Here is a 71,108-nt window from a genome sequence, read left to right on the forward strand (position 1 = left end):
GCCATTAATTATTGAGGCAACTATGTAGTAATGCGGAGAACTGATTTATATTTTTGATTTTCCCCTCCACTTCTCCCTTATGGGGGTTTTCCCGATTTTCCGTTCGTATAATCACCCTAGTATATATCGGAGACTATGAGACCTAGAAACGCAAAATTTTATTCCAAGATGCGTTATGTGAACATGTAGAAAATGTGTATTTTGGAATTTCCCTTTCTCCCCCCTCTCCACTACAATTAGTGGTTTTCCATAACTCCCGTAATTCTCAGAATTCTGGACTCAAATTAACTTAAATACTTCCAATTAGTGATCATGGGTCCGTATGCTAAGTTTCATCATGAAAGTCTTATAGATATAGGGAAGCAACACATACATGTTAAAGCAATTAGGTTAGTGCATAGGATATAAGGTGATTCGATTAGTGGTTTGGACCCTGATACAACTTGAAAATATTCAACACCAACATAAAGAATTGGTTAAGATATATTAAACTAATTGGGTGGATAGGTTCAGGCGCCAACTTAGAAAAATGTACATATTACGTAATTATTGTAGATCAGTGGTTCGGATCCTGATAAAACTTTAAAAAGTTTTAGTAAGTTAGAATTGAGTTGCGTAAGATATTTCATTAGAGGTTTTCGGTAAGTGTTGTTACACCGCCAATTGGAAGTGAAATAGCTTGAATACTTGATAATAAGGGAAATATATTTGAGAAAGGTCGTTTTGAGCTGTGATAAATATTTCATTAGAGGTTTTGGGTCACTAGTTGGAAATGAAATATGGTTGGTTACCCTGATGAGGAGAATATCCTTTTAATATCTACCACAAACCACATGGTTTGTGCGCCCATGCTAAGTGAGGTGAGTTTTTCACCAAAGAAGTTGAGATCCTACATACATATATCTATGTATACTACTAAAGATCCAGGACGCTCAACAAGTGGTAGTTAAGAAAGGGGGAAATAGAGGTCGACCATAGCCGCAGGACGATAAGCAGTAGGCGATAAGAAATAGTATGGATAAGTCCAAGTATACTGTTGTCCACAGTATAAAAGCATCAGGAACGTATTGAATCTGTTCAGAAGCAATGCTTGCTTTTTGCTTTACGTGGTCTTAGCTGGGATCGTAGTCTTCGCTTGCCATCGTATTCAAGCAGACTGTTGCTTATAAACCTTCCTTCACTAACAATTCTCGGAGTAGTTTTTTTCCACAATCAACTGGGAGTGTTAAAGTCACGAATATGTTAAGTCCTAAAAATATCGATTGTTAGTTAATCGTCCATCGCTAGCTTCGCTTTAGCGCTCATCCCTTAAAGTTGCGAGGTCCGCATTAATTAAAATAAAGACGATCCAATATCTTTAATAGGGAGTGCCAGTCTTCCACAGACGAGTTATGGAGATTGATGCAGATATTAAAGCGAAGGAACAATCGAAGCAACCTAAAGATCAGGTTGTTCCTCAAAATAATAATCAAGAGGACATGATATCGGAATTAATGCCAGATGAAGACGACGCGATGTTACTACTCGTAATGGAAAAAGAAGCTTCCCTACTACTTTAAGTTGCAAAACATCTATAGACTAGAAATTTACAAACATATACATTGAATATAAACTTATAATAAAATACTATTTTAATCTATTTTTGTTCAGTTCACGAATTGAATTTAGTTCACGCTACATTCCTTATGATTTAACTATTGAAATTGTGTCTGAAATTTAAAATTGGTAAATAAATAAGAAGACATAATAATTATTAAAACACTTCGACAAAAATCCTTATAAAAAACTTTTCAAAAATAAGTATGAACTTCTATAAAATGGTAAAAAAACAAATCAAGGCACTATTAAATCAGTTCAAGGACATGATTTTCAATGAACATTATAACCGACTAGAAAATCTGAAACCGGTGCTTGATGAAATGAATCGAACTCGATTCATAAGCTCACGTTTTGGAGCTCATTTGGAAACATGTTTCTGGTCAAATGCTAAGGTAGACGCTGGATCAGACATTGATTTTGTCATGCTGCTCCATTTTTAACGAAGGAGGCGGTGAATCCAATTGATCGTTTTTATAAGCTCACAGCTCGTTGAATAAAAAAAGAGAAAAATAAAGGTATATTTTTAAACTAAAATAGCATTTATTAATTGCTCGACTGTAGCGTTCTATCTTGTTTTTATTTAAATAATATTGGCTTTTGAGGGCATGCATGGCGCGGTATACATATGTATATTGAACACCACCCAATTGCCGACGAGCCGGAGCCGGATCATAGCGTGCGCTCTCGCCCATGCCTAGCATCGGTCCAGTGCGTGTGGCTTAACCGCTACAATTTTAAGATCTGTGTGTTTGTTCGCTGTGCATAATTCTTGGTGCATCGCTGTGGTGCCTTTTGCTCTCGCTCACGTCGCTCTTATACATATAAGAGAGTACTAATAACGCCGCCAAGTGAGTGTGCTTGCTGGTCCATTTACCGTATTTTTATTTCCGCGCGCTCTTGCAATGCTATGGATGGAGTTATATACAAATGTAAGCCACAGGGAACTGCAGAAAGAGAGAGAGTAGATGTAGACGATAGAAAATAAGTGTAGAACCTAAGTAACAACTGTGTATAAAATAAGCAACATTTTGAAGAATAAAACAGTTCAAATTTTGAATTCAGCGGATGATGTGGCTTTTCTGTTTGAATCCCATTCGCCCAAAATGTTATATAAAAGCATATATACATAAGACTGCTCTACCGCCGACTTCTCTGCCAAAGCAGCATTAAGCCAAGTTAAGATTTATGAACATTTGTAGAGAACATTCAATAAATAATATCAAACGAAAGAAGATGTGTTTTTTGTGTACTTTGATCCGTGACAAAAGATCCTAAGGATCAAGGACACGAACAAAAAACGTGCACGCCGACTCTTCGATGCTCTTTTATATTAAACCCTTAAACCAATATGAATAGAATAAAATATCATTGCATTAGTGTTTTGCTAAATATACAGCATGTATGTAAATGAATAAATTAACAAGTAAAAAAGCTAAAGTCGGCTTTGAAATACTCTGCACATATGTTTAAAACAATTATAGAAATTAAAAAGAAGTAATTTTTTTGATCGATTTTACCTCTTTTGGTATTCGAACTCATGTAAAGGGTGTATAATTGCACATATACAAAGCAATTGCGTCTATGTGAGTGTATGTATGTTAATGGTCGTATATTCGTGTCTGTGTAAGCATGTTCGCAGTCAACCAAAGCAACAGCATCAACAAAAGGGGGGTGGGAGGTTAATTCCAAAATACACATTTTCTGCGTATTCACATCGGAATAAAATTTGGTGTCCGTAGGTCTTATAGTCTCCGAGATATAGGCGATTATACTAATGGAAAATCGTGAAACCCCCATAGGGGGGAAGTGGGGGGGAAAATCAAAAAAATAAAACAAACTTGCACAGCGTACACTCATAACGCATCTTTGGTGTCTCTAGCTCTTATAGTCTCTGAGATGCAGGTGCTCATACGGACAGACAGACAGACAGGGCTAGATCGACTCGTCTCGTCATGCTGATCAAGAATATATGTATATACTTTGTGGGGTCTGCCACGCCACCTTCTGCCTGTTACATTTTCAGCTCCCGCAAACCTAATACACTCTTGTACATTTTATGTACAGAGTATAAAGATTAAGCACTATTTTAAATGTCTTAAACTGCAATAGGTCAAGATTTTATTTGTTTACAAATGAGAGAGCTTAAGATTATATGTGTTTACTCTGATCCTGGTTTTGATTCTGAGCATGCACAACAACCGCCAAGCTTAACAGAAATGAATAAGGAGTTGGAAGTAGATGGGATAATTACATTTTTTAATGAAAATGCTCCGAAAGGATTTTTAAACCAATCCACAATGTGTAGTAATACTAACTCCAAAATATTAAGCGCAGAACGAACAACCACCGCATTTGGAGAGTGCATAGCATTAGAATTAGAACATTTCAAGTTTTTCTTATCGAAAAGGTATAATGGGTTTACGGTCAAACAATTAAAGAAGTTTAAAAGCAAAGATTATTATTTGTTGAAAGAGAGCAAAGGCCCAAAAAAATAAATACTACAAATGTTATAATTGCCAAATAACAACTAAATAACAATTCAAAAAAGAATGCGAGAAAGTACTTGTACAAAGACGACAGATCCCACTCGGTTCAGCCGACAAAGCAACAGCTCCGAACTGGCACGTGTTCGATGTACATATGCTCTTATACAAACGTTTTAAGCAATTCGAAGTTAAGAAGAGTCAGGCAAACGGAAAGACAGATCAAAGAGAGCGAGAGAGCCAGACAGACCTGTATGCTTTAACACATGTATGAGTGGAAAAATAACTGCAAACTCTGAAGAACAACAATTGTAACTAGCTGTTCATTTACAGTTATTTGTACATATGTATGTATGTATGTATGCATGCAGATCTTGCTCTCAATTTGCAGGCAGAACTTTGTTACGGAGACGAACTTTTGTAATGCTGCAGCCACTTAGCAGCCGTATTGTCATAGTCGAGTCAATAATGCCATGTCCGTCTGTATGAACGCAAGGAACTCAGCAACTACCAGAGCTGTTGTTATTGCTGTAGCTCTCCTCTGTACTGCACACATAACCCATATGTACATACATAAGTTAGACGAGACTACTACAGCCACAAACAGATGGTGTCAATAATTTCTATTTTTTTTTTACATTTCTAACTTAAAATTAATTTAAAATGATATCCAGTAAGTGCTTAAAGGTATAGCCATAAATATTATCTCTGTCCGCAGCTGTTATTTTTGCTGCGTTGGCAATCCTTCCAGTCTTAATAATGCTCATAATCTTCACTGGCCGCAGTTTAAAAGCTGCTGGTTATGTGATAACCAACGTGTAACCATGCAAAGCCAAGTGCTAGAAAGGGACGACGACAGCAATGCATACATTGCCTCTGCCAAAATGGCTGCCGACAAACTCTCGAAATTGGAAGTGAGTGTCAGAACAATGGCCAATCAAAAATAAGCGATGGAAATACAGATATAATACATAGTTGAGTCCAGGGTAGAAATAAGAAGGAAATGGTACAACTGCAAAGTCAAGAGAGCCTAGCAACTGCATTACCACTTAATTAATTAACATTTTCAATAATAAAATCATTTCATTTTTTTATTCAATCGTTTAAGGTCTTATTTACCAGCTGTAGCATAGCGACGCGTCGCTGAGAGAGATTGAGAGATGAGATTGAGGCTTTTCCAGAAAGTCTTACACTTATCAGCAAATGGGGATGTGATGGATCTTCTGGTCAAAGTGCTTACAAGCAGACAATAGCCACGGACGATGAGACCATTACAGATGCAAACATGTTCATGGCTTCGGTTGTCCCCCTGCGATTGAAGAGTGATACTTCGGAATATTGGAAAAACCCGCGACCTTCATCTGTGACATATTGCCGCCCAATTATATTCAAATACGCCAAGGAATCCTCTTATGTAATTAAATCAACTGTAAGTGATACAAGCACTCAAATTGCAAATATAAGGCCAATGCTGCTTGAGATCAAGGAGGGAAAAGCGATTATTGTGAAATATGAATTTTTCCTTACTATGATGGATGGTAAGGTCCTCAATGAAATTACAGACACAAAATCGACATTGACATGCGCTATTTGTAAAAGACACCAGAAGGACTTCAACAATTTGGATGATTCACTAGTTGATGAGAAAACTGTTGAATATGGCATATCTCCATTGCATGCAAGAATTAGATGCATGGAGTTCATTTTCCACGGAAAGGAGAATATTTTGAGGACAGCACACAAGCAAAGGAAAAACAAAACATCCAGGAAAAAATGATTCAGGATGAATTTTTCAAGGAACTTGGACTGAGAGTCGACTGCCCCAAATATGGATATGGCAACACAAATGATGGAAACTCATCTCGGATATTCTTCGATTCTGACGAAATAACAGCAAGAATCACTGGAGTGGACAATGAAATAATCATAATAAATAAAATAATAATAATTTTGAATGTCTTAAACTGCAAGGAAAAAATCAGCGGATCTAAGTATGGTGAATACGCATCGAAGACTGAAGACAAAGGATTACAATATGCACACACGTAGGCTTAAGAAAATTACCTTAAACAAAATTGTCTTTTTTAGGCCTTTGGTCGTAGCTGGGCTGTGAAAAAATATATAGATCGCATCTAGCTACATGATAGAAGTTGACTACTCAGCCTTGGAAGAGGAAGCACAGAAATATTATGATGATAATATGCCTAACAATCAACTGGGAGTGTTAAAGTCACGATTACGTTAAGTCCTAAAAATATCGATTGTTAGTTAATCGTCCATCGCTAGCTTCGCTTTAGCGCTCATCCCTTAAAGTTGCGAAGTGCGCATTAATTAAAATAAAGACGATCCAATATCTTTAATAGGGAGTGCCAGTCTTCCATAGACGAGTTATGGAGATTGATGAAGATTTTAAAGCGATGAAACAATCGAAGCAACCTAATTGTAAAGGTCAGGTTGTTGCTCAGAATAATAAGCAAGAGGACTTGATTGCGGAATTAATGCCAGATGAAGACGACGCGATGTTACTACTCGTAATGGGAAAAGAAGCTTCCCTACTACTTTAAGTTGCAAAACATCTATAGACTAGAAATTTACAAACATATACATTGAATAAAAACCTATAATAAAATACTATTTTAATCTATTTTTGTTCAGTTTTTTCACGCTACATTCCTTATGATTCAACTATTGAAATTGTGTCGGAAATTTAAAATTGGTAAATAAATAAGAAGACAAAAAATTATTAAGACCAACAAGAAATTATTTGCCGTTCATATTGGCAAGATGCACAACTGATTACGCTTAGCACAATCGTTTTCGGATCATGTGCAGACATTATAATGATCTTTCACATTTACTTTCGACAGGACTCTCTCTCTCTCTCTGTTCTATCAAAGGAAACCAACCTTTAAATGCGTTAAGAAAAACTGTGAAGATTGAAATCAGGAAGCGTATTTATCATTGAGTTTAATTTTATTTATTACGTTAATAATGATTACAAAACTCAATCGAACCCGAAGGGTTCGCTTCTTCGAAGAAGTGCTCGAATCGCATCAAAAGTAGTATAGATATGGGACCGCTGCCCTTTTTCACCTAAACTCCCCACATTTAGCAAAGGCGCCCACCATGTGGTGTGGTAGATATTAAAAGGATATTCACCACTCATTTCCAACTGGTGGCCCAATTAGACCAATCAAACCTGTTATGCAACTCAATACGACCTTGTTCAAATATATTCCCATCAATATCAAAGTATCTTACCATATTTCACTTCCAACTGGAGATCCAATTCGAGTCTAATTAGATATCTTACGCAACGCAACTCCAACTTTACTGTAAGCAGTGCGCTACAACACTCAACGTTTTTTCAAGTTTTAAAAATAAATAGGAAAAATATTTTTCAAAGTGGTTTGCGGGTATAAACAATTCCAGTGCAATTTAATTTTGTTCAAACCAAAAAAACAAAAAACAGAAAAAGCGTTAATGTGATTCAGTGAAAAAAAAAAAATAATAATAAATAAATAAAACAAACGTTGTGTTAAAAAAACTAAAAACCAATGCAACAATGGCCTTAAAAGTTAGTTGTGATCAATGCAATGCCACCATTGAAGGCGTTGAAGCCTTTGAGGAACACTACACCGAGTGTTCAGGACCAAGGGACGCATTCGCCACAATGATGGAGGCGGCAGCTAAAATTAGTAAAAGGGCCTTTTCTGAGCAAGAAGAGGAAACCGCAAGCTTACGCCCTTCGAAGAAAATGAAAGAATCTGAGCCCGAAGTAGATTGCTTGATATGCAAAACAAAAGTTCCTGCTAAATTTTATAAAACTCATTTGAGAAGCTCAGCTCATAAAGAAACTGCTACAACACTCAACGTTTTTTCAAGTTTTAAAAATAAATAGTTTTCAAAGTGGTTTGCGGGTATAAACAATTCCAGTGCAATTTTATTTTGTTCAAGCAAAAACAAAAAAAAATCTGCAGAAGCGTTAACGTGATTCAGTGAAAAAAAATAAAAAAATAAATAAATAAAACAAACGTTGTGTTAAAAAAACTAAAAACCAATGCAACAATGGCCTTAAAAGTTAGTTGTGATCAATGCAATGCCACCATTGAAGGCGTTGAAGCCTTTGAGGAACACTACACCGAGTGTTCAGGACCAAGGGACGCATTCACCACAATGATGGAGGCGGCAGCTAAAATTAGTAAAAGGGCCTTTTCTGAGCAAGAAGAGGAAACCGCAAGCTTACGCCCTTCGAAGAAAATGAAAGAATCTGAGCCCGAAGTAGATTGCTTGATATGCAAAACAAAAGTTCCTGCTAAATTTTATAAAACTCATTTGAGAAGCTCAGCTCATAAAGAAACTGCTACAACACTCAACGTTTTTTCAAGTTTTAAAAATAAATAGTTTTCAAAGTGGTTTGCGGGTATAAACAATTCCAGTGCAATTTTATTTTGTTCAAGCAAAAACAAAAAAAAATCTGCAGAAGCGTTAACGTGATTCAGTGAAAAAAAATAAAAAAATAAATAAATAAAACAAACGTTGTGTTAAAAAAACTAAAAACCAATGCAACAATGGCCTTAAAAGTTAGTTGTGATCAATGCAATGCCACCATTGAAGGCGTTGAAGCCTTTGAGGAACACCACACCGAGTGTTCAGGACCAAGGGACGCATTCACCACAATGATGGAGGCGGCAGCTAAAATTAGTAAAAGGGCCTTTTCTGAGCAAGAAGAGGAAACCGCAAGCTTACGCCCTTCGAAGAAAATGAAAGAATCTGAGCCCGAAGTAGATTGCTTGATATGCAAAACAAAAGTTCCTGCTAAATTTTATAAAACTCATTTGAGAAGCTCAGCTCATAAAGAAACTGCTACAACACTCAACGTTTTTTCAAGTTTTAAAAATAAATAGTTTTCAAAGTGGTTTGCGGGTATAAACAATTCCAGTGCAATTTTATTTTGTTCAAGCAAAAACAAAAAAAAATCTGCAGAAGCGTTAACGTGATTCAGTGAAAAAAAAAAAAAATAAATAAATAAATAAAACAAACGTTGTGTTAAAAAAACTAAAAACCAATGCAACAATGGCCTTAAAAGTTAGTTGTGATCAATGCAATGCCACCATTGAAGGCGTTGAAGCCTTTGAGGAACACTACACCGAGTGTTCAGGACCAAGGGACGCATTCACCACAATGATGGAGGCGGCAGCTAAAATTAGTAAAAGGGCCTTTTCTGAGCAAGAAGAGGAAACCGCAAGCTTACGCCCTTCGAAGAAAATGAAAGAATCTGAGCCCGAAGTAGATTGCTTGATATGCAAAACAAAAGTTTCTGCTAAATTTTATAAAATTCATTTAACTTTTAACAACTAGAAGACAACAAGAACGTCCTTGTAATTTCACCAACAAGTAATTTTCTCTGCAAAATGTATCGCATTAAGGGTGAACGTGAAAATATAATAGACGCAAAAGAATTTTATAACCACACGAAGCAAGATATTAAAGCTCTGCTCGAACTAAGCATCAATGAGCATAATGCTATTAAGTACAGCTTAAAACTGATCGGTGAATACGTTAAAAATTCAGACGAAGGAACTGACTGTTGCATCGTTAAAGCACTTTGCCACTACATTAAATAGCATCTATACTATCGATGAAATTGATGCTGAATTAGATAAAACAATTGAAAATCTTGCTTTATTATCAAGTGAGTTTCAAGAAAAATTTACATATTTCGAAATGGTAGTTACGAAATTGGAGCACATTCGGGTTTCATCGTACTGCCCTTTGCCATCCAATATCAGAGCCCAAGGAGCAATAACAAATGTTAAGAATAATGATGCATATTGCTTTAAATGGACAGTTTTAGCTGCAATAAGGTTTCGCAAACATCCTGAAGAGCCTCTGCATTCGTTAACAGCTACAAAAACATATCATCAAACAAAATAACATATGAACGGGAGACATTGGATTTTACTGGAATGACTTTTCCTGTTGATAGAACAGATATAGCTCGTTTTGAAACAATGAATCGCAAATTCAGTATTAATATCTTTGTTCTGGAAAAACGCTCTGATGGAAGTTCGAAGATCGGATTGGACCATCTTATCATACGAAACAGAAAAAAGAATTTCATATACTTGTAAGCATGCTGGCATTTTATAATGAAAAAAAGCATCAGTACCATTATGCACTGATAAGGGACACAAAAGGACTCCTAAAGGCACAGTTTACAGCGAGTCATGTATCAGGTGGTACTTTTTGCGAGTCATGCCTTCATTCTTATACCCAAGGCCATAAAACTCATAATGAAAAAGAGTGTGGTAAAGTAAGAGCTAGCTATCCTGCTCCAGGATCGTCAATTAAGTTTGAGGACTGGCGTAAAAAACTATCTCCACCTGTCACCATCTATGCGGATATTGAGGCTGTTTTGGAGAGATATAGCACATCTTTAAACTCGCCCAACGTATCGTCCACTACAAAGGCCCAGAAGCATACTGCCTGTGCGGTTTCGTTCAATGTACTCCATAAATATAGACCTGAACTAAATGAAACATGGCAATATGAAGGTAATTTATATCACCATTTATCCTATAAACAAGTTTTGAAAAATATGAAACCTTTTAAACCTTACAAGCTACAACAGACAGACTTTATGACCTATACTGGGCAAAACCTGCTAAGCCATTGGAGGAACTCGACATCGCAGATGCAATCCTACAGGAATACGAAAAATGCTGCGCCTGTGAAAAGGACATTCCTGATGGTGATCGACAAAAGGCTTATAATTATTTTAATGGCGAGTATATGGGGCCTATACATAGCAAATGTAAAAATGAGTACAAGTTTAAGTTTCCAGCTTTCCCTGTAGTTTTTCATAATTTATCTAGGTATGACGTACATCTATTTATATGTCAGTTAGGTAAAAACTTGACTGCAATTCCATGCAATAAGGAGTTGTATATAACAGTAACTAAAAAAGTTGTAAAAGATAATAGATATTTGTATAATATAAACTTCATCGATTCTAATAGATTTTTGAACTCTAGCTTAGAAAATTTAGCAAGTTATATGGATAAGGATAATTTTCACTTATTAAAAAGTCAGTTCCAGGGTCAAAAGTTTGACTTAATGTGTAGAAAAGGTATCTTCCCGTATGACTATTTGGATACATTTGAAAAATTGGATGATACTAGTTTACCAAGTAGAGAACATTTTTATAACTCCTTAGCCGATGAGGAATGTTCAATAAAAGATTACAGCTTTGCTCATAAAGTTTGGAGCACATTTAAATGTAAATCATAAAAAGAATATCTTCTTCTGTAATTGCGAAGCGATGTTCTAATACTTTCAGATATTTTTGAAAATTTTAGAAATATTTGTAAACAAATATACAATTTAGATCCCATTAATTATGTAACAGCACCCTCACTTTCTTGGGATGCTATGTTAAAAATTACTAAAGTAAATTTAGAGCAAATCAGTGATCCTAATATATACAATTTCTTAAAAGTTGCTATCCGAGGTGGCTTAACACAATGTAACCAAAGGCTAGTAACTGCTAATAATGAATATTTAAAAAATTTTAATCCAGCACAGGATAAGGTTTTTTTAGCATATATTGATGCTAACAATTTATATGGTTGGGCTATGTCCCATGAACTTCCTATTTCTGACTTTCGCTTCTTAAGTACCTATGAAATAGGATTATTAAATATTTCAAATCTTTCCGATAAAGAAGCCAACGGTTATATACTTGAAGTGGACTTAGAATATCCCAAAAAAGTTCATGATAAACATAATAGCTTACCATTCTGTCCAGAAAATAAGATACCCCCTAGTGGGAAACATAAAAAATTATTAGCAGACTTAACTAATAAAAAAAATTATATTATTCATATTAAGCAACTTCAGTTGTGTCTCCAGAATGGTCTTGAATTAACAAAAATTCATAAAGAATTTTTTTAAATTAATGAACAATGCCGTTTATGGTAAAACCATGGAAAATGTCGAGAAACGTCGAGATGTTAGACTAGTGAGTAGATATGAATCAGCTCAAAACTCTGTGGGTTACAGACAACTTGTAGCTATGCCGAATTGCCATAGCATTGAAATATTTAATAATGATTTAGCAGCAGTAGAACTTTCATATATACATACTCTTTATACTGAAATTGTAAATAAAGTAAGTCTTAATTATAAAGATGATAAGAGGTATATTACTGAAGATAGTTAATTCTATCTACTTTAGCGTGGGGTCATTATAAAATTGACTTGAATCCAAAATAACGAAAATTCTCAATTGTATTTTATATTTAAAATATAGCATTTTATATATTTATAAGCACCAATGAACTGTATATGTATTGTAAATGTAAATAAACTTGTATTTAAACAAATAAATAAATTATTGAAAAGTAATTGTCTTTGTTAATCAATATTTTATTAATGCTCTTATTACAATATATTTTTCTTAGTGTTCACTAGTGAACATAGTTTTATGAATAGTACTGTTGCCACACTCAAAAATATGAGCTGATAGTGAGACTCAATCCCAAGGAAATTAGACCAAGCCTGCGCGCACATGTGGCAGTCATAAACAATCTAAAAATATACAGTCCACTTAAAATACGAAGGAACAAACATACAACGTTTTGTAAAAGATAATAGATATTTGTATAATCGAAACTTCATAGATTCTAATCGATTTTTGAACTCTAGCTTAGAAAATTGAGCAAGTATAACTTTTACTTATTAAAAAATCAGTTCCAGGGTCAAAAGTTTGACTTAATGTGTTGTAATATTAGAGTAAGTACAATGTTTAGAGACTAAGAAAGAGCCAAATATTAAATTATTAGTACATAAGAAAAAACTAGTACAGAAGTTAAAAATTGTATAAATAGTGAGTAATTTCGATAATAAAATCAGAATGAATTTGGAAATTTAAGCATTGGTTTGTTTATAAAACAGCAATACATATTTTGAAAGGTAGGTACGAAAATAGGCGACAAATATTCTCCTACCACATGGACAAACTATTAGATCAGCCCACAATGAATAGTGAGTCGGAGAAAAGTGTCCAGGCCCTGCTAGATACTACCAGGCAATGTATTCATGCCATAAACGGCATGGATACAGGAATAAAAGAAGCAGATATAATATGGACTAGGATAGTTTTAAGAAAATTCGATAGGGCAGGACTACAACAGTATGAACAGTACACTAGGAGAACAGGAGAAACCCAAACCTTAGAAGAGGTTTTGGAGTTTCTCGAACAACACCTCCAGGCAATACAAACAATGCAAACAAAGACATTCAAACAAAAGGCTTTTAAAGCACCGTTCAGGAGTTATCCAAAAGAAACAAGTAGGAACTACCCACAAACAACATGTCCATATTGCAAACTTATAGGACATCCATTAGAGAGTTGTAGGGAGTTCATCAATCTTTCGGTAGCAGAGAGATGGACCGCAGCAAAGGGAATCGGACGATGCTTCTCTTGCTTAAAGCAAGATTTTAGATCCTTATGTCAGGATCGTCAGAAGAAGTGTGAGAAACATCATGTACTATTGCACAAAGAAGAGGGTAGAGCGGGAACGCTGATTGCAAAGGCATCAACAACAACGATCCTTGCAACAGCGCAGATAGAAGTCAAATCATATACAGGAGAATGGACAATTTTAAGGGCTGTAGTAGACCAAGGATCACAAATACTGCAGCTTCCGAAAATAAAGAAGAAAACCCAGATTTTTGGTATAGGCGATAGTTTCGCTGGAGTCTCAAACTCACTAATAAATATAAAAATTAGGCCAAGATTTCCTAGCCCAGTGGTGATTGAGTCGGATATTAAATCCACAACCACAATCTAGCTTCGAGTATAACAAAAGCCAATGGCAGAATGATCCGCTATTTAATAAGAAAGTAGGATCGACATTTTGATGGGCAGCTATATGTTGCCAGAAATAATAATGCAAAGAGTAAGACAAGATGGGTCTATCCTAGCACAAAAAACGAAGCTAGGCTGGATTTTATCAGGACCAGTTAAGACCCCAGAGGCAGATAGAGTAGATGCAATTACCGTAAACCTGGAAATGTTTTGGGAGCTCGAATAAGTTTCAGAAACGGCTACTGAAGATAATGAAGAATGCATGAAACTGTTTGAGGACACTACAATTAGAGATAGTGATGGGAAATTTGTGGTCAGAGTACCCTTTGAAGAGGAAAAAGAGCTAGTTGAATCACGGAAAAAAGCCTTAGCTCGTTTAATGAACTTAGAAAAGCGATTTACAAACGATAACGAATTAAAAGAACAGTGCATGCGCGTGCATGGATGAATATTTAGAAAAGCAACACATGGAAGAAGCAAAGGACACTGGCAAAGGGAAATATTATATGCCCCATCAGGCAGTAATTAGGGAAGAAAGCATAACCACCAAGTTGCGAGTAGTGTTCGATGCTTCGGCGAAAACCACCAATGGGAAAAGTCTAAATGACATCCAGGAATTAGGGTCGAGTTTGGAACACCCTCCTTTAAACCATCTGAACAAATTGAGCTAGATTCATTAGAAGCATAAGTCAATAAGCATTATGGCCCGCCAAATTCAAAATTGTATAAATAGTGAGTAATTTCGATATTAAAATCAGAATGAATTTGGAAATTTAAGCATTGGTTTGTTTCCTTTTTGTTCTCCCAGAGACGTTCCGCAAGTTGAAAATAGTTTGCGGTATCTGGCAGTGAATAGGTTGCGCGCTATCCTATTTACAGATATTGACAGATATTTGTCAGAAATAAATCACCGAAGTGGACAATGACATTATCAGAAGATTGGGAACCATTTTGAATGTCTTAAACTGCAAGGAAATGATCAGCGGATCTGCTGAATATGCATCGAAGACTGCAGAGCTGTTACTATATTTCAAAAATATCCTGACAAGAAGCTAAATCCCATAAAAATTGAAATATAAAATTAATTTAAGCGCCGACTATTAATACATCAATAAGGCAATAGGTCTGATCTTGTTGAGGCCAGGGAAACGACTGACTTTGTGCATTTCTTTTCTACATAAGCTAGCGTGCAATATTCATCTGAGCATACATATGTAATAATGTTCTCAGCTTAACAGCGTATAAGAGCGGCTTACTTTTTAGTGCTGCTATATATTATACTTATATCGCTCTCTGAGAAAGGCTCAAGTGTACGGTAAACGTGTGCATGATATTTACGGCTATGACTGCAACTACACTGTTTACTCGTGCATTATTTCTTTTCCATCGCGCCCACGCAATTTTGTTGTTGCCTTCGCTCTCACGCATTTGTATTAGAGCTTTGGCTTAGCGTCGCTCAGATCTATGCCGTTTCGTTAGCCTTTTGTTGTTTGTGCTTTTCGCTCGCGCACATACATATATTTACTTTTATTTCCTAGTTAACCCTATAATAATTATATAAGTATGTATGCATATATGTACATACATATATGTATGTATAAGAGCGAGGAGCTCTTTCCAACGCATTAGCTGCCCAAACCATTATGCCGAGGGACAGACGGACATATGTATACTTGTCCGCATAATTCTGCGTACACACAAAATAGACAAATTTTAACTTTAAATGTGAATATCTTTTAGAATATGACCCTTTATGAAGTACATGTTTTTGATTTGTATAGGTTTAACATTTTTATTAATAACTATTATTTTTTTAATATTTTTATAACAATTATTACATTCTTTTACTCAAATTTGGCAAATACCAAGTTTCCACGTTTCATTGCGATAGGTGATTTTATTATTTATGAAGAAAGTTATAGCCAAAAAAATATACTCTCTGCCGAAGCTCTGCCCGCAGCTGTTGTCGCTGCTTCTACTTATAGACGCATAGACACGATGATGTAAATATATAATTTATGTGTAATACATACATACATATATTTTTATTTAATTAAATTAAATAATTTAATTAATTTAATTTAATTTTTTTTAAATTAGTTTTTAAAAACATATATTATTTTGTGTTTTACACAATTGCATGCACAATTCAACAGCTATTATTTACACTTTTGTAAAAATATGTTTGACAAATTGCATATAAGTACATTTTACTTATTATACAGTGTTTGTTTTTCAACTCTTATTTATTTTAATTTTATCAGCTATCATTTGGACATTTGTAAATGTATGTTTCACAAATTTGTGAAAAATTCTTGAGCAGCATGAGAAATTGATCTAGACATGTCCGGTCACAGATGATCTTGTATTCTTTCTTAGATTAAATAACCCAATTGTAAGTTAAAGTCCCCTACACTTTAACTGGAAACTTGTGTCCACATTCCAGCTTCTCAACGTTTGCCATATATATACATACATATATGCAGTTTTTTCCGTATTCTTTCATATATTATAAAAGCCAAATGTCAGATGTTGATCAGTGGAAAAATGAAGATTTTTCAAACAAACTTTGGAGCTCTTATACTCCCCTCTGGAGAATCAAAATTGTCCTTATTTCCGTCTCTTCTTAGGAGTGACTTAATGTGCTCTTAGTAGACTGCCCATTTAATTTCGTACATAACTTAGAAAAACTATTAAACCACTTTCGTGCAACGCCATAAATTAAAGTTAAAACTAAGCGGCGTCTGCATTAACTATTTACAGTAACAGAATTCTCAGAAGAAAAGCACAGGTGAGTACAATGTGGCTTAAAACCTAAAACTGCGCGAGCGTAAACGTTGAACGCATGCAGTTCAAGGCACTGCCAACATAGACAAAAAAGCGCAAGCGTAAGTATACACTGACCAACAGTGCTACCCATTTACTTTCCTCTGTTGTTAAATATTCTTTCTTTCACTTTTTTTCCTTATTGCAAGCTTTTCGCTTTTCAAAATGAAATAAGAGTCGTAGAAATTTTGTTAAATGCATTCAACTGGGTATTTATAACAATGCGGTAACCACCAGAGGATGACGTGAAGATTTATGCAACATAGTCGGCGGTGAAGAAGGTTTTATTTGACTTAACGTGACTCCTGTGGCAAACAGCTTTTTAGTATTTATGTGTTTATGCGCACATTTCATAGTCAACTTGTGTAAGTTTTTTTTTTTTTTTTTGTTACAAAATGAATGCGCTTGGCGATATAATAAATACGCCCTGTCTTTTTGCAGCAACAGCCGCAATTACAGGGACAAAACCAATTCAAAAATGTCAGCCGAGCGTGAGTTTGTCAGCGCCGAGTTTGAGGAGGAAGAAGACGAGTTTGTCAGCTTTACGTCGAAGTCTTCCATCGAGACGAGCCTAGCAAGCAGTACCGAGCTCTCAGCCCTGATTCCAAAGACTCAGCCAACTAGTGCCCCTGGCATTGAGCAAATCTATCGCTCCCCAAAGAATCAACTGTCAAAGGAATTTGGAAATGTGAGCGATAGAATGCAAATGTCACAATTTAAGGATGATCAGCACGAATCGATGGGCCCTTGTAACTGTGGTGATTGTAGGGACAGAAGTTGTGATAATGGTGCAGATGCTGCCAATGGCAATGAGAATGGTGATGCGGGTGACAACAATTCGTCCCTGGAGTGTATGTCAATTTGTGGGAGCCACCACTCGACACAATACTATGACTGTCCCCAGATAAACAGCGCCAGCTCCGCGCGGCAATATCACCTCAACGACAGTGAGCAGGAGTCGTTGGTGGAGATGGAGCATCCCGCCGTCTTCGTTGAGGTTGAGACAGAGCGAACTGACTACTCGAACACCTACGAGGGAGATGGCGATTATGAGGACACTCCCGAGCCGAATCAGCCCACCGTAGTTGAGGAAAGTCCCGGTGATTATCGAATTGGTGGCTACCATCCCATTGCTGTTGGCGACATTTTTCAGAATCGCTACCATGTGCTCAAAAAACTGGGATGGGGTCATTTCTCGACCGTCTGGATGTGCCACGACTCGCAGACGCATCGCTATTGTGCAGTTAAGGTCGTCAAATCGGCCGAGCACTTTACAGAGACGGCGCGTGACGAGATCCGTCTATTGAAGAACATCGACAAGAGCAATTGGCATCCATTGCGAAGTCGATTGATCGAGCTAATGGATAACTTCCACATCAGTGGCGAGAACGGCACCCATCAATGCATCGTCTTCGAAGTGCTTGGCGACAACTTGCTGACGTTGATTCAGCGCTCACGCTATCGAGGCCTGCCCCTCTACAATGTGAAACAGATCGCTCGCCAGGTGTTAGAGGGTCTAGCTTTTTTGCACAATCAATGCCACATAATCCATACTGATCTGAAGCCCGAGAATGTGCTACTGGTGGCTGATGATGTGTCCGTTCGCTCACAGGCGAATATCGCTTCTAAAACCTATTTGGAGAGCTATGCAGGAGCAAAGGGCAAGGAGTCTGCAAAGCAATCTTCTCGTCTGGGTATTACTGTGGCGGTTTGCCCATATTCGCGTCTCCTAAACAACTCCAGTGACAGTAAGTTGACCAAGACAGCAAAGCGGCGGCTACGAGCGAGAATTAAGCGCAGCATAAGCTTCTTCAAGGCACACCGCCAGTGGCTACGTCGCCGTGGCGTCGAGGATTTACTAATGCTCGCCTCTCATGGCCTATTAACACCATCATTGGCTGCCGCAGGCGTTACAAATCAGCTCCCGTTTCTCCCGTTCGACGATCTAGTCATCCTGGATAGCAATGATCTCGCACAGCTCCAACGCTTGAATGTCTTTGAGCAAGTGGGAGACATGCCGGCCCCCATACAGCCTCATCCACACTTGCAGCAGCGCAGCGTGAGCGCGGCAGCTCGCATTGGCGAAGAGCCGCCATTGAGGCATTCGATGCTATTAAGTGTGGACGGCAACCTGCGTGGCAAGCGCGCTCCCAAACGTGGTGGAGCTGTCCCCTTTGGCTATTTGAATAATGTTCCTCTTGGAAACATTTACAAGCAGCTGGAGGGAAGTTCTGAAATGCTGAAGCTGCTCGTAAACAATCCAGAGAAATTTGTGCGTCGTGTGCAACAACGCGTGGAAGATGAAGACCGGAAGGCCCAGCCTCACCACCATCCGCAGCGAGCTCATATGCAACCATCGAAGAAGCACAAGAAACAGAATACAAATAAAAAGAAGATGCCTAAGTCACCATATGAAAAGCGTGAGCTGAAAGCTGGCGGGAGCATCTTCACCCAGCACAGAAAACAGGCGCAGTCCGAGATAAATTTGGATTTGCTGTCACGCAAGGATCCCGCCCTAGAGCCCTGCAAATTTCATGTAAAGATTGCTGACATGGGCAATGCCTGCTGGTTCCATCATCACTTTACCAATGACATTCAGACGCGTGAGTACCGAGCTGTTGAAGTTATCCTGGGCGCTGGCTATGATCAGGCTGCCGACGTTTGGAGCGCTGGATGTTTGTTTTGGGAACTGGCCACTGGTGATTACCTCTTCGATCCGCTTCTGCGACGCGGCAACGCCCCGCAGGATGAAGTGCACATTGCCAACATAATTGAGACATGCGGCTCCATACCCGAAAGTCTTATCAATTGTGGAGAATATGCGCCAGACTTTTTCAATAGCGATCATGAGCTGCGGAACATTAAGGAGCTAGCGCCACGCTCATTGGCCGCGACGCTTATCGAACATTATCGCTGGGCACCGCAGGATGCATACGAATTTGTCGAATTTCTCATGCCATTGCTAAATACAAATCCGCACCGTCGCCTCACGGCTAGCAACGCCTTGTTAGATGAATGGCTGATTTTGGATGAGAACCGAACCTGTGGCGGATCAGAACCGCATTAAGACGCAATTCCAACACTCACAATTCCAACTTATACATACGTATATGTATTTAAAACTGCAAGACTTTTTGATTATTATTACTTGTATATTTAAGTATTTTGGGACACCCTGGTTTAAGAAGTTTCAGAAGTCACCCATAGTTATGTACATAAGCATACTCACAAAAACATCATTTCCTATATATTTTGTGATACATTTTAAATTGGCAAGTTAACGTTATATGCAAAAATAAACATATAAACATATGTACTGTTGTCCAGTTGTACGTACATAGATCCATGTGTATTTAATTTAATTCAAATTGCCGTACGTTACAAGGAAATATATATAAAGCCAGCCCTAATGCTATCGATAACAATAACTTGGCTCATTGACAGCGTACAGCAGCCCTGGCCCAGCTGACTCACAGCTGTTGCATACCGTCTGCCTCGCGTTGAACTTTGTAACGCATGCCATACTCTTTAAACACACACAAAGTGGCGGGAGTTTGTAAGTTCATTTACAAATCATTATTAATAACCATAAGATTAGTGAGAACGGTTGCAATACATTTTAGGGCTGTGTTTAAACTGTGTCTATATGTGCTGGGCATGTATGTATTTCGATTAGTTTGTTATTACATAAAACTCGCTTTAATTGGCATATAATTCTGATAACAATTAGCGACGCGACTGATAAAAACAACAACAAAAAAGCTAACTGCCAAAGCGGAAGCGTAGCGCAAACAAATACGGACAGTCACCAAACGCCCACCAGGTGTCATTCAAGGTTGCCCTGTCGCTAGTTAATGTTGATATTTTGTTGTTGTTATTTGGTTATTGTTAAGCACGGTCCATTGCATATACAGTACAGACGCCCACGCGCGCCAAATTCGAATTGTCAGCCACAGAGACACACTGCCAATGACGTTGCTTATCAGTTGCACGATTGATTGACATCGCCATTTGGACATATGTATGTACATACATACATATGTATAGTATGTATGTGGTTTGTGTTCGTTACAGTATAAATTCAATATATTTGTAAATATGTCTTTTAAAGTAAAAATGAAAGCTCTTGGATCACCATAGCGAATGGGGACTGCTCGTGTATTTGTGTATTACTTGATAAACCCCTAAATTTCCCTTACTAATAATTTTTTTTATTGAACAGCATGCGCTGCCGCTTTTGTTTCAAGCTCCATAAATTGTAGGCAGTGGGACAGATAGCCGTGCTTTGCGGTAACGGTGACGCAAGGAACAGCAGCAACAGCACCCGGCTCAGTAGTTGATTATTCCCCACTGCCTAACGTTGGCATCGTCGTCGTCGATTGCCATTGCGCAATTATTTAATGTCGTCAACCGCACTGCTGTGCCGCAGACATTGTTTTAAATTCCGCGTGTTCAATTCATGGCGAACGCGCTTGCAGCGTCAAGAGCAGCACCACCAGCAACAGTTGTCCGTTAGAGCAACAGCCACAGCAGCAACGCAGTTGCCACGAGGAGGACGGAAACAAGTATCGGCACAACTACAAATAGTACGGCCGTACAAAGCGTGAGTATCGTGAGCGATTATCCGGAATAGATCCCACTTGAACTCAAGCTTATAAAATGTCCAGTTTCGAACCCATGGACGCGCCAAAGGAAGTCTTCCAGGGTAAAACCGATCGTTTCAAAGGTGTGACAGTCGATTGCAAAGACGAATGTCTGACTAACGCCCAATTTCAGGAAAAGCTTCAAAGTAAGTCGAAAAATGTTAAATATGTTAATAGTGGCATTCCTACAAGTCACACAGATTTAAACTAAGTGGATTCATTTTATAAAAAATTTAAACCAGCTTTCGTGTCCATTTAAATTGAATGCTGAAAGCGCTGAAGGTCTTTTCGTAAACTCCTAATAATATTTACTATTTAAATCAGTCTCTGAGGTTAATTCGTTTTTAAAAAAAGTGTGCGACCGTATTTTGTAAAATTTATTGTTAATCAAACTTATTACAAATTTAAATTTATTGAAGAAACGCCAAGAATTTTCTAAAAATTATTAATGCGATCTTATTATTTTATAAATATATGTCTGTACGTAAATTTTTATTGATTAGTTATGTTATACCTCTCCCTTTGTCCAACCGAGTGCTTCTTTCTCGGGGATCACAAGGAGTAATTGAATACTTCTGTCTTTTCGAGAAACCCAACGTTCGAAAACTTAAATATATTCTCAGCAGTATTCAAATTTTATTTGATTGAAACTCAAAAAATAAAAATAAAAACAAATGAGAAGAAAATAAATGTTTTGAATATATTTTTGTATCGGCTAGTCATTTCTTAAGATAGTTTTACATACATATATCAAACAATTTTAAGTGTCTGTAAATTGCTATTGACAGACCAATTGTAGGTGAAGGAACCATGATTTCAAGCACAAATTGATAATCACTTTAAATATTTTTCTACAGAATCGGTTGATTTTTGGAGTACGAACGGAAATCGCGCAATTTGGTTTTATGTCTATAAGAATCAAGCTGAATGGGTGCCCATTTTGGCGGAGGCTGGCTTCGATTTTCACCATGCACGAACTGGCGTTGTCGCCATGTACCGTTGGCTGCCGAAGGACGAGAGCAGCAACTTGCCCAACTACGCCCACACACTACTCGGCGTGGGAGGTCTTGTTATCAATGATAATGACGAGGTTCTAGTCGTATCTGATCGCTACGCGATGATACCTAACAGCTGGAAGCTACCTGGGGGCTACGTAGAGCCGCGCGAGAACCTCATCGATGCGGCCATTCGCGAAGTGTGCGAGGAGACGGGCATACAGACGACATTTAAATCGGTCGTATGTCTGCGACACTCGCATGGCGGCAACTTTGGTTGCTCCGACATTTACATGGTAGTAGGTCTGAAGCCTCTGAATTTGGACTTCAAGCGCTGTGAGCGCGAGATTGCGCGACTGCAATGGATGCCAATTCAGGAGTATCTAGAGCATCCCCAAGTGCACGAGACAAATCGGCACTTTGTGCGCACCTATCTGGACTATCAGCGACGGGGTCTGGTGCTCACCTGTCGCTGTGAAGTGCATCAGGTGCTGAAGAAGGAGTACAACTTATATTTTGTAGATCAACACACGCCGCAGTCAACATCAAATGAAGCCACAAAGTAGCCAGAAGCGGAACAACAGCGCAATTATTTTTGTTTAAATTTCCCTTTGTGCATGTTTAGTTAAAATTTGTAGCTATATAATATTTTTTGGATGGGTGTAATTAAAAAAAAGCTTTAACATCTATACTTGGGTTTGCAAACGTGAACGTCCAAAACCAGTTCAACAAAATCCACACATAAATCTTAAAGGAAAATCATTTGTGTCTTCTAATATTCTACAGAACTTGAATTTTGTGGAACTACAGGTTTGAATTATAATTACTGGACTATATATCATAGTGATTGCCACAAGAATCTTCGCTGGAACAAACAACAGTTTACTTTTTTTCTCAATTTTTGTTTTTCTGGATCAGTTTTTCGCAAATACAGACAAGTTAAATAGCATATTTATTTACATGTTTCAGTTTGAAGAAAGGAATAGTTAATCATAAACTTGTAATTTTGGTTTAAATCCTCTTTTTCATAAGCACTGTTGATGTGTGCCCTATAAGCCCGATAATTGCGACAGCGGCCAGACGCGGCACACTACACGACTCCGTATGAGCCCCAAAGGGATAGGCCCATAATAACGAGAGTCGGAACTGTTACCCTTGTTATCGCCCTCGATCCAAACACAACCACGCGGCACATAATCCGTGGTCATGGCTGTCTTCACCGGCTTTTGCACGGACTCTGCCTCAATGGGATGCGGCTTCTGGGTGACAATACGCTCGCCAGAAACAGCAACAATGCGCTTGCATATATATTGGTCGGCATTGACGGGCGAGACAGCGATGATGATGTCGCCGGACTGATAATTGCGCCAGTACTTTGATATCCGTTCCGTCAGCAAGACGTTGTCCGAGAACAGCGTCGGCTCCATGGAAGGACCCTTGCACTAGAGAGCGCTTGACATTAGCCAAGCATAGAATCATTGACAGCTGCTTCCTTCAACTTACCAGTACAAAGTCGCCAAGATATTCGAACGTACAGTGGGTTATACAAGCATATTGTATGGTTATTCGCATCAGACTGCGTAAGCGCGTCAATATATTATATTTCATGCTTATATAGCCACTGAAAAGCGCTCGCTTCTAGTCCGATCAGTGCATCTTAGCCGGGTTTAAAGATTCTAAACTAAAACGAAAGCAAACGCTTAACCGAAGAGCACAAAACGGCTGCAGCCAGGGATACATCATTTTGCAACAGCTGTCTGAGGGCACCGCAAGGCAACTGTAAACTTATTTACCTTGCTGTTTGACCGAGGTGGCAGCTTCTTTTTCTGTTGTCGCTATCGGCTAACACTGTTTGACTATCGCAGGCCCGCAGTTTTCAAAAATAATTTCGTATACAAAATACAAAAACGCTCGACATTAACAAATGAACACGTGTGTGAATAATAATAGAATACATCTTCAATATGTTGTTTATTGACAACTGCTCCAACATTTTTGAGTAAATTTGCATTGCATTCGTGACTGTTACAAAAAAAAATATATATATATTTTACAACATTGAATTGTTACTCCACATGTGAGTAAATACAATTACAGGTACCCGCCGTACAACTTAGAAGTTTTTAGTTCATGATTCGGCTACAAGTTTACAATTGTTTGACATACATTAAATAGAATATTAAGAATTCATTCACTACAAATGGGCGGTCACTAATCTAACCAATTTATTTACCAACCCATTAACAATTATCGTTTTTTTTTCATATTTTTTTTTGTATTTTTACTAGTTACAATTTTGGAAGTAGTAGTAATTACTGTTTTACTCAAAAAATAATAACAATTTAAAAAATACATACTATAAAAAATATAAATAAATACAATAAACTTTGGAAATACACAAACACTTTCAATTGTTCCAAAATTGATAATTATGTATGCATAATTTTATACATAAACACATGTGCTTGCGTGTGTTTTTGTATGTACAATTCAAGCGCAACATAAGATAAATAACCTTTAAACTAAAACATAAAGTATACTATGCAAATAATAAATATGTAACGACTACATATGTACGATTTGTTTTGTTCGAAAGGAGGTACACTGCTCTCCATTCTCCACCTTCAAAATATATAACTAAAATTCAAAATAAAATCAACAAATAGCGTGCTAATGTAAATATATAACTAGAGTTCGACTATTCATAGTTCATTTTGGAATCGAAAAGTTTTTGCTTAGTACTTTTAAATAATTGCCGACGACAGTTGTTTAATCTATTCCAACTTCTTGCCACCTACAGCTACCTCCTCCTTCTGACGCTTCTCCTGACGTTCACGCACGTCGACAGCAGCCAAATCAACGCCAGCCACATAGGCGTGCATTATAGAGATCAGGGACTTGAGCACAGCAAATGGAGCCGACAGGAATGCCAGTATTTTGAAGAGCGAAGCTCCAAATACTAGAGAACAAGACAAAATACAATCGAATGTAATTAAAAATAAATCCAGCAATGATATATTACGTACTCAACGGCCCATAGGTGAAATTTAACAGATATAGGCAAATGTAGAACAGCTCGTTGACGCAACACATGAAGGTCAATACATCCTTCTGATAGTAGATGCGCATTACAAAGTTATCGTTCACCTTATGCGAGACACGACCAACGATAACGCTCCTGCAAACACATAGAACACAATAAACATATGTGCATTATATTGAATAAGAAACAGCTCGAACATTGATATATGCTTACGTTTGCATATAAAGCCAATGACAGGCCACATCAATGGCAATTGATAGCTGGAACCAGAACATATAGCGAGGATAGAAATACGCCAGGGTGACCAGCAAACCTGTTGTGCCGCAACGATCCGTCAGTTGGTCCAGCATGGCGCCAAACCGAGTGCCTGAAGTTTGCAATATGAGATTAAAATTATAGTAGGCTTTGGTATTTTAGTCAAGCCGTGTGCCCCTATTTCGTCTGTAAATTGCTACTCATTTCAAAGCTGTGCAACAGTGCAAAAATTGATTCCTTCTAAAGTTGTTTTTTTCGCATTATATTCAGAATTTTACATGTAAAAATTTTAGTAACATTTAGGTAAGTTTTCAAGCTACGCCGAAAAACATCATATAGGCAAATTATGATAATGGAGAACTGACATACAAATCAATAGATCAGTGTGTGTGTGTGTGTGTGTGTGTGTTGTGGGGAATATTTTCTGTAATATTCACAATATCCATATATGTATGTACATGTGATATTTATTAGCTACCGATACGGTAGACGATATGAAAAAGTCTTCCAAATGCTTGAAAAATAATCTTCCTCTAGACTAACAATTGCTAGCGTGTTGACCATATAAAGGTGAAAATAAAACGCGATACAAATATTTATGAAGAAATTATAGATTGCTGGGGTTGTAAACAATGTGTGTGTGTGATAGAGTATGTATGTATATATAAAAGCCCACGGCGACGGGAAAAAAAAGTTCTATAATTCTAGTGCGCCGCAACTAGCGTTTTCAATAGCCGGTGACCGGGTGTGTCCATACGTATGAATATGTGTATGCACATTTATATGTAAATATGTACACACATGACTACGTCATTGTGTGTATGTAACCGCATTGTATGGTCTGACGTGTACAGAAGAACATGGATTTTGTATTCCAATTCTAAATGCTTACTCTGATTAAAGGCCCGTGCTGCATGTCCATCGACGGCATCCAGAAGGGCACTTATTGCGTAACACCAACCAGAGATCACATAGTTCGTTGACATAAACCAGAAGGCAATTAGAGCCAGAACGATGCGCGCATAACCTGTACAAGAAATTAAGGCCAAGAGTGGAGAGGAGTCATTGAGAAATACTTAGGTAGGTGGGCAATCAATAAGAAGACGATGTTGTTGCTACTTGTTTGTTTTTATAACATTATGGGAATTGTTAAGACACTATTGTTGTTGTTATTGTAGTCAAGTATGTATGGACATGTATGTGCATATGTATGTAGTCTGCATTTTACAGGTTGCAGCCCGCGAAATTTTTGAGCTTTGGGACAGAATCGGCAACGAAACGACGCTAATTAAATTAAAAGCGTATGTGAAACAACAACAACGACAACCAGATTAGGTGGGTGCGTAATTATTGTTTGTATCATAAATTCCATACGTTGAGTTTATTTACATACATACATGCATATATACATACATATGTGTGTACATATCAAATAATAACAAATCTTACCAATCAAATTTGGCACAAAGATGAAAACATTGTCGTGTTCGGCGATGGCCATTTTATGCGCGTTAATAACGAACAAACGTTTGATTAGCTTATCAATTTATTAATTCCTTTTAATGGGCCCCTTTCGTCCTGCCTATTAAATGCTTAGCGCGTGCCGTGCGCTTATAATTGCTACAGTTCTTACTTGTATATATTCTATGCGCTCTCTCCCTCTGCAATTTTGCCTGTATTCGATACACCTGTGCACATTCAGTGTTGGAAAGCGTTAGCGCAGGGCTGCGTATGCGCAACAGCTGTTATGAGTCTGGCAGCACGGTGTAATAAAGAAAATCAGCCGCTGTTTGTGTTTTCTTTTGTTTTAGTGTTTGGTAAATGCAAATTGGATATAATATAAATGTAAATTTGAGCAATTACAGTTAAGTGTAAACACACGTCTGGGCAGACAGGGCAACATGTTGTTCAAACGAAGTTAGCTGAGCTCCAATCAACTGAATTTTAGAGAGACCGCGCTCCCCTTGAAACTTCACCAGCATGGACAAATTACGGAGTGTTCCTGGCACCAGCTCAAACATAAGTTACACCGGCAACGTGGTTCCGCCTTCCATTGAGCAGCAACAGGACAACAATAGTGAGGACTACCCAAAGACTCTAATTGAACAGTACATGCGGGCATCGGGAAAAATTAAAAAAATCGAACGCACGGTGTTCAAGTAAGTCCAAATGGTGGATGATAATCATCTTATTTAGTTTTCCATTCTCCAGCAAATTAATTTGCCACCCTTTTTGTTTTTCTCACCTTCCTTCTTTGCAGACGTTTCGCACCGAATGTGACGGAAGTGCAAGCAGATTTTCAGCGTTTGGCCTATAGTTTCGAAGATATGGGCATCATGCAATATGCGGCAATGTGCCACATGGGCTTTGCCAAATGCGAATCCTACGGTGGAGCGAAGCAGCGTGAAGCTGAGGCCTATGTGCGAGCCGCTAGAGACTTTATGTTCGCGCACAGCGAGTTTGGCACAATACACATGCGCACAGCCCACAACGGCTTCCGGGAAGGTGCCTTGCATTGCTATAACAAGGCATCGGAGCGCGTGGCCGATGGGGGTGTAGCCAAGGCATCTGTATTGCGCGAGCTGAAGTACCTGCATAATCAGCTAGATCGCACCAGCGCGTTTGCATCACCCGCGCATCGCATTAATGATCTAGAATTAGCTGCTGAACAATATATGAGACGTGGTGATTATTTGGGTGCTCTGCAACAATACGATGACATTGTAGATAATATCTATGAGCGCAAACGGGCGGGCATGTATGGCGAGCTACTACGTCAGGCAGAGGTAATGCGTCTAATGCTGTTGGTGCATCTAAATTTGACACCAGTGCGTCAATCGCCGGCACACATTAAACTTTTAGAATACTATTATTCGCTGGCTATTCATCCGGAGGAGCCCTCCGACGAAGAGGACCGGCCTACAACAGAAGCAAAGCAAACTAATAAGCAGGTGCCAGGCGCCTTTGTGCCAGAGTATCAGCGGCAAACGTTGGCCGAGATTGTGTGTGCGTGGGTGGAGCGGAAATTGTGCGAGCTTAAGGTTCTAATAATGCATTTTTCATGCGAGTTTTGCTCGATCAGTAATATGGAGCGACAGCTTGTGAAAAAGATATATTCCGATTTATGCAAAATATTTTAGAGCGCACAACAGACGCCGGCTTCAAGTCAACATCAACGATGATCTCAGATTATAAATCGAGATTAACACTAGATCACACTCATGTAAATATCGCCAGTCGTGGCTGCAACTCTGTAACGTGCCTACAAGCATTATAACACATAAAATAACACACAATATTTAAAACCGTATATTATTTGTAAATAGACATAGATATAAAATGTCGTCACAATAAACCTTATACACTTAATCAATCAATTAACGTGATGCAAAGCCAGTATGGACTTACGTCAACAAAAAGGTAAGAAACAAGAAGAAATGATTTTCATAAAGCCCGACTAATGCTAAGCAACGGCAGTTTCATTTTTAACAATAGTTGAAATAATTGATATGCAACAGCATATCTGACACAAAACTTAAGACCAGAGAAAATTTCAGAATCAAAAAATAGCTGCTATTGATAGCCCATTAAATTGGAAAGAATTTGTTTAATATCTAGGGATTTTTTTACCCATAGGGTGAAAAGGGTATATTAGGTTTGTGCAAAGTATGTAACAGGCAGAAGGAAGAACCTCCCATAAAGTACATACATATATTCTTAATCAGCATGAACGCCTTGATTTCGGAAACGGCTGAGCGCATATGAACCAAACTTAGTCTCCAAGTTCCTAGTCTATACGAGTTTATTTTATATTTTTGATTTTCACCATGCTACAGAATTTTGATTAAATAAATATAATACACATTTCCAAGACTACCAGAAAACGTTTCACTAAATGGCTTTCAGGGGCACTAGTCCCTACTGATGGTGGGTCAGCACTGAAAGACCTTTTGACAGATTCAATTATTCCTAAAAGCAGACTGGTCCCAATGGAATTTATATGTATTTGCATGCACATCTATTGCAACGCCACACCATCCTATCCAATCTGCGGAATATCTTCTATTCAAGCTATTTTTTAAAAAGATATTGCTTTTTTTTAATAATTACAAGTTTGAATTTTTATTATTTTGGGCTTGTCCAAGCAAACTAAGTAGGTAGTCTTGCAATTTGTTTAGCTCTTGAATGTGGCTCCTGTTGCCTTAGTCAGCCAAGAATTGCTCAAAATACATCAATATGTATCTTTTGTCCATATATAGTATGTGCATTAATATATGATAAATATTTTGTTACATTTTCTATGCACAACGCACTGCGAATATTTTGTTACACGTATGTATGTATATTGTTTAACCTTAGCACAACATGTCGCATCGATTTAGTTTTTTGTCATCCTATAAAATGTGTTTTCTATTATTTGTAATGTAACAAGAGATTTTTGTTTGGGCTGTGCCTGGTTTGTAGTATATTTTAATTAAATTACAGTATTTGTTGGTATTGAATTTGATTTGTGCACCGATTTCTGTGCCATACACATACATGTTTATTTCGTTTGCAATTAACAAGTTTCTAATTTAATTACATACATACAATGGTTCATATTTAGAATATCTGTGTGGTCAGCAAGCAGTTGAGATGTGTCATCTTCCTCGGCTTTCTCTTTCCCTCTCACTGTTTAGCTGAGACTCTGTCTCGCTCTTCAACTGCTGCTGCCATAACTTGGAAGGAGGGGGGAGGCAGTGACAACTTTGCAGTTTCCGGTTCTGGTTGTCGCTTCCAAACGAGCGCCATTATTTATTGTATTTTATTTTTAATATATTTATATATATATTTATGTATATAGCGTAAATAAATTACAAAAACTCTACAAAAAATTATTAAGCAAGTTACATAAGCGAAACATCACAAGCAGTTTTGTTGATTTTGTTTTAGGGATTTTCTTCTTTTTCTCTTACAACGTGTTTTACAATTAATTTCATTCATTTATTTTATCGTTCGACACAAAAAATAAAAACAATTCAGCTAGAATTTAAGTTAACATGGGTGTGTGTGTGTGTGTGTGAGAGTAGTTCTGGTTCCTGTTGTTGTAGTTGTTGTTGTTGTTTTCTTACTGCATATATAAACAAATATATTTGTTTCAACACAATGTTGTCTAAGCGCACGCGCAAGTTCAACCCAAAACGAATTTCGCACAGTGTAGGCAGAGCCATGAGTGGGCCATTTAAGAGAGGAGATAGTGTGTAGCGGAGAGTGTGTGTGTTGCAGTTTCTGTAAGTGTTGTGTGTTGTTGATCTATTTAAACCAGTGACCGGCACAAGTAGAGGTCTTCTACTTTTACTTCGCCTTGGCCTTCTTTTCATTCTCTGATGTAATCTTGTTCTTCAAATGATCCTTGTAATCTAATATACCACCCTTCCATTTGGTAACCGTCTCCTTTTCGCAAACCCAAATTTCTTCAGCCACCTGACAAACGATAAACCGAGAATTAGCAATAATCTTTAATATATTATGGGATATATATCGATGTAGCTCACCTGATTGATCAGACGGAAATCGTGGCTAACCAGAACCATACCGCCATCGAAATCGTTGATGGCATCCGCCAATGCATCGATTGTCTCCATATCCAAATGATTGGTAGGTTCGTCAAGCAAAAGCAGATGTGGCACTTGCCACGCAAGCCAGGCAAAGACGACGCGACAACGCTGGCCATCAGACAGCTGACGTATGGGACAGACCTGCTGGCGACCTGTCAGGCCGTAACGTCCAATAATCTTACGCATCTCCTCCTTCTCCTTGACATCGGGGAAGGCCCTCATCATGTACTCGAGCGGACTGGCGTCCAGATCCAAAAGCTCGTGAAGATGTTGGTGGTAGCGTGCAATGCGCAAATGTGAGTTCTTGCGTATCATGCCCGAAGTGGGCACCAGATCGCCATAGAGTAGCTTCAAAAGTGTTGATTTTCCAGCACCATTCGGCCCCACCAACGCTAGACGTGTATCTAGATCGATACCAAATTCGAGGTTCTTATAGATCCACGGTGTTTCATCGTTGTAACGAAAGTGTACATTCTAAAATCCAGATTAGAGTTGAGTAAATACTTGGCTTATACGTCTAATTTGAAGGGTAACGAAATCAAATTTTTACTATACAGTCTTTTCCACATTGCAATCAAAAAATTATCTATCCTATGTTGTCATTATTTGTGCCTTATACTAATTACCTAGAGCAACATTTTACGAACGTGGATAAAAATAAAACAGCTCTAAAGTACTATTAAAGAAATGGCGTCTTAAAAATACTTTCCCGTAAAGCAACAGCTGATTACACAAGAGAGAACAAATTTTTGCCTCAACTCTGGATCATGCATACCCCAAAAATTTGCACAACTTTTTTTCGTGTTTTTTGTTTAAAGTAGAATGATGTTTTGCTTCTGCGCTTACAAGTGTACTTTTTGAAATATTAGAAATATTATTAGAGATATTATTGCAATCTTGTTAAGATATTTTTGCACGCTTTATTAGTTCTCAAGTTAAAATTTGTTAGCTTTTTAAAATAAGATATAAAAAAAAGAAACTTTTATGTTGTTTAAATTTTGAAAATTCTATATTAGATTATAGGAGTACTAAAGGGCATACTGAACACGGTTTAGCACCTACATATTTATTAAAAACATAAAATTAGTTTCAAATTTGAGATTCCTATATTTCTAACATTTTTAAAATATTTTAAATGATCCAAAAAGAAGCCAATATCGATTTAAGATTAGCTTTAAAAATAGTGCAAATGCTAAATTCTTTTTAAAATAAATTTTCAGGCTCAGCCGGAGAGTTTGAGATGAAAAACTAGTTACACCGCAAGCACCATTTGAATTTATGTAGCTGAAATTTTACTATCAGTCTCACCTGCACCATAATCACAGGTGGCGGCACCTTGCCGCATGATGGGAAGTAGAAGTTCAACGTCTTGTCGTCCGACACCTTTTCCGTGAGACCCTGTGCAACCATCTTGGCCAGTGTCTTCTCCTTGGACTGAGCTTGACGCGCCAATTTGGCCGAACCGTGACCGAAACGGGCTATATAGTTCTTCATGTGCGAGATCTGATCCTGCTCCCAGTTATACTGCTTCATCTGGTTCTCTAATAGCTCCATGCGTGTGCGCACAAAAGCCTCATAATTGCCTGTATAATATTTGAGACGTTTCTTGGTCATGTGTATGATGTTGGTGCAAACGCCATTGAGGAAGTCCTGTGAATGCGAAATGAGCACCAATATACGTTTATATGTTTTGAGTTCTTCCTCCAGCCACACGCAGGCATCTAGATCCAAGTGATTAGTCGGCTCGTCTAGAAGCAACAAATGGGGCTTGACGAAAAGCGCACGGGCTAGCGCAATACGCATACGCCAACCACCTGAAATAGCAAAGAAGTTAGATGCTATATAGTGGGTGATAGCCAGCTGTGGGCTAACCTGAGAAATCCTTGGCCTGTTTCTGTTGCATGGCCTTGTCAAATCCCAGACCGTGTAGAATACGAGCTGCCTTTGCCTCGGCCTGATCCGCTGACATATCATCGAGTCGCTCATAGATATCAATCAGTTGCTCCTGTGCATCGTCCTCCTCGCTCATGGCCAGCTCTTCGGCCAGTTTCTCCAGCTTGATACGCTCCTCATCCACCTCCATGACGCACTGCAATGCACTTTTAGTGCTCGCCGGGATTTCGCGCGTCAGATGGAAAATATCAATGTGTTCGGGTATGGGAACCTCACGGTTGCCTAAAACCGCAAGCAAGGATGACTTGCCACAACCATTTAGACCGATGACGCCATAGCGCCGCCCACAATTCAACTCGAGCATGGTATCTTGCAGCAGCTCCGAGCCGAAGAACGTGATCGAGAAATTGGCAATTTTTATATCACGCGAACGCGGATGGACGGCCAAAGAACCAGTACAGGAACGTGCCTCAGCACTGATACGAGCCTCTTCGGCCAGCTTAGCGCACAGTTTCTCCTCCTCAGTCATTTCACGCTCAGGCTGTCCGTTGGTGCCATTTGTGCCTTTCTTTGTTGAAGGTATTTGTTGGATCTTCTTGTTGCGCGCGTCCTTCTTGCGCTGAGCATCGCGTTTCTTAGCATCGGATGGCATCTTGTTGTTTTTAGACAAATTTACAACAAATCTGAATGCGTTCTATTTGAAACGGGTGTGTGTGGAATCTATGCCAAAGGGTTTGTGTGCTGTAAGTATAAAAGGAAAATAAAAAACTCCAGTAAGTGACTGAATTTACAAAGTTGAAACGTACAATTCTAATTTATTATTCGACAAAAATATGAAGCTGACTTTTAGGCTCCTATAAAAATCAATCAACCCCAAATAACGACGCCGCACTTTTGCATCGTGTGTACAATAACCAAAGCTGTTTTAACATACTATGTATTTATTTATGTTTTTTGCGGCGCTGCTCTATATTGAAAGAAGTTTGAATTGCATGTTGTTAGGGCTGTCAAATTGTGGTGATTGTTGCTGAGCGCGCGAACCTCACTCACACACACACCGAATGCTAACACTGGCTATAGCGAAAAAGAGTAAAGGAATCCATAAAGAGCGTTACAAGTTTGCACGTCACTAATTCCCATCTGCACTGCACTCACAACAACAATAACGATGACAGCAACACAACACACAGACACCGTCCATATGCGTATTGGCGAAATGAATCATTTTGCAATGCACAAAAGAATTCCACTATAGAAGGCCACTGCGGCACCGGACGGTGGCAGAAGAAAAAGTTGAGCGTGCGCCAGTGCCAGACAATGGCGTATGAAGTGCTGGCGGAGGGATAAGACTGCTCCCCGCACACACGCACATGTGCATACACTCATCAGCACGCCTGCTACTGGTCCATCGCATTATTGAATTTTTCACGAATGTGCGGGTGTTAATATTGCAACACTAACCTTAATTTTTTAATATGAAAAAAAGAAGAGCAGCTGACAACCCCAACTCAAGCTAAAATGTCTAAAAAAAAAGAATTTCTTTCAACACACACAATGCAACAACGGACACCACTCGCCAATAAACGGAACACACACGCGCACGGAGCAGCTGCAAAAAACTGAAGAAATGACAGACTGAGCAACTTCCACGTGTTTCGGCTGGTTTTGTAGTGCGTACGTAGGTTTGCCGCGCGCATCAAAATGTAACCAATGTAGCTTTGCCACGGCCACGTTGGGTTCACTTGACATACACACCTATAACACGTTTTGAAAAAAATAAACGCGTTAAAACGCTTAACGTATAAAGATTTATTAATAAAAGAAACGATGCGCCAACATTTAATACTTTTATACAGTGTGCAAAATCCCTTCGGAAATGTGGCAGCACTCGAAATCAGCCAATGTACTATCGTACCAGCTCTCAATGATATCGTTATCGTTTAACTGCTATCTATCGCAGCGCCTATCGTGTGCGGTTGCCATCAACTGTGGGGGCGTTTTTCATCGGTGTGTGCGCACTTACGGCGTGAAAATACGCACGGGTTTCTAGTAGTTCTACCAGTACTATTTGTTTATTTTTTTCGGTTTTTTTCCATAAATGAAATAATGTACCAAAAATGTAGTGCAATTTGTGCCCAACCGCAATATAAAAGCAATCAATGGTCGTCAAGTGCAGTCGAATTTCATTTGCGCGTGGTGAGTGAGTCAGTCCTTCAGTGAATAAGTCGCCGTGCGTGCAGCACCTAAAAATGGCCGAAATGCAGTTAGCGCAGCAACTACAACAAACACACAGCGATACCAATAAGAGGCAGAGACATCGACACAAGCAGTAGCAGCAGCAACAGAACTTGCAATGATATTCAATTTTCAATTGCCGACATTGTATGTGTAATTGTTATTAACGTACGCAAGTACAACACATACATACATACATAGGATTAGCACCACACGGAAGGAAGCAGCAATACACATACATACATATGTACAAATTCATAGAGCAGGCAGACAGGCGCAGGCTGCTGTTTTGACGCGCGACTACACCCAAAAATGAAAATAAAAAGAAACAAAACGCAGCACAACAACAACGACGAAATGTTGAAGTAAAAGCAACAACAGAAACCACGCAACGGCACTTCAGTTGAGTTGTATTGAGAAACGCTTATGATTGTGTGGGTGTAGGCAGAGCAGCAAAGCAGCCCAGCAGCTCCAGAGCACATAAACGACGTCGGCATTGTGTTCATTCTGCCGATCGCTCGCTCGCTCTTTCGTTCATTAGTGGAGTGTGGAGTCGTTTGTGCGTGTATGTGTATGGAGTAACAACATTCGCCTACGCAGCAGCCAACAGCGACGCCAAGGAAGCGGCTGTGAAATTCACATTGAAAATATATAACATGTGTATATGTATATATATATAAGAGACTGGGCAAAAAGAAATAAGTGCAGCAGTAAAGTAGCAGCGGATGAAAGAATAGCCAGTAAGAAATGCATGCGCATGCACAAAGCATAACCACGGCGAAATTCAACAGAAAAAGAAATAAGTACACACACTTATACATGAATATAAATACATATATATTTCTACATACATACGTACATGCATAATTAAACGGGTTTCAATTTAATTGACTACGTATTGAAATTCAAAACGCGTTACGTCAAATTATGCCAAACTTTGTTGCTGTATTTTTGTTTTTGTGACTTGACAGTGTGTGCACTTTTGTGTGTGTACGTTTGTGTGGTGCAATACCGCCCGCTGCCAAATTTAAAATCAGTCCAGTCCAACAGTGCATTAAGTTCCAGACCAGCGACCGCTTCGTTGTCAAGTCGACTTTGTTGTTGTTGCTACTGTTATTGGTTGGTTGCAGTAGTCAATTCATCTTGCCCTTGCGCTGCTCCGCTCGTCTTCAAATTATGGATTGTGGTGGTCTCGCAGCACAGCAGCAGCAGCAACAACTACAACAGCAGCAGCGTTTATTACTACAACAACACAAACAGCAAGAGCAGCAACTACAACAAAACTCATTGAAGTGTCTTGAGGAAATAGCAACAACAAATGTAAGTTTATATGAATATACTATACATATGTTCTCTTACACTCACACAAAATCAGCAGCGAAGCTCATACACATACACACGCACATTCATGTTCACACGCACTTATATACGTACATGCATATGTATGTATGGCTTTTTTGTTGCTGCCGCTGTCTTTGTTTATTTTTGAGCTTTTCTTTTTGCATAGTTCTTTGCGCTTTGCAGCAATTGCCTTGGAGATCCTTGCCTCCTCTGTCAGTCGATTTATGCATTCTTAATGAAACTCCGTAGTTTTTATACGCTGTAGTGATGGATCTTGTGGGGGACAAGTACGATTATGACCCATTCACAAAACATTAAATATGTAGCTATAATTTAAGCAGCTGTTGGGGAAAACCCATTAGGTGTGAACAATAGAAATCTGAAAAATAAATTGTAATGGTATATTTGTTTACCATTTAGCATCAGTCATAAACACAGATTATTGTACGCGAAATGTACTCGTAATTGTACATATATAATCGATTCAATATGAATTCGGGGAGACCCATGACAGCTATTTATAGAGTATAATAGAAATTTCCGAGGTCGGTAAAAGCATACAAACGCACAGCACAAGGCTTTTCTTTGCCCATTGTTGATCAAGAAATGGTTTGTTCTGTTTCTATACGTACACAAAACTATCTTCGGTATTATGCGAAGAATTTTCTGTCACCTCTACTAAAAAATTTATTGAATTTTCAAAAAGGATTTTAGATTCAAAACTAATCGATGTGTAATAATATTCAGAGCTGGATTGCAACAAATTTATTTAATGGATGTGTGTATGTAAAGAGTGCTGTTTTCCGTACTAAGAACAAAGAAAATTCTTTTAAAATATCAGTTTTTAGCCTGAGTTCTCTTGATTGGCACAACAAAAAACTCTAGGATGATTAACTTTGTTATAAAAATTTAGTATATTAAAAGTATATCACCACATATTGGGAGAAAGTCTATGCCAATAGCGGAAGTTTCTAAATCTGTCAAAATCGTCCAAAATCGAGTGAAGGCACGGAATACAAGAGTTGAAAGCGAAATACATATGTACATACATATGTAAATAATCTAACTTTTACTTTTTCCAACATGAACCTATAGTTTCGATTTTGCCAATTATTACGAAAGTATTTGGATATCCTTGCAAAGCGCCCTTAAATGTTATAAATCGCTATGAAGCTGTTACTCTCTGGCCGACGCAAAAATAATTAAACTAAATTTACGAATTTTCTTAGATTTTATTTTATTTTTATCAATTTCAACAAATTGGAAAGCATTATTGATAATGAATAATGGACCAAATTATATGTGGAATATAGTCTGCTTTTATATCCCTTTTTGTCCTTCGTAATTTTTCATTGGGCAATGCCAAATTGGTAAGCATTGAAAAATGTCCTTTTCCCAATTTGAAATAGGCCCAATCGCATAGTTTGGAAAATGTGTCAACAAAGTTCTATATGTGCATGCTTTGGAACTTCCGATAAACATCTTGTTACAAGATTGTGATAAGAGCCAAATGGCAAATTGTTGAACCAATTGTTTTGTATTATAGTGCGAAAACTTGAGTGACGATGATTAAGCCCGTCTGGCAGCTGGCAGCGACAACAAAGCCGTGCAGCCGACGATGACGCGTCTGACCGGCAATGTGTTAAGTGCTTTTCTTCTCTTACTTGGTTGCTGTACTAACTCTTGTTCATTACTTTCACCGAACATACATAAATTCTAAAGTAACAGCAATATGGTACGTGAAGTAGGGGAAGTGGAAGAGTGTGTAAAGTAAAAAATTAAATTGTTTACACAAAATCTCGGTAAAAACAACAGCAGCAATAATATAACAACAACAACAGAACGACAGTAACGTTCAAAAATGCAAGACGTAAGACGCAAGACAAACGACATTGGAAAGAAACCCTCAACGGGCTGTTGCTTCCTCTTCTCTTTTGTTTTTGCCGCAATAACTACGCGTGTTTGCCGCTGTTGCTGCTCCTTTGGTTCTTTCCCTTACATTTTCCTTATTTATTTTCTTTCTTTGGTACGTGACTGCAATAAAATTTAACTGCAATTACGTGCTGCATGTTTGTATTGAAAAATGGCAATGTAAAAGCCAAAACAGAACAGCAACAACGCAATGGCTCAAGGATATGCGCGCTGTATGTCACAGCAGGCTTTACCGTCGGCTTCCCTGTCCTGCTGTTTGTGGTGCTGCAAGCTAGCGGTACATTTTGCGTTCTTAATTGCTGTTGCGATATGCGTGCGTATCTAATTTGTTTAATTTGTTAATTGTGCTAGAAATTCAAAATAATTCTTCCTTTTCCCTACTGCTGCGAAAATAGGCACACAAATAAATTAACACACCCACACACATTCCTGCGAAAATTTAACATACAATACCGTTGAGTTAGTGCTGCCAACTCGAGCTACACTTCGCTCAGCGAATGGCATCACTGTCAGAAGGCGCTCTCTCTGTAGTAGCGCTGCTGCTGCTCACATTTCAATTTCGACGGTCGCGCTCACCAGTAGCATCTGAAGCGCGACAAAAGCCACAGCGCGCGGGACAAAAACGAAAAATACAGCTCCAACAACGGAAATACGTAAAAAAAGAAACAGCAAACAAAATTATAAACGAGCGCGGAAATTAAAAGCAACCAGAACGTTTATTTATTTATTTTTTTATTTTGTTTGTTTAGCTTTGAGTTTCTTTTTTGTCGCTTTTTGTCACGCGCTGTGATGATTTTTAGCATTTGCTTTTTTTTGAAATAAAATTTTTTTGGCTGTGCCTTCGTGTTTATTAAGTTCCTGCTGTTACAACAATAACAAAAATAAGCTTTATCTTCCTATTTAACGGCCGGCCGTTCATTTTGTTGATTCGAATGGTACAAACGCAATAACGCACGAGAAAAGCGGCAAATGAAGCAATAATTAAAAGTGCCTTTTTTAATTGAACAACGCAAACGCAAAAACAAGAGCGTTGCTTTTTGAGGAACGCAACGGCAATCGAAATAAAATTGACGTAAACGTAAGCACCACAAAACAAACACACTCAAGTCCACATTCATATGTATGTATGAATGCATAAGTAATGTACATATCCCGCACAACAGCACAGTTAAATGGACAAAGTATGTACATATGCATATGTACGTATGTATATATGGATGCATGTACATATATACTTGTATATATTTCTATATACCCGTACATATGGTCGAGCGTACTCAGTTGTCCGCTTGCGTTTTTGTTTTCTTTTTGGCAGTTAATATTAATGCGTTTTTGGCTTTGTCTTGTTTCGAAGGGGCTGCATTACAAGCCCCCAAGCAGAAGCAGAAGCAGCAAGCAAGCAGTCAGTCAGTTTATTTGCTCTAACGTGCACAGACAGACACACAAATACATACATATTTTTATGTATGATATTTAATCAGTGGGGTTGCGGTTGGGTCGATTGGTCGTTTTCAAACTTGACTTTGCCATATGCTTTTATTATTGTTTACTCGGGTTATTATTTATGCTTCATCTCTCTTGATCTTCCCACTTACTATCTAATGTATACACACATAGTACATACAACACAGATGGATGCGGCATTTTTCATTCAACTTTTGTGCATGCGGCAGCAAAATTGTTGTTTGATATGGCAACGCTGCTGCTTGTTTTGCCGGTTTTGTCTGTTATAGCCACACTCATATACTACATACCTACATATGTATGTGTGTGCGTCATACTGTTGCCCCTCACCCACGCACAGCACCATCATTACCCCCCGCTCCGGCAAGAAAAAGGTGGCTTTCCCAGTTCACCCGCATCAACTGATGAGTGACTGCATGCTGACTCGACGACGCCTGTCTTGTTGTTGCCGTCGTGGTTGTGTATGATGTTGCCTGCTGTGTCTGTCTCTCCGTTCCCATTTAATTGCTTGTGCACGTTCGTCAAATATTTGGCCAACTCTTTTTAATTACATTGCTACTACAAACAAACATACGCATTCACACGCACACAGAGCATTTTACCCTTTCAATAAACGACTGACTGTCGGCTGCTGTGTGAGAGAGCACATTAAATTTACCTCGAGAGTACACGCTTCGTGGGCACAGTGTCGCCAAAGCCAAAAAGACAGCCAAGATAAACAAAACTTGTAACAATATAAATGACCTTCGATAATGCCGCACAAAATTATGATATATATATGTAACTATATATTGAATCAATCCCAACATCAGAATTCTTCTTTGTAAAAAGAGCGTTTAAACACATACTTATATTCACTGATCCTGTTTAATACAATTTTCTGAATTTAAAAAAATAGATATCGTTTCAAATTAAAATCATATCTGATACTACAAACTAAAGCCTAAATACCATTTATTTAAAAGTGTACGTTTCAGAGCTCTCGTATTTATACTTTGAAGTGACATTTTTTTTATAAACACAGGTAATCGAGAAACCGAGATCGCCCAATCCAAACCACTGTAGTTTGAGTATATAGCTGTCTTACAGATGAAAACATTCAAAAAGAGTATTTGTAACATATTATTTTAAATTTCAAAACGTACCAAATTTTATATTTAGAATGTTTTTGTCATAACTGATGGTGTTGCGCGTCGTGATGAAATGCAAAAAATATACAAGTTACATACATACATAGTATATGTTTAGTACTCATACATTAGGGTATTAATGAAGGAATAAAACTTTTGTTGTGAAGGATATGTGCTTTTGGCACAGATGAAGGTGATTACTTCGTTCGTCAGTGCTTGTTTTTATTTTCACGCTCTAGAAATTATTTATACTTGTATATGCAGGTTGTGTATACAACAATTACCTTATACAAGCCCTGTTGTGGTCTTTTTTTGTGTGAAAATTGTATTAGTTATTTTATATAGGAGGTGATTATTTGCGAGCGTACATCATACATATCATCATATCATCATTATACATACAGATTCTATAGAGAGTAATTTTTAAGCGTTTTTTCTCTAACTAAAAATTTCGGTTAAATTGTTTTCCTTAATTTTGTTGAAACTGTTATACGACTTTAACTTTTTTTGGTTGCATTGTAAATTATCTAAAAAGGGATTGTCACAGACCCTGTCAAAACATTATCGTATGTGACATTTACCAAGCAGTTCGGAAATCTTAAATGTTTCGCAACGTCCAAGGTCGTGTTGCCATCGCTGTTGAAACATCGATTAAATAACGATCTCCGTACAATATGAGCATACACCACTGTGCTTTAGTCTTTTGACGATGCCCCAAGTAAATCGCACATTTGGGCGCAGGATTTTGCTCACTTGCAGGGATCAATGGTGGCAGGAACAGTCATTCCCATGTCCCCACACTCCTGTTAAATATACACACATGCCTCTTCCACATAGCTGCAACGTCAAAGTCGACGTTGACGTCGCTGTCAGCGCACTACGCTTTGTTGTTGTGCTGCCGTTATTGCATAAATATTGCAGTGCTTTACTTTTTATGATTCCTATTACACGCTTTGCTGCTTGTTTAACGACGATGCTTCGCTCTTTATTCCCTTAACTGAGAAGTGTAAGAGTATATTTGCTTAAGGGTTAGTTTGTAACACCATGTACAAACTATATGTACTTATGTATGTACATATAAAAAGCATAAATTCATACAAAGTGTACATATACTTACAGCGATGTTCTATTGCTTCAATCAATACTTTACAGATTAAAAGTTATTTAAATATATATTATCTAAATATATTATTTATTATTTCATTTCGAATTTCCTAAAACAGGATTGTCACAGCTCCTGCTAAAAAATGATCGTATGTGTACAACTTACTACTAATTTTTGTGCCATATTAGACACAGTTCTTTAACAGTATGTCTTAAGATAAAGTTTTGCATAAAAAACGTATTAAATCCAAATTGCATATTGTTGAAATACCCGTTGGTGTTAATAAGAAGATCAGACACCACGGAATACACATACATACATATGTATGAACATATGGAAGTAGTGTGTGTCCCAAGAAGAGTATTGTAGCTTCGGCACTGCCTTAGTTGTCTTCCCATCAATTTGACGCTTGCTGGCCGCGTGCAGTCGCAAAGAAACTAACCATTTCGCGAGGAAGTTGACGTTGACGTTGTTGCTGCCGTCTTTTGAATATTTATGCGACGACTGCGCTGCTCATTCTCTTCATCTTCTTCTTCTTTTTTGTCATTTTGGTGTTTGTTGCTGTAAATATTTTATTATCGTTTGTTTCCGTTTATGAACCAAAATGGGGAATAATGTACACACACATATGTACATACATATGTATGTAGAAATGTGTAGTAAAAGCGTGCACGCAGACACGCACTTCCGATTATACATACATACATACATACATAGATATGTATGTATGCGTGTACATACATACATATTTAAAATTCTTTTGTCGCCATATTCATTTCGAAATTATTTACATATGTGGTTGGCTTGTTGCTTCACGCACGCTGAAACGCGCCATGTTGCCGCTCCTTCGCGCCATTCTATTACCCTCCTACATACTACATACATATGTTTGTATATGTAATGTATGTGTGTATTGTATGTACGAGTATATTTGCCCAATCGCCCCTTGTCAATTTAGCTATCTGGTCTGTCCATCGAGCTATTCCATTTGTATGTGTGTTTGTGTCTACTTGTTATCCCCTCGTGCTCTGTTTCTCCCGCACCCACTCATTTGCCTCTGACCCTGTACAGTACATACATATATACAAAGACGTATAGTTGTAATTTTATTATGGGAGGAGGAAGGAACACCAACAACATAACATGCAGACATAAAAAGAAAGCGTATAAGAAATAGCGCGGCTTCTTCAGTAGCTCCTCTATATTTATTGTCTTTGCTTTTGCTGGCTGTTCTCTTTTATCATTTCATTTTAAAATTAGCGCAATTTTCTTTTATTTACTTCGTATTTTTAGTTGTGGTTTATGCCTTCGCCATCGTTCGCTCCCGCCTCTGTTGCCGTTGCTGCACTGTGGGCGTTTGTGTTACAATTTGTAAATTATATTTAAACACGAGCCACTCTCAGCTTCGTGTGTGTGTGTATTTGTGGTCGCTCTCTTTGGCGCTGCTGCTTGTTGGCTATCTCGCCGACTGACTGGCTGGCTGTCTGTCTGGCCGGCGGTTGTGTCTGTTGCCAAGTGGGCGTGCAGTGACCCAATTTTGCAAATGCGATAGATTGCATTTTGCCATAGAGCTTGCACCAAACACACTTCCATCTACTTGCTGCTCTTTGGGGCTCTCAAAGTTTTTTTTTAGGACACTGAACTCTTTTACTCTGCCTCTCTTCTTAGTAGCTGATCATTTTGCAAACTTTGTATACCCTGTAACCGAAGGATTAAACGATTTTATAAGTAACCACATAGGAGTATGTATAGCATCGTTATTTTAAATAGCAGTCATAGGAACGACCGATGCAAATTTCTCTCTTTACAATGTATTACCATCTGGAGTTTCATTATAATTATCGGTAACTGCCACAGAACGAACATTTCTGAATCACTCTACCAAATAAAAATTATGTTGTAGTTAAATATAATATGCTTTAAGAAACCCCTAATAGGTTAACTATTTCAAATACGCAGCTTCCAAAAGAACGATTCATGCAACATAGTTTATTTTATTTGAGGCGCAGAGTATTCAAGAGTTGGGTTCACGCGACGTTAGCGTTCTACTCGTTACCTTGTACATACATATGTATGTTTGTATGTATGTATGGCATCAAACATTCTGTTCATTGCCCAGGCATTTCCGGCTCAGCTGTCGCCGGTTCTGCCGCTCTGCTTCGGCCTGTGTGGTTCATTTGCAAATTACAAATATTGTCACACTGTGCGGCGCATTTCAATAGACGGCAAGCATAGTTGCTAATTAAGTCCAGAGTCACAATAAAAATATCATATGTGGAAATACAAACATACATATACTTGTACACAAATATTCAAAAATATGTATTAAACATAGTACACACATGTATATACATACATACATACATACATACATATATATGTAAGTATACATGTATGTATAAATGTTTATGCGCCTGGCATTTAATTTATATGATCTTTAGCACATTTTGTGTTCCGCATTCCGCGCCTAATTGGTTTAAATCCAGAAAAACGCTTGGCTAGACCTGCATGTGGTTTTATTTTGGGCGCATAATGTGCACATGATTAAATATTTATAAAGATATACATATGTATGCAGATATATGGGGAGATGTATTGTGCATACAGCTGCGGTGAAAAAAAAACGCTATTATAAAAATCTGTCTTTGATCTGGTTTACCTCAATTACTACTTCTACTACTGAACGCAAGTGGCCTTTTCATAAGAGCATGAGACCAATTTAAGAAGAGTCTTCTAGCTGGTATGTCATTATCCTGTTCGAGGACTTAAAGCCATAAGGCAACATGACTTCTAATATTTAAATTCAAACATGCACTAAGACGCAAACCTTTACAGTCGACTTTCCGCATTTGATTGTTTTAGGGATATATTTGGCGCACTATACAGAAAATGGGCAACAACCTTTTCCACCAGACAGAACCATTTTTCACCTATGAGACCACAATTTGTTTTCTCACTTCGCAACTTCCCAATTAAAGTGGTTACTGCGTCCAATAACAGACGTTTGACGGACTGCATGCATTAAGATTGCGTTCTCCCTCGCGAACCCAAACTATTCTAGGCTTGTCGGTAGTTTGAGCTGATTTTTTGGTTCCTACATTTAATCCAATTAGTCGTTATTTGGTTTCGTCCATGTGCTTCTTCTTTTTTGAATTATTGTAGCTCATTTGGTTGAAGCATTGCACCGAAATCGTAATTTCTAATATTTTCTTTTTTCTAAATTGCCAATTTTTGCCACCAATTGCAAACGTGTCGAAAAAAAGCCTTGTAAACTATATATTCTATTGTTTTAACATGTCCCAGCATCTTCTAGAGTGTCCACAAGACAAGAGGTGACATACTATATTCTTTATATCTGAAAACAATAATATTATCATCACACCACATACATGAAACACTAGTTTCCTTGAATAAAGCGTTTCGGAACTGCTTAAAATGTGGACTCATTTTTTTACTGATGGTATAATCACATTAAAACAGCTTTATTTTTAATTGTCACGTTTTATTGAAAGGTATCTTATCCATGTGCATACAAACATACGTATGCTCTTTTCATTATGATAATGGTTGAGTCTATCGTGCGTTTTTTTTTTTTTATGTACATACACATTTCTATATGTAGCCTTGAATCTTTTCCATTATCCATATATAGTATTCATGCATATATGTATGTATGTCCATCTCTAGTGTTTGTAATTCGCGTTTCATCTGCCACCCCCAAAGCGGAAATTCATTTTCTTATTCACCAATTTGGCTAACATACTAAAATACACACATTGTATATATACTCGTATATATGTACATTCTACAAATGATTCATATGTATTCAGTGATGATTTGTATGTACATTTGTGTGTATGTATAATGAATCATCTCCCTGCCAGCATTTTGTGTTGCCCTTCATTCATTTTCGATCGCCCAACTTTTTCTTGTACTACGAAAGAAGATGCTGCTGCTCCATTTGCTCAATTACTCTGGCTATTCCCTGGAGATGGAAACTAAACTCCTCCCCCATTGCCTTGCACCCCCTGCCAGACGATTATAGAGAACATATGCGGAGTCATAAAATGTGGAACAAGTGAGAGGCGACGCGAACATCTCTTAATTTGATTGAGCCGTAATAAAAATTTGTCAATTCCAATGTTTTTCACATACATACATAAGGAGCAAGAGGAGGGGGGCAGGGAGCTACAGATTGGAGCGTTACATAGTCATATGTGTATATGTTCTTTTTTGATTTATAATGCAGCCGTTGGAAATGTTTATAACAAATGCGTCGTTGGCCTACAAATCAACAAGTGATTGATGATGAGTTTGCATTTGCCATTGCCCCGGGAGCAGTAAAAGCGGTAGCGTTAGCATCGGGTACAACCCTCCCTTAGAGTTCGTTCGTTCGTTCGTTCGTTGTCTGGAATCGAAATTTGGTCTTAAATTACTAACAATAGCGCCACACCTACACACAAACACACACACACACACACGCACGCAATGCTTAGCAACATTGTTGTTGTTGCTGGTGCTGGTGCTTGAGACTGCCATAAAAATGCATCTGTCTGAGGACGACGCCGCCGCTTATCTCGATCTTCATAATCAGCAAGGGGGACAACAACAACAACAACGAGAAGAAGAAGGGGAAGAAGCAGACGCAGTAGAAATCGAAGGTGCATCGTGCCAAACAAAGCGCAACGCACGACATTATCATTATCATCATGTATTATCCATTTTTGGCAGGCTCTCCTTTTTCGCCCCTACTTGATTTTGCTTTTTTCGTTTCTCCTTTGTAATTGTGTTTGCATTGTTTTTGGGAACGTCAAGCGCAGGTGCATTTTGTACACACAAACACACATACAATGTAACACACATACAAACATACTTATTTAGATTTTGGGTCCGTAAAAAAAAAAAAAAAACATGCGGACCTGTGCTGCCATTCGATGCCAGCGATTTGTTGCTGTTAGGTAGCATTGGAGGACCGACACGCGTCGCTTGCCACTGCACGCGCCGGCTGCCGAATCGAATCGTCTGGGATCACTTGAACAGCCCTTGATACGATCTTTGTTTTTCTGCCCTTTTTATACCCTATACCTCAAAGGCTAAAAAGGGTATATTCGATTTGTGCACAACATGCAACAGGTAGACGGATACGATCCCATAAAGTACTACACTCTTATATTGTTAATTACATTTTTTTAAACGTGTATTCTTCAATGAGACAAATCGATCTATGCCTGTTCGTCCGAAAACTTGGAACCCCACATTTAACACTTCTAATCGATTATCGAGTTTATTATTATTTTGCATTTTCTCTAATATTGTCAATACTGTTCAACTGTGGTGAAGCTATATACGCACACGTTATTTATATGCTATTATCTACTTTAAGAAGAGCTATCAATATTACCATAATATATATTACTGATATTACTATAATATATGTATATTACGGGCCGTTCTTGTATTTCCGCCTGTAACACAAATAGAACCCATGCCATGGCCATGGCGAAAGTTGTTTTTAGGCACAGAGTATTTCATTGTCGGGCTTGCCCAACTGTCAACATTCTCTCTTGCCTTTTTTTTTTCGTCTTTAAGTGTGCTGTAGGCTGCGTTGCAGATTTGCTTTATTTAAGAACATATACATACATACGTACGTATATGGGTCTCTTTGTTTGCGCAAAGCAACGACAGATGTTTCTTTCTTCGGACATTGCAGGGTCCTGGTCGCATGTGGCAGTTGATGGTATTTGGTTCGGATTTCATGGTTTCTTTTGCTTGCCACAGTCCTCATCTTACGGGATTGTAAGGCACATGATTTTGAATGAAATATTAATTGCATTGAGGCTAAACAATATTATAAGTATGTGTAGGTACTCGAGTGTGATTCAACTTTTAAACAGACACGAACGTGACGCAACCCAACTTATTGGTATTTAGGATGTTCCTTTTATAGTTTAAGTATAAATTTACTGACACAATACGGTCATTAGAAATGATCGATCCATTGTGAAAGCCTTTCTTTAGATCTTACTCTCGGCGTAAATCATGTCAATACATAAGTTTATATACATATGTATATAGTACAAGATAAGAGCGATGGATAACAGACTCTCTTTCTTTATCAGCAAACTTTACCAACGACACACTACGAGAATCTTAACGTCAATGCGATCGAACGCGTCTTATTCATCCCATCATCACCCCTAATACCTTAATTAAACATTTGCTTCTATCGACCCTTAAGAATATTGTAAGCTTTGCAATATAATTAGATTGCTGTTTACGAAAACAGTTCCACATCCTTTTTCGAGAACTATATATTCTAATTTCCAAAAAAACGTACGTTTCAATTAACTATGTTTTCAAAATGAAATAAAATTATAACAAATATAAAATTGGACCATTCACAGCTTAAAATGGAAAAATGTGAAAATTCACTCACAATTCACTGAGAAAGGAACTGCACTTATTAGTAAAAGGAATAAGACTAGAAATATAAAGCGCCACAGAAACATTCGAAAGTTTAGACGCCACACGGAGGGATTACTTTGTTATGAGAGATACTTATTATTATTTAAGTCACAATACAGATTACCAGAAAGTAGTTACAAGCATGTGGAAAACGCAATAAATTTCCATTTTAAAGAGTTAAGCGCAAAAAGTGTTTGATTCCGCAAATGGGGTTACGAGTATAGTTGCCAAAATATCGTTGCATAAATTGACTTCTTATTTGAATCCCCCGCCAAATGTTCATGTCTATCCCAATTGGCAATTGAAAACCTTGAGCAGCATTTAAACACGGCTTATCAGACGTGCCAAGCTTCGCTAAGGAGAAACAGTCGTTTATGTCTTTTGGCCAATGACCAGCAATAGCAACAACATTAACAGCAACAGCATTTGTTTAAATGAAGTCAAAAAGCATTTCTTAAATTTGAATTTGCTCGGCTGCCCATAAAAATGAAACCGAATTTTTCAAAGCGCTAAACTTTTTATATGGCCATGTCGTGCCATGAAGGAAGGAGCGGAACGCGCTTTATGATTATTTTCGTTGTTGCTGTTTATTTTGGCTCCGACATGAAAAGTTTAATTTAATGTATTAATTTAGTGGTCGTTGTTGTTGTTGTTGCTGCTGCTGCTATTGCTGGGTGTTGTTAACATGATGAGTGGGAAGGGGGCAGTGGGCGACTGCTGTGTCTGTTTTGGCTACTCGGTCGGTTCGTCGGACGGTCGTTCAGCTCTGCACGTGGCACGCAGCACAGGGCACAGTAGCATTCGTTGTGTTGTGTGCCTTTTTTTTTTATATTATTATAGTTGTTGTTGTTTTTGTTGTCTTTATTAATTGACTACGGAAGTCACTGTAAATGTCCACAAGCATGAAAATATGCTTTTATGCCACAGAATGAATATGAAAATGACGAGGCATTGAGTGAAGGACGACCTACTGTGCCTGACATCATTTGATGAGCATTTTATAAAAGGCCTATCCGCCAGCCGTCCCTCGTTCTCCCTCCACCTGGTCGTCGGTGTGGGAATTCATTTTGTGATCTGCGTCTGCTTTTAATTATGTAATTGTTGAAGTCATTTGAATACAGATAATTACATTCCTACCTACCACATATATATAAAACTTGTGTTTCTGTCGTTTAACCTAAAACTAAGTATGTGGAACCAAGCTATTAAGCGTGCCCCCAACTGAAACACCTGAAACCCCATGAAACATGCGAGTGCCAGGCCTCTATCTGCGCAAGCCAATATGTACATATATACATATATAGATAAGAACCCATTAGATAACATTAATGTAGGTAAGTGGTGATGTTGGGGTGGGTTAGGATAGCGAATTTCAAGATAAGGGCAAAAAGCAGTGTCCGATTAAATATTTGTTATGCATTTATGAGGAATTTCTGCGATTTTCACTTCGAAACTATTTAGAAATAATAATACGACTACTCTACTACTTTTTAATGATTTATTTATATTTGTGTACTTTATTCTACTTAATTACAACGAAGAGAAGGAAGGTTGAAATATAGGTCAAGCAAGCTGGGCAAATACTGCTGGCCCGAGGCAACGTAAAACTCTTCTATATCTTCTACAACGACAGCCGAAAATTGTCCAAAATATGTAGATGTTATTATGAATAGCTTATATGAATAGCCTATACATGTGACCATAATGAAAAGAAATCACAACTTTATACTATATCTGAATGCGATGCAATTTCAATTTTAAAATATAGTGTCAATATTTATTTCGAATACAAATTTTAAAATTAAAACAATGGCTATGGTAATTCCTGAGATCCTTCCGTTTATATCGCTATAGCGACTTATCTTTTCACCTGATCAATAATATATATACTTACATTCGCACTAAACTAGTATACTCTTTCACACTTTTTGCACATCGTAAAATTAGTATGATGAGATAAGATGGTCAATTTTTGGGCTTAACAAACTCTATGGCATGGATTTTTTTATCATTCCTACAAATGGATCACTTATAGCATTTCCTTCGGTGTAATGTTATGAAGACGGATTTAACATTCCAATAAATCCCGATGCTCATTTAATATTGTTAAAGACAATATAAAACTATCTTGTTTGGAATAAGTTGACTTTCAAATTGGCTGCTCTACGTAATTCTTTTTCGTCATTTTTAGAAACAAACGAAATATGAAATCACAAAATAGTCGATTGATTACTGTACAAACCAAAATAGCGAAATTTTCTGAATCGATTTGATAATGTTTTCCACAAAGAAAACTGCAATGCGATAGTTTCACCTTCAGAGATATTAGAGGTAGACCCAACAAGAATAATTTCAGATAGATGCAATCTTATATTAATATACATATAATGTAATAGTTATTCAGCACCCAAATATATCTTGACTGACCATTATATTGAATTAATTACAGCTTAAACATTCATTATAAGGGCGTATTCCATGTATCAATAGAAGTGGAAATTATCCAAAGTTTCATCGTCAAGGAGTGAATCAATAAAACTATGAATAATATACCTACTATAAAACTATTGTGGTCTTTTTCATATGACTAATAACTAAATAAACCTACATACGAGTACAGTGAAAACTCTCTTAACCGGACAATCACCGCCCAAGGGGAGTGTCCGCTTAAGGGGATATACTTAAACACTTTTTACACCGATCGAATGTTTTAGAAAAAGTGTCCGCCGATCAGGTGTCGGTTTAGGAAGTTTTCACTATTTGTCTATCAGATCGATTTCTTCAGCATTTCTAAGTGGTGGCAATGGCTTATTCCTTGCCATATCTCTTTTTCAACTCCTTAATGTCATTTATTCCTCTTCAAGTGTTTTCATAAAAAAAGTAGTGGATTAATTGTTTCGACGCATCAACTCCTAGAAAGTGTTTTATGACATTCTACTTTTAAGAGCTTTTCACCGCACACTTGGTGAACATTTGTGAACAGGCATGAGGTGGGGTTAGAGAGGATTAAGGTATTTAAACGACCAAGTGTGTGCAGCTAACAAGTAAACATCATTACTGTAATCATAACAATCAGCCTGATTGCCATTGCTGTGCCATTGTTGTTGGCAGCACTTAGTTGTGAGCCAGCTTGGGTCGACGCTTAGACTGGACCTATGCAAATAGCAAACACTTGGACCGCGCAATCAATGTGTGTGGCTTTGGTTTGTCGTTTGTCAATGCAACTCAATTAGAATAGCTGTTGCTGTGCGGTGTAACTGTCAATGAACTTTGAACAACAGACACACACACACATAGCACTTGAACCCATAAATCAGCGGAGCCAACAAAACAGGCAACTAAGAGACCAAACGACCGGGCAACCAACCAAACAACCTTTTGTGGGGCAGGCTGGCAAATGGAACGACCGCGGCCCCGACCGCGACCGCGACACTTATCAAAATGTGCCGTTGCCGCCATTGGTTGTTCTCGTTGTTGTAGTTGTTGTAGTTGTTTTAGTTGTTGTTGTCGCATCGTCGCATCGTGCGCTGCGTGTGCAGCACACCACGAAGGGCAGCTGCACACGCAAACAGCTGCTCCAACAGCGACCGACAGTGAGACCGATAGACGGACGGACGGACGGACAGACGGACGGACAAACAAATGAGCAGTAGATAGAGAAGCGGACTATGGACAGTTCACATGTCGTTTGCCAAGTGCCAATTATAGTCAAAGCCTCCAAATCACTTAATACCCTATACCAGAAGTAACCTCTGCCCCTTAATGTAATACACTGCAATCCAAAAACAAAACAAAATCCATCATCAGAGTGACGTCAAAGAAGATTAATTATGAAAACGATGAGCAATCATTTGAACGCATTGGAAACAGAAGCATTTCAGAGAAATCAGAATCATAATTCTACTCTACTCTATACTCTAGTAACTAGAGTCTAGTCTGTAGTTGTATTTTGACTTCTTTAGGTAGACATCCATAAAAACTCATTCATTTTCAATTGGTTCTGGCTTTAAACAGTCCCATACATTTAAGCTGTTATTCTTTTAAACACATTTTTAATAGTTCTTTTATTTATTTGTTTTATTTGTGTTTAACTATTTCCGCAATTGAAGGTGTGCTTTGTTTTTGGCCTTAAAACGCGTTTCGCTTGTGATTATATAGAAGTTGTAAATCGTTCCGCCAACAAACTGGCTTACGACTTTATATCACAACGAGACTTCTTAATAATTGACTTATACATGATAATTAAGGTGCTAAGCTTGATTCAGGAATTTAATATTAAATCTATTTTTAATTGATCCGATCTTTCAGAATTCCGAATTTGGTCTTAAAGTTCTGTATTTCATTGTTATTTCCCGATAATATATACAAGTATACTCGTATACCTCTACATAAAAGACATGCTTCTGAAAATGTATTTCAGAATTATAAAATTTAGATATGGTTAAACAACTTTAAGGTTTTATCATGCAAATAATAACTTGAAGTATTCAATGTGTTGTATATTGAGAATGCAACAATTTGTAAGGGTATTATTACTTCGCTTAGGTCCACGAATTACGTCTTGTCTTGTTAATCTATCTCTCTCCTCTTGTTTGTCTCGTATGAGTCATTCAAGATGCTGCCAACTTTTGTATTATTTTATAAGCCAGCTAAATCCGAAACCATATCTTATGCAAGCGACGAGTTCGAGTGCTCTTTACATGACATGTGACTTATGGATGTATGCGCAAATGGATGGACGGATGGATAGATTGATGGGAGTGGGCAACTGGGGCTGTGTACCACCAGTACGTGACTTATGTCTTGGAAAATTACTTAGCACCCGACGACTGTACGGTCTCGGGCTGGGCGATATACTTGTAGAGCGTTAAAAAATGGCACTCTTGAAGTTTATCAACAACTACAAAAAAATTCCAATTTAAAATCGCGCGAATAACGCTAGCTTTGTAGCGATTATGTCAAAGCACAGCATGGCCGGTCTAACTACGAGTGGAGGCATATGCTATCATGTACTTAGTATATGTATGTGTGTACATATGCTATACTATGTACTTGTAGTATTATTACATTGGCAATTGTTGCTCAAACGGCGGAAATGTGTAACGTGTTGTTTGTCGGTGCACCGATTTTGCCGCCGCCTATGCCGGCCAAGGCACGTACCAGCAGCATTGATTATGGATTGCGTTGTGACTTAATCGCACACTATTCGCAAGTGTTGCCAGCAAGAGATTTCGACATGCAACGACATGATGGGTGGGACGGGGGAAGGGGCTATGAAAGGGGTTCGCCAAATGTAAATCGAGCTAGTGCGCTTGCAGAAGAAAGCGAGGCACAAAATTCTACGAAGTGAGTACCAGATTGACCTCCCGCTCCCCCAGCCCACCATATGTGATCGGCATTCTTGCATGTGCTTCATAAAATCACGAGGCGTATCGAATGAAATATGCTGACCAGTTGCCCAGAAATATTGAATAAATAGAGACGATTGTTCTGTTTTGTTAAAACCTGAAACCATTTTCCAAACTTAAATACTAACTACAACTATTTGCAATTCGAATGTTAAATAAGAGGCAACCTCCATGAAATTGTGGAGTTCACTTACTATTTGATTCACTCAATACGCGATTTACAAATGGTCTCGTGCATGCATTTAATTGGGGCTTCTTACTTGTAGTGTATTTAAATTATAGATGTATTTTATAACACATTTATGGCTTGTGACTGCAACTGTTCCGGGGAGGTAATCGTGGAGCGATTCATTCATTTGTCGCGGCCGTCGCAGCGCTCGACTGCTAGCCATGAGTTTTAAAGCGTATCTCTTTTCATTGAACCGAGAGCAATAATAATAACTCCCGACTGATAACCATAATCATAACCCAGATCGTTGAGTTACTATAATATTATGCAGGGCCTTGAACTGGAGGCCACATACACGTACACTCTCACACATATATACATAAGTAGCACATGTGTGTGTGTGTGTGCTCACTTCCACTTGACTATGATTAATTTCGGATTCGTCCGCTCTCTTCTCTGTGCTCGTTACAGATTAAAAACCTTGCCATTGTCGGTGGCGGGGAGGCCAGCGGCGGGGTTAGCGGATCAGACGTCGGCAGTCCACATCACAAGTTGCTCGATAATAATCCAAGCAGTGGCGGCGGCGCTGGCGGCGTCAAACTGCGCAAACATAGCGAACGTTGCCTGACGACGCCGGAAGCCAAGTCGCACACATACCGCATCTCAATGGCCAATCTAGAAGATACGCAGGAGTCCGAACTGGATCTAATTTTGGGCGAGCTAAGCTTGCTGGAGGCGCAGATTTGCTTCGGAGAAGCGACATTTTTGCCGGGAGTGGGCGTCGGGGCCGGCAGTGGTAATCCTGCTTCATCTGTTCATGCTAATATTGGCACGGGAGGTGGCGGTGGTGGTGGTGGTGGCGTTGGTGGCGGCGTGCACCAGGCGCCTACTGGTGTGCCACCGCCGGCCGCAATTTCCGTGTCGGCCGCCTCATCGCGCACCCATTCGCGCACAAACTCGAGCATATCTGGTGATGTAAATTCCAGTTGCTCCTCCTCCTCCTCCACGAGTATATCGTCGTCGGGTCTATTGGAGAATGGGCATGGCCATAACGGAGTGCAATTCGGTCTAACCATGGGCATGACCATGAGTGTCGGCATGCCACGCGAGCCACGCACCGAATCGCCCGATAATGATTCAGCATTCAGTGATACGGTCTCACTGCTGTCCAGCGAGTCGTCGGCCTCATCGAGCACTTCGTCGCAGCAGCAAAAGCTACAGCAGCAACAGCATCAACTGCAATATCTGCAGCACCCATATCCACATCAGCACCAGCTTCATCATCATCATCATCAGCAGCAGCAGCTCCAGCAGCAACAGCTGCCGGCGGCGGTGAATCAAATAATGGATAGTGCCAATAACATCTCGAAAGCAGCCAAAATTCAACTGGCCCTGCACAAGCTAGAGAGTGCACAAGTAAAGCGACTTTTTGTCAAAGCCTTCACAGCCGATGGGGCATCCAAATCATTGCTGGTCGACGAACGCATGACCTGCGGTCACGTGGGGCGTCTGTTGGCAGACAAAAATCACGTGCAGATGCAGCCTACCTGGGCGCTGGTCGAGAGTCTAGGCGATCTGCAAATGGGTAAGTGCATTAACAGTTATATGAAGCTGCAAAATGTTAGCTAATTGCTGAATTGAATCCTCCCCAGAGCGCCTCTTCGAAGATCATGAACTGCTTGTGGACAACTTAATGACCTGGAACTCGGATGCGGGCAATCGTGTTCTCTTTCAGCAGCGTCAGGATAAGGTAGCGCTCTTTGCCAGACCAGAATTGTATCTGCCGGGTCCGCAAATGGCACCCGGGTGTCAGCATGATGAGCACACGCGTCATATGCTGTTGGAGGAGTTCTTTGCGACGAACTCTCAGCTGCAGGTTGATGGGCCTCTTTACATGAAGGCCGACCCAAAGAAAGGCTGGAAACGCTATCACTTTGTGCTGCGTTCATCCGGTCTCTACTACTTCCCCAAGGAGAAGACGAAGAACACAAGGGACCTGGCCTGCCTGACGCTCTTCAACGGCCACAATGTCTACACAGGGCAAGGCTGGCGAAAGAAATGGAAATCGCCGACAGATTACACGTTCGGCTTCAAGTCCGCCGTTGACTCATCGCTGGGCAAATCGTGTCGCACGCTTAAAATGCTGTGTGCCGAAGATCTGGAGACCATGGAGAAATGGCTAACGGCCATTCGCATCTCCAAGTATGGCAAACAGCTGTGGGATAACCACAAGACGCTGCTCGAGGACCTTTGCCTGGGCGATGGTGTCTCGAACAACAGCTTTGCTGTCTCCATGCGCAGTGAGTCCATTAGCAGCATCTCGTCGGCGGTGCCCTCGCAATGCGGCAGTGTCTCCTCGGCTATTTCCAGCATGTCTAACTCGTCGAGCGGTCGTATCTCTCGTGCCTCCAGCTCTAGCTCCAGCGGTTGCCTCTCGGACGATAACAACGGCTTTGATTCGGAGTTCACTACGGGCACCATCAAGCGCAAACCCTCGATGAAACCCAATCTGCCGCTAACGACCATGACTCGTCAACTCAAGGAGGTGGGCGAGATCACCATTTGTGAGAGCAGTGGTGGCAGCAGTGGAGGAGCTACAGCGGATGCTACCTCGCCAGAGCGCGGCGGCACCCTCACACGTCGTCACAGCCGACGCAAATCTCAAGAGAGCAACGGTAGCGGAACACTGAAACGTCGTCCAGCCCCTGCTAATGTTGCCGCAGTGGTAAAACGGGACGTGGTTGATGGCAGCGGTGGTTCCTCTTCGTCATCCAATTCCACGCCTACGCCTACTCCCAGCATATGCGCCAAACCTTTGCTAGATCCCATGCCGGATGTCGTGTTGGGCAATGACCTGATGTGCTCCTCAACGCTGTCTTTGGACTCTCTGCCACCGCCACCGCCGCCAACGGCCTTTGTCCAGGATGAGCAGGACGTTTACGGGTCACAGTTATCGTTGGCATCGCTGCCGCCGCCGCCCCCACCAGAGGAGGTGCTGGCCTATGCCAGTAACCCTCCAGTTGCTACTCCTAGTACACCTACTGGCGGCATGCCCAACAGCAATGGCACGATGCCTCCGGCTGTGCCGGCCAAACCCATTAAGCCGGCGGTGAAGAATGCGTTGAAAGCGGCGCCACCCTACAAGGCTCCACCTGACTATGTGGGACCAGCGTTGAGTGGTAATCAGGCCATCGGCAGCATTTATGCAGCTGCGGCTCCTACGGTGCCTGCGCCAGTACAGAAAAAAGTATCATTTGCCGACTCTCCAGTACTGTTGCGACGGAAGATGTGCTCTCCAGAGCCGGTGGTGCCTGTGCGCTCCACAGGCATTACGCTCAGCAGCTACCAGCAGCAAGAGCAGCAACAGCCCTTCTATGCGCCTGGACCGATGCTGCCACCTCGCAGTGATCCGTCGCGTCTCTCTAGCAATAGCAGCGTCTCCGAGGTAACCTCGCCCAAGCGTCTGCAAGAGTCGGCCTCGAATCCACCGCGCGACTTCCTTAAGGATCTGCAGCGTGTAATGCGGAAGAAGTGGCAGGTGGCCCAAAAGTGCAAACTGGAGCCGGCGACTACGCCACACGAGGTGCTTGGCTTTCGTGACTTCAACAATGAGGATCTCCTGGCTGCACACAATCTGAACTCGGGCGCAAATTCCTCGCATTATTATCGAGAGACGGCGAACGTTAGTCACTGGGTGCAGGAGCATTATGGAGCGGGCGCGGCCCCGCCGCCACCACCCCCCAATGAGTTCGCCCTATACGAGAATGTGCATGCGCAGAGCAATGGAGGAGCGGGAGCAGGAGCAGGAGGAGGCGGTATGGCCAGTGGAGCAATTGAGCCCCAATATGTTACTGCAATGCAGCAGCAGCAGCAACATCAACAGGTGCCACATAATGCGGCGGCAGCTGCAGCAGCATTGCGCAAAAAGCGTCCACCACCGCCGCCACCCAAGCGCAGCGACTCCACACATTTAACGCATCGTGTCTAGGCGCTGTAAGTAGCTTATTCCTTAGCTTATATCGACTGTTCATAGTAATAGTTTCTCTATTATTTTGCAGTGCGCACTACTCTCCAATCTCTTATCTCTCGAAATTCTGTCTCCAATTGGATCTCTTGCTTCGATGGACGATTCGCACGATCCGAACACCTTTATATTTGTATGTTTAAAATTAAGTGCAAAATTCCTATATAAGTAGATCATCATCAAATCATATAACGTACAGAAACGAATTGCATAAAGCATATATGTACATGTATATGTCATGTGGCAGTCGAAACGATCGTTCTTGAGTATTATAACTGGATAGTTATGATGTTTTTTTTTTTGTATTTGTTTATAATGCCACTTATTTAAATTTTAGATTCGAATGCAACGTATTCGCAACTGTTTTTATTTTTATTATCAATTATCTTTAGGAGAGATTTCATTCATTGGCACATTACAATTGATATACAACATATTTATATGTTTTTAGTAAAATATTCAAAGATACATTTAGATGTTAATTACAAAAACGCAAGCAAACATCAATTAATTTTTTTCATACATGTAAAAACAATTTCAATGTAATTACAATTGCTATATAGTTACTAGCTGTTTATTTTGTTTTTTCCCCCTTATGGCGCTAAGTTAAACATTTCTCTGTATTGTACAATTTTTTTTTAATTTCAAATGTTTTGCATAGTACATTTTTTTTGAAGCGCATTTAATGCGTAATGCAAAACATAAAGAACATTGTTTAGAGTTACGTTGCGCTAAGCCAAAATGCAAGAAAGCCTTATATATTAATTTGAAAAACAAAAACAGAACAACAAAAAACAAAAACAAATAAAAGAAAATAAAAAGTACATATATATAATTGATAAAATTCATAAATTGATGAATGATGGAAGAATAACTTTTTTTGTGGTGAGCCGTTTGTACATTTAAAAGCAAAATAATATCTTTAGCTGCTTTGTGGTTTTACAGAAATATGTACTTATTGCAACCAAGACACATACACACACACACACAGATACATACATACACATAGCCATATAATGAATCTTAAATACAGCTTATACATTTATATACGAATATAGCTAGTTATATATTTAAATGAGGACGAATAACGAACTAGCAGGCGAAATTAGCGCAAAGGAATTTAATACACAAAACAAAAACTTTGTTTTCTACTTTTTGTAAGGCAATTTTGCAGGCGTTCCTAAATGTTTTTGTTTGTTTATGCGCAACAATCAAAATAAAAAAAACTACACACACACAACAACAACAAAAACAACACGAACATGTATAAGCACTGAACAATTAAAAGTAACATTGTAAGTGTTGTTACTGATTTGCCATGTTTCTTAATGTGCTTTTATTAAAAAGTAAATAAATTTGTAACAGCTTTTAAGCACACAACACCACACACACACACACACACACACACACACAGCAGCCATAAAAATTACACATGTTTTATACATACATATGGATTGTGTCAGCTATTTGTATCATTTGTATAGTTTATCCTTGTTGAGTTGAAGAGTGCAGTAATCAAAAGAAAACAAACACTGGGTAGAAGTTCAGGCAGTGGAGCTGTCAAGAATGTTGCCCCTAAATAATAAGTCCATTGAAATATATGTACCAGAGGCAATCGATTAGATGTTAATGATTTATTGTGTTAAAACCCTAACGTATTTGAGACAGTGTTTAGAGATCTTTCAGATAACTCAGTCACAGACTAACTGTGCTGTAAGAATGCTCTACAAGAGCCGTCAGTTGTATATACTATATAGCTATAGCTTCAACAGTTTCAAGGGGGCGGGCAACATGGAGTACCAGTATGGGAATAGAAAATATACAAAGTACTTGCCCTACTTACTATTTTGAAGATCTTTCAAATGTTCTACACACTCTGTACTGCACTCTATACTGTAGAATGCCTGACTAGATTTTTATTTGATATATATATGTACAGACATACCTACAAAAAGTGGGTTTATGTAATGCATATACTACATACATATTTGTTCCAAATAAATTATGCTTATTACGATTATAGAACGTATAGTTGTGTTTGATTATTTGAGTTATTGATTTGCTGCAACAACTACAACACACACAAATAAAAGATATGTATACATACATATATATTAAATATGCATTATACATGAAACTAATTACAATGCCAATTTTTAAGCTTGCATATAAATTTATACATTTTTTATATACATATAAAGATATTTTTTAGAAACTATTATTAAATGTATATGGAAATGGAAATGGAAAGAAAAGAAAAAACAAGAAACGTAATAACGTTTAATACAAGAAAAAAATGCTTAAAGAAATATAAACAGATATGTGCCATAGGCGCGGCGTGACAAACAAACTTAAACATTGCTAAATAAATGTACTACAAATTTATATGAATAAGTTATATACTAATGAATCAAAAAGCTAAACAAAGAAATGAGAAGAAGGAAAAGGAAAAGGCAGGCAGGTGAAAGCAAAACTATTTCTGGGTGGCAAGCAACACCGACAAATGTTCTCCTCAAAGCATTTTTGCTGGAACAGCAGTAGTCTCTCGAGAAACACACACAATTGAAGTAAATCAAATATCAAATGCAATAAACAATGTGCTAAATATCAATAAATATGCAGCAATCCTAATAAAGTTTATAAATATAAAAAAGAGCCATTAAGCGAGAAAATGCTTTTTTCAAATACAGCCACAGCAGCCACAGACACAACACAAAGACTTCGAAAACATTTAAAAATGAAAGCGTTATTACTTGTAATTGTAATGTAAACCTAAATGATTATGCATAATAACTACAAATTTACAAAAAACGAAAGAAGAACTACAACCACAACAACTACAACTAATTTATTAATAAACACATAAACTAAAACAAAGGGAAAACAAAACAAAACAAAACAAAAGAAGGGAAAGAAATGAAATGAATGGAAGGAAAAACAAAAGATTTTTTGCTGGTTTATATAGTGAACAATGTTGCCATTTGATAAGGTTTTTCCCCCCAAGACATTTGATACTAAACTATATATACATACATACACACACATATGTATGTATATGCATATACATGTACTTTATATTCCGATTTAAATGGAATTTTTTGTAATTTTTATAGAAACATTAAAAGCACATGCAAAACAAAACGAAAACAAAAGCTACATAAAAACAAACAAACAAACTGTGCGAGCAAGTGTTATAAAAAAATATAAAAAAAAACTATGAGAAATAAAATCGACAAATGCCTAAAATCCCAAACAAAAACAATGCGAATAAATTCAATGTGTTCGCCTTTTATTTTCGTATCGGGGCTAATCAAAGCAAATGAGCGCCTCACCTCATACTAAGTGCTTGTGGTTACTATTGGTTGATCTATTTTATTTATTTATAAACCCTATCCTAGCGTTATATGTTATCACATATTTTTTTCTAATTTAATTACAAATTTAACTTTTTTTATTTGACATTAAACATAAGAAATTTTTAATATATATTTTTTTTTGGTATTTTTATTAATTTTTATTATATTTTATTAATTAATTCGTTATTATTATATTTATTTTTATAATTATATTTTGTTTCAAATCTTTTCTTATTTTATGTTATTTATTTTATTTTAAAGCCACTCTTTATTTTTAAGATAGGGTTGGTGTCGAAAGTGATTTGCCTTTCATTTACTTATAGGGGCTGGGGTAAATAAATCCATTGGAATTTTATTTAATAAGGAGTATTTGTTGCCATTTTTAAGAATAGCTCGGCCAACCGATTTGTATAGTAGTCCACTGAATGCCGAAAAAGGCAGATCTAGACTTTAGACAGGGATGGCATAAAACATCCCAACCAAGCTCCCTGAGTTTCCGGAGATTCAATACTGATGTACATATGTATGTACAAGTATGTGGTCTGGCATTGTCCTGGTTAAAAATAAATCCAATTCTGGCACTTATTGGTGATCTATAATAAATTCACGTCGAATTTTCGGGAATGACGAAACCAAAATAATTAGCTGAGACAGTTTCGAGGCCATATACAAGTACATTGTATAAAATTTCAGTCGCTTTTGCTGTATATTCGACTTCATTGCTAAAAAAATTAAATTATAGTGGCTTATGTATCGAATTTTTTTAATATTGCCCAATAAGCCCAAGCATTTATTAAAATATTCCTGTATTAAGGTTGACCACGTCTTTTTATACCCTGTACCCGTAGGGTAAAAAGGGTATATTAGGTTTGTGCAAAGTATGTAACATACAGAAGGAAGCATCTCCGACCCCATAAAGTATATATATTCTTGATCAGCATGATGAGAGAAATCGATCTAGACATGCCCGTCCGTCTGTCCGTCCGTCTGTCCGTCTGGATGAACGCAAGGATCTCAGAAACTATAAAAGCTAGAATAACCAAAGTTGGCACCCAGATTCTCCTAGGTCCGAGTAAGGACGAGTTTATTTTATTTTTTTTAATTTCCCCCCCCCTTCCCCCGCTACAGAATTTCGCCAATAGCGTCCACATTTCAAATGCTACCTAAACCAAACTTTGCACACATAATTTCTATATATTTATCTACTGTTGTTTAAAATTTTATCAAATTCGGTCAATTCTAAGAAAAGTTATTAGCGAAACAAATTCTCGCCAGTACAACCCCCACAAACTGCCGCAACAAGTTCGCTCTTCTTCTTCCTCTTTTTGCTGCTGCTATGGGCGCATATAACTCAGTGACGGAAGTTTACCTGGGTACAGGGTATTACACTGTCGGGCTTGCTCGACTGTAGCGTTCTCTCTTGTTTAATATTACCAGACTCCAACTCAGTTGTGGTTAACTATAAAGTTGTGGTTAAAGGTTGTAATGCCAAGAGGGAACAATTCTTTTAGCTTTTCCATAAAAACGTTAACTGATGCCCTAATGCCGAGAGGATTTAGTTATTCGGAAGAATTTGAATATATATTTGAGTATATATACTTCACCTGAAGTACTATAAATGGTATAAGTATTATGTGGAACAATTAGTTTAATAGGGGAAAACAACTGTTACCGAGTAGATAAAGCCGTATCCGTCTGTGGTCTCTAACCATATGGATTCTTGCATTCATACAGATCGACCGAATAGGAATATGTGTTTAAATATATAGCGGGGGATACTAACGATTGTTTGGATAAAAGTTACTTAAGATTGGAAATTTGTAGACTGATTCGGGAATTGATGTCTTTAAGAATAGATGTAGAGCCAAACCTTAAGTTAAATACTAGATTTTGTAAGAAACGACTTAGTTGAAAATGCATTTAAATTGAACTATTGATGAAAACATTGGAACTATGTTATATTTTTTAATGATACTAGACTACTTTATAAGTTTTTAAAGGATAGACCGCTTCGTAAGTATTTTAGGAAGTCAGTCAGAAGGAATGTAAACCAAATATTTAGCATGATAGGGTTTGGCGTTTTCATGGAACTGTGGCATATGATGGTCTTGATGAGGGATTCCCTGCCCTCGGGGCCAATTTAGATTATTGAAGCGAACCACAGATCGTGCTAGGCGGTCGCTCTAGCTGGAAGCACCTTGGCAAACACCAATTGAACTTCGACACGTCTGCAGTCGCCTGGACAGCCCTTCTTTGCACAAGGACCCACACACACACACTCTTCATGGTTCATTGGGAGCCCCAGCCCGCAGCGAACTATAATATTTATTTGCTTATGGGATAGGCGGGAGCTGACGAGATGAAGAGTGTTCGACCATATGTATGTGGCAAATGGTTAATGCGCATGCAGCGCACGCACCTGACCCCTTCCTCCCACACCCTCGCCCTGACGCGCCCCATTCATTTGTGCAGTTGCTGGTGAGGTCGCAGTGTCCGGCCGTTCTGGACCTCAACTCGTTTTCACTTTCCCTGCCAACCATGGTGCCATGTGCTGCCAAATGAGGAACTGGGGAGCCACTGAGTCCAGTTACGTGGTGGGGCATTGTGTCGCAACAAATGCGCCGCACAATGGGCTAAGGCCGACCAGAATGGGGCCATTTATGCAACAATATTTATTCCATAATTTAAACTATTATTGTTCAATTAAAATTTAGTTAGTTAGATTAAAATACTTCCGTTCAAAATAATTTAATTTAATTTTTTTTTCAATTGGTTGATTTTTTGACTTTTTGGGTTGCAGCGCTATACTTGTAGTGGAGAATTTTCTCTTTTGCGTTTCTTGTCTAAAACAGCGAACCAGTTGATTCGAGGAGTTTCCTCCGTTGCTTCCAATCCTGTATAGTTAAAAAAGGTGAGTTCTATTAAGTCCATTGCACAAATATTAATTACATATATGATTTGGTTACCTTCGACTACGAATCGAAGCAAAGTCTGTCATCACATTCGCAACAAGAATTAAATACTTACAAGAAACGCACCGGAAAATACCTCGAAAATATTTGATAAAACAAACGCATCTTATGTGAGAAACGCGCCCATTGGAAACATCCCAATACCATAGTAGTTTCAAATTTTATCTCACTGGCGTTAGATTACTTGTATACCCAATAGTTACATAATATACATCAATAGTATGCCATTTTATGGTCAGCATCGTGACATTCATCGCCATATTTAGCCGAGCCCACACAAATAGTCCATAGAGAACAGTACGAGCGGGAAGCCCTGTACCAGGCAAGCAATAAGCTGCAGATATCGGTAGCCAATTAGCAATTAAACCACACCACAGTGTTGTCAGTTTGGCTTTTTTCCCGTCAAATTTGGTTGGTTTTGAAAACAAATTGCGGGAAAAAATTAGAAGCAGCTCCTTTTTTTTATTTATTAATTAATTTATTTGTTCCTAGTACGACGAAAAAATCTATACTTATAAAAATCAATGCCACTTTTCATTGTAATTTTATAACTCAAGAACGGGCTCACCTATCCAAACCAAGCGCTTAGGCTTTGTTCGGACTATTTAGTAGATGGTTTATGTGAAGTTTGCACAAAATCGGTCGAGCGATTCTTCATTTATCACATTTTTTGTAACAAATGAATTCAATAAATGGAGGATAATTTTGTTAATGGGGATTTTGCTGTCAAATTGAAACTTTTTTCAGGTGGGGATTGTAGTGGTTTTTTTTTTAATATTTCACTTTATACGTAGCAAAGCACGTACCGGGTCGCTAGTTTCTTACAAATTAATGTACTAGTCACACAAAGCTGCTTTTTTAAGATACTTTTTTTCATATTTATTGTTCGACAAGCCTATTGAAAAACCGTGAAAAATGCATTTCTAATGAGCATTTTTTGTTAAAAGAAATGTAGCTTTTGTAATATCTTTTGTAAAATTGTTTAGCTCTATTTCACTGTTCTTCACGTCAAAAACAGTTTTTTTTTCCTTCTTAAAACTTGACAGCACTGCCACACTACGATCATGTCTTCTCGAATTTAGTTCAAAAACATCTCATTGCTTAAATACAATATGAAATATTTTATCAACTCATGTAGCGATCTAAAAAATAATCTGAAAATCGAGTGGTGGATTGAAGTTGTTTGACAAATTTCTTATACATACATATGTATGTCTTATCGATAAGAATGAGGTTCGAAGACAGCTCATCGCTTAAATACAATATGAAATATCTTATCTGATAGTAATAGTATATAGCATATTGTATATTTATGAGCCAAACAGCCGAACAACTCATGTAGCGATCTAAAAAATGTGAATCAAGCAATTACATGAGTGAGCTAAGATCGAGAGGTGGACTGTGAAATTTATTGACATGCTTCGGCCACATTTTATATATGTACATACATATGTATTGCTAAATATTATTTTGTATTTAAAATGCAATCCGTACTGTGGTCTATCGACTATTGTGCTTACACTATTATAATTTCCATGGGCTTCGCAACGTTCGACAATATTTTTATTGCGGAACTTCCCTTTTGCGCTCCATGGAACAGCAGCCCAGGCGAGAAAGATGGCAACACATTTCCGCCCACCCACGCACTAACACACACGCATTCCCTCACACACACACACACACATACATACACACACATACATACACACACATACACACACACGCGCACAAAGAGGTACAGACGCGGCAGCCTTGCAAATTTACGCATTTTAATGTCCACGCACTGACCAGACGCGCTCCGAGCGAAAGCAGGCCGAGCAGGACAGAGCCGAGTCGCGTCCTATCGTGCCGCTTTGGAGGACGAGTATGCGGTTGGGGGATGAGGATGGCGGCTGACGTCGCAACGCAACGTCTCCATAATTTTGAATTTCTTTCTTTAGATGGACACAGCCCGGCCGAAAGGGTTGCAGAGCGTCGGCGACCGATGCCACATTTTGCGTTTCTCGCTTCGTTTTTTTTTTGGATTTTTTTTTTTTGTTTTTTTTTTTGTATTATTTATGCTGCGTTGTCGTTTCTTGCGTTTCGTTTTATTTCGCTTCGCCTAGTTGCACAGTGGCTCTAAGTTGAATCTCTTTTCTTTTGCCTAACGTCTATTGTTGTTCATTCCAAATTAAACAATACAGTCTTAAGGTAATAAGCAAGCTAGAAAGTAGTTACATGAAAGCATCTATCAAAACTCCAGTAAGCCTTAAAAAACCAGAGGAATAGTTTTGGAAACGTCCTGAACTTGTGGCGATTTTAGTTCTGGTTGTTCAACATCTTTTTGGGTAATTGATTTTGTTTTAATTTGATTATAACTTATGTTTGAATAATAAATAGAGTTGCTTACACCTAGAAGTTTGAAAGAATTACTTTTATAATCCCAGACAATTTTCTATTTCCACTCATTTTTCATAGGATCAAAACGTGTCATATATATTGGGGGAACACAAATATTGCGATTCGGTACAAGCGGATTTAAAACTACTGGTTGATTTACAGCTAAAATATTAGCATAGGAAGATAGTCATTGTTATGAGAAAATTAGATTATTCCGCTTTATAAGTAGTATCTGGAAACTATACAAAAGTCGGTGATCAGCTGATGATAATCTTTTATGTAGCGGAATTTTTGGAAATTTCAGTTCAGTTCTTAAATTCGAGTTAATTTCAGAATTATTGATGGAGTAGTGGTTTCAATTGTAAGAAATCGAATAGGTTTCGAGTAGATGCTCCATCATTTGTAATTTGTATGTATATATTTAGTGCTCGCTTTGAGATCGGATGTAGCCATTATACAAGTTCGAATCCACAGAAACATAAACACATAAATAATTTATATATAATATTTACATTTAGTGAAAAAAAGGAACAAAGAAATTCGTTAGAAAGGAAGTAAATTCAGAGGAATTCAATTTTACCCAAGCAATCAAATTTTGTTTTGAATAATAGTAATTACAGTAATTTTATTAACTTAAATTGGAGCTCGCCCAGTTGAAGATCCTTATGTTTTGATTGAACAAATTTTAACAGCTATTTACTTTTTATATTATTTAGTTAACCCACTAGTAAATAAATGATGAGATAATTTATTAAATTAGTTAATGAGCTTGAAGCTTATGTTATGTATTATGTATTATTATAAGATAGAAGTTTAATTTTCTATTAACTTTACTAAAATTAATTAATAATAAAAAAGAAAAAACTAAAATTTTAAATAAAAAAATTTAAATAATTAAAAAAAAAAGATAAGAAAAACTTTCAAGCCAAATACATTAATTTCCTCGAACTCCATTCTTTTCTTCTGTGCACTGCTATTTAAATGGTAGAAAAATATACAAAACCACATATAAAATTATATCGTACGATTTTGAGTCGAATTCGGATTGCAAGTTCCTGTGAACCAAAAAAAGATCAGAATTTGAGGCTATCCCTGACATTAAAAGTCTTAAGTAAGCGATGCTTTCTAAACAAATGGAAATAAATTTGGTGACACTGTGCTCTGTTTTTTGTGTTTGTTGTGCTTTTTAAATTGGCAAGCGCCAGCAGGCGGCTTTCGACCACCAACCGCCCGCCACCCGCCACCCGCCACCTACCACCCAGCACTCTGCCTCATCAACGCACGAGGCATGGAGCATGGACCATGGACCGTGGACCGTGGATCTTAACCCCTTCGTTCGTTCGTGCGTTGTGTATGCTGCTTCGTGCGTGCGTTGTCCAGTGGTGGTCGTTGGTGGTTGATGGTCGGGGGTTTCCGGTGGTAGTGAGGGAGTTTTTTTTGGGGAGGGGGTAGGAGGGGGTTCTCCGTGCTCGGCCTGGGTAGGTGGGCTTAATTTAAGCGGGTTTTATTTTTTCTCAATTTTTGTACGTTTTTACATGCTTTTTCGTTTTATATATATAATATACGAATGTGTGTGTGTGTGTGTTTCTTTTTTTTTTTTTTGCAAAATGGGGTGACTTTTTTGGTGGACAACAGCAGCGGAACTTTCTGTGTGTGTGTGTGTGTGTGCGTGTGAATCTCGTTATGTTGTCTTTTGTTTGAAATTCGTTGCGACGGCGGCGTCTGTAACTCTTTTTTTTTTGATGCCACCACCACCAGCAATGTTGCTTCTTTTTATATACTATACATACATATATACGTATAGTATATCATTTATTTCAGATTTTTTTCTCTTCTATTACTGTTGTGTTTGCAGCCGTTGTGCTGTTGTAACTTTGGCTAAGTTAAACAATTTTAATTGAATTTTTAACAAAACAAGAATCCATTTATTTTTTATCTTTTGTGTTTTCCTTGTTGTGCCGCCATGGCTGCGGGCAAGTCCATTTAAATCCCAAGCCCAGAAATCGAAGCTAGGCATGAACGAGTATATGGGAGTAGCAGGCCCTGTTTGGTTGGGCTCTCTAAATAGGGGCAATACTTCTGCTGAAGTAAAGGTTTGCAAAATAATTCTTAAAGCTACCCACACGTATGCCCATTTGAATGGTACAGCAATATTTGTATGGAAATACTTGTATTTTGATTCAGCTTTAGTTTAGTGGCTTTGAAAGGGTGGGGCCTTCGAATTACTTTTGAGGACATCCAAACAGGTCAGGCACAATAATTCACTGATCTAATTCATTGATCTACAATAAATTTAAGCTATATGTATTGGTTTCGATATTAACCCATTAATGGATAATCTTGCTACGCTTAGTCGCAAGTGACAGTTTACAGCTTGCGGTATTGGGGAAGTAGCTCGGCTTCACATTTCCGAGTCAAAAGTTAGATTGTCGAGTAATACACTGTTTGTAAGCAACCTTTCTGCGCTTTCCCGGGTTTGTTTATGTCAAAAAGGATGTCGTTTTGTGTCCTGTGGATACTTTGCTGAGCCTAAGCCTGGATTCTTCTCTTCTGACTACCGAACACTGCGGACGTTTTTGATTCCAACCAAGTTGTCTACTTTTCCGCAGATCCATCCAATTGTAGCTATTTTTTGTGAATAGATAGCTGAATTTTTTCTTTTTTTTTTTAAATCTTAAATATTGTGCTTAGGCTTAACTTTAACTGCACTGCTTTTGGACTATGGCAGTAGAAATCTTACTCTAAACGTCCGTTAAATCCGGCTTGCAATCTTTTTGCCGCAACTTTTTGAACAATCAAAAAACAATTCAATTTAAAACTGCACATTCTTCTTAAAATTCTTGCTAAAATGAAGTCCATTAGGTATTTATTGATAAAGTTTCCTTATTAAGAGATGTGTATATAGTAATTTTTTGATTGTGTCCCATCTTGGCGAAAATTAGTTTTCTATTTAAAAATGTACATATTTTTTTATTGCATAGAAACAGTGCACGAGAATTGATTCTAAAAAAAAAGGCAGTGAGTTTCTTATTTTAAGGCAGTTATCTTTTTTTTTAATTTCAATTTATTCACTTTTCTTAAAACATGAATTTACAAGTGAGGTAACGATATTAATGTTGAGAGTACAGACAGTTTTCTACAGGAGTTTTCTACTTAACTGCACAAAATGGAGAAACATTAAAAGCTAAAGCGGGAAAAATTATAGAAAAAAGGCAAGGCAATAGAAATTAGTAATTATTTGTCCATGGCAATTGCCTTAAAACAATCGTAATTTTGTGAGATTCTTCAGAGTTTTCGGACATACAGACAATACTAAGTATTTCTGCAAAGGATGGGGAAGAGTGGGATTGCCTTTTCGCAAAATATTTCCCCTTTTATTATCGTCTGAATTAGTTGTAGGTGGCTCTTTTCAGGCACAACTAACTCCGTTTCACGTACATAGTTACATATATGCAATCTGAACTCTAAACTGTTAAATGACACCAATTGGACGAGGCATCGATTGAAGTCGGAAGAGCAGAAATTGTCAGGACAAACGATGCAAATTTAATTGGTTGTCATCGGAATGTGTGTGTGTGTGTGTGTGGAGAAAGAGGATCGATGGACATGCGTCATCAGTAAGTGCCCAAAATGTAGACGAAAATCAAATTTAAAACGGAAAATGTCTTTGATATCTAATATGCTTAAATATGCGAAGCCTTTGAACGCGCCAAGAAGCAGGCAGCAAAAAAGTGAAAGGAAGTCCGAAAGAAACAAAAACACACGCGCCGGACACACGCACACGCACACACACACACACACATGTACAAATGCATGCATGTGATATATGCTGATATAGTATAAATAATTTCTAATAAAAAGCATCAGCAAAAGGCCAAGGAAAATTCATTCAAACGAAACGAAATGAAACGAATTCAATT

General features: G+C 38.3%; 7 protein-coding genes across 12 annotated transcripts; 4 read left to right on the forward strand and 3 right to left on the reverse strand.

Moving 5' to 3' along the window:
- Window positions 1-17,260: 17,260 nt before the first annotated feature.
- Window positions 17,261-20,067, forward strand: LOC115629569 (SRSF protein kinase 2-like). Its single transcript, XM_030526061.1, has one exon. It carries the CDS (start codon window positions 17,261-17,263, stop codon window positions 19,847-19,849), a length of 2,589 nt encoding a protein of 862 aa, XP_030381921.1. The 3' UTR covers window positions 19,850-20,067.
- Window positions 20,068-20,245: 178 nt separating this feature from the next.
- Window positions 20,246-23,111, forward strand: LOC115629553 (nudix hydrolase 2). 3 transcript variants are annotated; one of them, XM_030526039.1, is made up of 4 exons: window positions 20,246-20,338; window positions 21,005-21,385; window positions 21,450-21,571; window positions 22,283-23,111. In XM_030526039.1, the coding sequence occupies exons 2-4, from the start codon at window positions 21,183-21,185 to the stop codon at window positions 22,984-22,986; spliced, it is 1,029 nt and encodes a 342-aa protein (XP_030381899.1). In that variant the 5' UTR covers window positions 20,246-20,338; window positions 21,005-21,182; the 3' UTR covers window positions 22,987-23,111. The 3 variants fall into 3 exon arrangements, with proteins under 3 accessions (XP_030381899.1, XP_030381900.1, XP_030381901.1); XM_030526040.1 differs by having other exon boundaries at window positions 20,328-20,441; XM_030526041.1 differs by lacking the exon at window positions 20,246-20,338 and adding an exon at window positions 20,539-20,617.
- A 190-nt stretch (window positions 23,112-23,301) lies between these two features.
- Window positions 23,302-24,346, reverse strand: LOC115629554 (mitochondrial inner membrane protease subunit 1). Its single transcript, XM_030526042.1, has 3 exons — window positions 24,214-24,346; window positions 23,924-24,101; window positions 23,302-23,862 (listed from the first exon to the last, which is right to left on the reverse strand). The coding sequence occupies exons 2-3, from the start codon at window positions 24,026-24,028 to the stop codon at window positions 23,470-23,472; spliced, it is 498 nt and encodes a 165-aa protein (XP_030381902.1). The 5' UTR covers window positions 24,029-24,101; window positions 24,214-24,346; the 3' UTR covers window positions 23,302-23,469.
- Window positions 24,347-25,083: 737 nt separating this feature from the next.
- Window positions 25,084-27,381, reverse strand: LOC115629556 (CDP-diacylglycerol--inositol 3-phosphatidyltransferase). The gene is made up of 5 exons (XM_030526047.1): window positions 27,168-27,381; window positions 26,611-26,745; window positions 25,677-25,830; window positions 25,447-25,598; window positions 25,084-25,379 (listed from the first exon to the last, which is right to left on the reverse strand). Exons 1-5 carry the CDS (start codon window positions 27,217-27,219, stop codon window positions 25,195-25,197), a joined length of 678 nt encoding a protein of 225 aa, XP_030381907.1. The 5' UTR covers window positions 27,220-27,381; the 3' UTR covers window positions 25,084-25,194.
- On the forward strand, window positions 25,960-29,095 carry LOC115629555. 3 transcript variants are annotated; one of them, XM_030526044.1, is made up of 3 exons: window positions 25,960-26,021; window positions 27,530-27,877; window positions 27,979-29,095. In XM_030526044.1, the coding sequence occupies exons 2-3, from the start codon at window positions 27,699-27,701 to the stop codon at window positions 28,856-28,858; spliced, it is 1,059 nt and encodes a 352-aa protein (XP_030381904.1). In that variant the 5' UTR covers window positions 25,960-26,021; window positions 27,530-27,698; the 3' UTR covers window positions 28,859-29,095. The 3 variants fall into 3 exon arrangements, with proteins under 3 accessions (XP_030381904.1, XP_030381906.1, XP_030381905.1); XM_030526046.1 differs by having other exon boundaries at window positions 25,976-26,021; window positions 27,584-27,877; XM_030526045.1 differs by lacking the exon at window positions 25,960-26,021 and having other exon boundaries at window positions 27,513-27,877.
- Window positions 29,096-30,630: 1,535 nt separating this feature from the next.
- Window positions 30,631-35,086, reverse strand: LOC115629603 (ATP-binding cassette sub-family F member 2). Of its 2 annotated transcripts, none has more exons than XM_030526098.1 (5): window positions 34,964-35,086; window positions 33,188-33,949; window positions 32,624-33,129; window positions 31,253-31,789; window positions 30,631-31,181 (listed from the first exon to the last, which is right to left on the reverse strand). In XM_030526098.1, exons 2-5 carry the CDS (start codon window positions 33,858-33,860, stop codon window positions 31,053-31,055), a joined length of 1,845 nt encoding a protein of 614 aa, XP_030381958.1. In that variant the 5' UTR covers window positions 33,861-33,949; window positions 34,964-35,086; the 3' UTR covers window positions 30,631-31,052. The 2 variants fall into 2 exon arrangements, with proteins under 2 accessions (XP_030381958.1, XP_030381957.1); XM_030526097.1 differs by lacking the exon at window positions 34,964-35,086 and adding an exon at window positions 34,670-34,787.
- A 135-nt stretch (window positions 35,087-35,221) lies between these two features.
- On the forward strand, window positions 35,222-58,999 carry LOC115629595 (abnormal cell migration protein 10). Its single transcript, XM_030526087.1, has 5 exons — window positions 35,222-36,763; window positions 54,929-55,237; window positions 55,340-56,042; window positions 56,110-58,450; window positions 58,516-58,999. Exons 1-4 carry the CDS (start codon window positions 36,620-36,622, stop codon window positions 58,443-58,445), a joined length of 3,492 nt encoding a protein of 1,163 aa, XP_030381947.1. The 5' UTR covers window positions 35,222-36,619; the 3' UTR covers window positions 58,446-58,450; window positions 58,516-58,999.
- The last annotated feature ends 12,109 nt before the right edge of the window (window positions 59,000-71,108 follow it).

Source organism: Scaptodrosophila lebanonensis, unplaced genomic scaffold, assembly GCF_003285725.1.
Source record: "Scaptodrosophila lebanonensis strain 11010-0011.00,11010-0021.00 unplaced genomic scaffold, SlebRS2 tig00000159-arrow-arrow-pilon, whole genome shotgun sequence".
NCBI lineage: Eukaryota > Metazoa > Arthropoda > Insecta > Diptera > Drosophilidae > Scaptodrosophila > Scaptodrosophila lebanonensis.

Bases quoted from the DNA above. Each gene is read 5' to 3' on its own strand.
- LOC115629569 (XM_030526061.1), top strand. From the start codon at position 17,261: ATGTCAGCCGAGCGTGAGTTTGTCAGCGCCGAGTTTGAGGAGGAAGAA.
- LOC115629553 (XM_030526039.1), top strand. From the start codon at position 21,183: ATGTCGTCAACCGCACTGCTGTGCCGCAGACATTGTTTTAAATTCCGC. The intron at 21,386-21,449 runs GTGAGTATCGTG...TAAAATGTCCAG, and splicing joins ATAGTACGGCCGTACAAAGC to TTTCGAACCCATGGACGCGC. The intron at 21,572-22,282 runs GTAAGTCGAAAA...ATTTTTCTACAG, and splicing joins ATTTCAGGAAAAGCTTCAAA to AATCGGTTGATTTTTGGAGT.
- LOC115629554 (XM_030526042.1), bottom strand. From the start codon at position 24,028: ATGAAATATAATATATTGACGCGCTTACGCAGTCTGATGCGAATAACC. The intron at 23,863-23,923 runs GTAAGTTGAAGG...AGCGCTCTCTAG, and splicing joins ATCTTGGCGACTTTGTACTG to TGCAAGGGTCCTTCCATGGA.
- LOC115629556 (XM_030526047.1), bottom strand. From the start codon at position 27,219: ATGGCCATCGCCGAACACGACAATGTTTTCATCTTTGTGCCAAATTTG. The intron at 25,831-26,610 runs GTAAGCATTTAG...TGCAAACTTCAG, and splicing joins AGCACGGGCCTTTAATCAGA to GCACTCGGTTTGGCGCCATG. The intron at 25,599-25,676 runs GTAAGCATATAT...ATGTGTTTGCAG, and splicing joins CATTGGCTTTATATGCAAAC to GAGCGTTATCGTTGGTCGTG.
- LOC115629555 (XM_030526044.1), top strand. From the start codon at position 27,699: ATGGACAAATTACGGAGTGTTCCTGGCACCAGCTCAAACATAAGTTAC. The intron at 27,878-27,978 runs GTAAGTCCAAAT...CCTTCTTTGCAG, and splicing joins ATCGAACGCACGGTGTTCAA to ACGTTTCGCACCGAATGTGA.
- LOC115629603 (XM_030526098.1), bottom strand. From the start codon at position 33,860: ATGCCATCCGATGCTAAGAAACGCGATGCTCAGCGCAAGAAGGACGCG. The intron at 33,130-33,187 runs GTTAGCCCACAG...TTGCTATTTCAG, and splicing joins ACAGGCCAAGGATTTCTCAG to GTGGTTGGCGTATGCGTATT. The intron at 31,790-32,623 runs GTGAGACTGATA...TCTGGATTTTAG, and splicing joins CACCTGTGATTATGGTGCAG to AATGTACACTTTCGTTACAA.
- LOC115629595 (XM_030526087.1), top strand. From the start codon at position 36,620: ATGGATTGTGGTGGTCTCGCAGCACAGCAGCAGCAGCAACAACTACAA. The intron at 55,238-55,339 runs GTCGGGGCCGGC...GGCGTGCACCAG, and splicing joins CATTTTTGCCGGGAGTGGGC to GCGCCTACTGGTGTGCCACC. The intron at 56,043-56,109 runs GTAAGTGCATTA...AATCCTCCCCAG, and splicing joins TCTAGGCGATCTGCAAATGG to AGCGCCTCTTCGAAGATCAT.